Consider the following 72,089-nt stretch of genomic DNA (forward strand, 5'->3'; position numbering starts at 1 on the left):
GTGTGAGACCCTCCAGATCTCTCTTTTCTGTTTGGCATGGTGGCAAGCAAAGTTCAAGACTGACCTTTTCCACCTGAATTCCGACCATGGTTAGCAGAACACCCTTTAAAATGGTCATAAAAATTCTCTATATGCAAATCTCACAGATACATTGCTAAGTGACAAAAGCAGGATGCCAAATATGATCTGGGAAACGGAAGAGCTTGGTTCCAATTGTTTGGAAAAATTTGTGCCACCAAAAATTTTCATGTTTCCTCTTTCCTCAGAAATACTCCTCTTTTCAAAGCTCCACCTGGCCAGGTGTGGGAGCACTTTGAGTCTGTGCTCTTTGCCCATGGTTCTTCTCATCCCCAGGCTGCCATCCTTCCCAAGCCCTGAACCAATAATTGTGGTTGTTGGCCTGGGTTGGGGGGGCGGGGGGGGGGAGGTTGCAATGCTCTAGTTGGCCAGCAGGTGTTACATGCCTTCCCCTAGACCCAAGAGCCGCTGTGGCCAGCTCACTCAAGACATAAGGGCAGAGCGTGGGGTAGCGTTTCTCCCCCAGTGGAGTATGTGACTAAAAGGACACCTCTTTAGGTGATAATGGAGTCAAGGAAATATCAGATTCTACTGCAGCTAAAATTCCATGAGGGAGATGCATCCTAGAACAGGGAAAGGGGCAGAAGACAGAGATTACAGTGATTTTTTAATATTGAAAAATAATCTTATTATAAAAGCAATACATGCTTGCCACACACACAAAAATTTTTTGACAAAATACAATGAAGTGAAAATGAAAGCAAAGCCTTCCCAAGGTCTGCCACACACTGGCAATCGCCATTAGCATTTCATAGTGTTGATTTTCAAATTCTTTCCAATATACATACATACACTCATTGCATTACAAAATCAAAACGTAATTATACTGTCCATGCTGTTTCCTAACCTGAATTTTCCACATCACGATATATAATCGACATCTTTCATGGAAGTAAATATACTTACAAAATTTGTTTTTCATGGCATTGTAGGATTCCATGTGTAGCTGTGCCTCAGTTTAACGACCCCTCTATTGTTGAATAGAGGTTTCTCCCAACAGCTCTCCATTAGAGGCACAAAATGCTGGGACTTCCCTGGCGGTCCAGTGGTTAAGACTCTGCGCTTCCACTGCAGGGGGCACGGGTTCCATCAGGGAACTAAGATCCCACATGCCGTGTGGCATGGCCAAAAATTTAAAAAAAAAACAAGAGAGAAAAGAAAAAGAAGCACAAAATGCTATGAATATTCTCGCAATTACATTGTTGCAAGCATCCTAAGTTATTTTCTTGGCAAAAAATCCTTAAAATGATACATTGTCAAAGGCCATGAACATTCAGATCTTAATGCATATTGACAAATTGCCCTCCAGAAACATTATACCAATTTCAGATAATAACTTTCATGATTGCTGAAATTTGGGAAAAAATTCAATTCCTTGAATTTTGGGGTGTGCATCCTCATATGCAAACATCTGTAGCTAGGTCTAGAATTTTTGTCTTTACATTTTTTAATTAGAATTTTATTTAGAATTTTACTCTAAATTTTTACATTTTTATTTATAACTATATCAGGCCTCCATGTCAATATACAGAGATACAACTAATTTTTAAAAATTGCTTCATAAGGTTTCACAATATGGGGGCAACATAACCTATTCAGTCATTATGTTATTGGTGAATATTCACATTCTTTCCAGTTTGGGCCACTTAAAACAATGCTACAATAAACATCCTTGTACATGTATTTTTACAGATCAGTGCTTTAATATTCCTGTGAGATATCTGCAAACGTGGCGATTCTGGGTCCAAGTGTAGCCAGAACAATTCAGATTTTATTTATTTATTTAATTTATTTATTTTTGGCTGCGTTGGGTCTTTGTTGCTGCGTGCAGGCTTTCTCTAGTTGCTGCAAGCGGGGGCTACTCTTCATTGCGGTGCGTGGGCTTCTCATCGTGGTGGCTTCTCTTGTTTCGGAGCACGGGCTCTAGGCGCGCGGGCGTCAGTAGCTGCAAGCATGCAGGCTCAGCAGTTGCAGCATACAGGCCCTAGAGCGCACAGGCTTCAGTGGTTGTGGCACACAGGCTCAGTAGTTGTGGAGCTTAGTTGCTCTGCAGCATGTGGGATATTCCCGGACCAGGGATCGAACCCGTGTCCCCTGCATTGGCAGGCGGATTCTTACCCATTGCGCCACCAGGGAAATCCCCACAATTCAAATTTTTAATAGGTGATACCAGGTTGTTCTCCAAGAAGGTTTTAACAATTTATGCCACCACCAGCAATGTATGAGAGAGAGAGTGCCCACTTTTTTAAAACCACTTCAGTTCTAGGTGTTAACAATCATTTGAATTTTTCCTGATCTGGTACAGTGATGGTACAACATTGTAACTAGCATCTTTCCTGAATATCAAGGAGACTTATTAGATTCATTGCTCATTTGCATCATCTCATCTATAAATTGCCATTTCTAATTGCCCTCCTTACCCTGACATACATATATTTTTAAAGTAGGGTATTGAACACTTTGAAAACAGTTTGACAGTTCTTTTTTTTTTTAACATCTTTATTGGAGTATAATTGCTTTACAATGGTGTGTTAGTTTCTGCTTTATAACAAAGTGAATCAGTTATACATATACATATCTTCCCATATCTCTTCCCTCTTGCGTCTCTCTCCCTACCACCCTCCCTATCCCACACCTCTAGGTGGTCACAAAGCACCGAGCTGTTCTCCCTGTGCTATGGGGCTGCCTCCCACTAGCTATCTATTTTACGTTTGGTAGTGTATATATGTCCATGCCACTCCCTCACTTTGTCACAGCTTACCCTTCCCCCTCCCCATATCCTCAAGTCCATTCTCTAGTAGGTCTGTGTCTTTATTCCCGTCTTACCCCTAGGTTCTTCATGACATTTTTTTTCTTATATTCCATATATATATATATGTGTTAGCATACGGTATTTGTCTTTCTCTTTCTGACTTACTTCACTCTGTATGACATTTGCAAATATTTTCTCCCATTCTGAGGGTTGTCTTTTGGTCTTGTTTATGGTTTCCTTTGCTGTGCAAAAGCTTTTAAGTTTCATTAGGTCCCATTTGTTTATTTTTGTTTTTATTTCCATTTCTCTAGGAGGTGGGTCAAAAAGGATCTTGCTGTGATTTATGTCATAGAGTGTTGTGCCTATGTTTTCCTCTAAGAGTTTTATAGTGTCTGGCCTTACATTTAGGTCTTTAATCCATTTTGAGCTTATTTTTGTGTATGGTGTTAGGGAGTGTTCTAATCTCATACTTTTACATGTACCTGTCCAGTTTTCCCAGCACCACTTATTGAAGAGGCTGTCCTTTCTCCACTGTACATTCCTGCCTCCTTTATCAAAGATAAGGTGACCATATGTGCGTGGGTTTATCGCTGGGCTTTCTATCGAAATTGAGTTATTTGTAGTGAGGTGGATGGACCTCACTACAGAGTGAAATAAGTCAGAAAGAGAAAAACAAATACTGTATGCTAACACATATATATGGAATCTAAGAAAAAAAATGTCATGAAGAACCTAGGGGTAAGACAGGAATAAAGACACAGACCTACCAGAGAATTGACTTGAGGATATGGGAATGGGGAAGGGTAAGCTGTGACAAAGTGAGAGAGTGGCATGGACATATATACACTACCAAACGTAAAATAGAGAGCTAGTGGGAAGCAGCCGCATGGCAGGGGGAGAACAGCTCGATGCTTTGTACCACCTAGAAGTGTGGGATAGGGAGAGTGGTAGGGAGAGAGACTCAAGAGGGAAGAGATATGGGAAGATATGTATATGTATAATTGATTCACTTTGTTATAAAGCAGAAACTAACACACCATTGTAAAGCAATTATACTCCAATAAAGATGTTAAAAAGTGATTTCTCCTGGAGTATTCTACCTGATACAAGTGGAAGACTTATAATTAGTCTAAGTTTCAAATAAAAGCACATCTATACTAAAAAAAAAAAAAAAAAAAGGGTACACACAACTCTATATAAAATAGATAAGCAACAAGGATTTACTGGATAGCACAGGAAACTGCATTCAATATCTTGCAATAACCTATAATGGAAAATAATCTGAAAACATATGTGTATAACTGAATCACTTTGCTGTACCCCAAAATTAACACAATAATGTAAATCAACTATACTTCAATTTTTAAAACTTTTAAAAATTATCATGCTGTATACCTTAAATATATACAATTTTCACTTAAAAATTAAATGACATTAAAAAGAAGAATTAAAGAGGACCTACATTAATGGGCGCATGTTATAAACTTGAGTAGTCAGTAATTTTCACTTTTCATTTTTACCTATATTAGTCTGCACATTTTGTGTCATCCCAGTCAAAATCCCACAAGGGTATGTGTGTGCATGTGTAAGTGTGAAACTAAGCAAACTGAATCCTAAAATTTATATGCGAAGGTAAAGGACTAACTCTAGTAGAAAACAATGCTTCTCTCAAAGCTACAGAAAGTAACAATAAGGAAATCTGACCAGTGAGCTAGCAAAGAGAGCCAAGAACTGAGCCAACACACAAATGTTTATTTAATCGATAAGAAAAAATGGCATTGCAGAGAAGTGAAGAAAGTAAAGGCATTTCAATAAACGGCCTTAGCCCAATTCACCACTACTAAGAGAACATGAGGGGACTTCCCTGGTGACGCAGTGGTTAAGAATCCGCCTGCCAATGCAAGGGACACGGGTTCAAGCCCTGGTCCGGGAAGATCCCACATGCCTCGGAGCAACTAAGCCCGTGTGCCACAACTACTGAAGCCCACATGCCACAACTACTGAAGCCCTCGTGCCTAGAGCCCGTGCTCTGCAACGAGAAGCCACGGCAATGAGAAGCCCGCGCACCGCAACGAAATGTAGCCCCAGCTCTCCGCAACCAGAGAAAAGCCTGCGCGCAGCCACAAAGACCCTAGGTAGCCAAAAATAAATAAATAAATAAATAAACAAATTTAAATTAAAAAAAAAGAGAGAGAGAATGTGAAATTTTCTCAAGCTCAAACTCTTCTTAAAATTATGTGCCCTCTATCATATACATATATCGAAACTAACACAACGTTGTAAATCAACTATACTCCAGTAAAATTTTTTTAAAAAGGTAAAAGACCAAAAAAAAATATGTTCTAAAGGAAGAAGGAAAAGTAAATTCAAAATCAATAAAACTCTTAGAAGATGGTAGGAGGCACATTGCTTTGGGGTCTGTTTAGACTTGGAAACAAGCGCAACTGGTTTAATTATATAAAAACTAAGCACTCTATCACACATACACAGTGAAAGGACTGAAAAGTCAAGCTATAGTGTGGGAAATTGTTTGCAACACATATCTTTGAAAAAGAGCTCATATCTTGAACACAGAAATAACGTCTCTAAAGCAAAAAGAGGGAATTGCCTGTTTGTCCAATGGTTAGGAGTCTGTGCTTCCACTGCTGGGAGCCCAGGTTCGATCCCTGTTTGGGGAACTAAGATCCCACAAGCCGCGGGGTGAAGCAAAAAAAAAAAGAAAGAAAAAGAGAGGAAAATACTTCAGAAGAAAACAGTGGGGAAGAAACTTAAATTAGCCCATCAGAAAGAAGAATATTGAACTGCCATTCAATAGATGAAAAAATACACAAACTCGTTAGCAATCAGGAAAATGCAAAAGAAAAACATAATGAGGTACAACTACAGCCAACACCAAACCATGCTTACTGCCAAGTTTTGGAATGGGAAATAGATGGAAATACTCATTCACTACTGCTGGGGGTCTAAATCGGTCGACTGTGGCAATAAAATTGGCAGTATCTACTAAAGGTTAATGCACACAAATTTATGACAAAGCAGTGCCACTCCTACATGTGTATTTAGGGGTAATGCATGGACTTGAGCACCCAGACACGTACAAGAATATTTATAGCAGCGTCAAACCAGAAGCCACACAAATGTCCATTAACACCAAAATATGAGAAAAATTTAACCAAAAACAAAGGCAATGAGAAAAAAAAAAGAAAAGAAAAAATAAAATAAATTAAAAATGTCACCTTCTTGAGATAAAATTTCATTGTAAAAAGATGGACCTAAATGATGGGGGGAAAAAAGCAATGAAAATGACCAAATAACACCTACATTCAACAACATAGTTAAATCTCACAAATGTGTTGAACGAGATATACAGAAACATATAATGTACGAAGCCACGTATATGAAGTCCAACAGCAGCTAAAACAAAATTATACTGTTAGACACCAGTATTGTACTCATGTCTGGGGGGAAGCAAGAGGGTAGTGAGGAAAGGAATCAAGAAAAAGTCTTTGAACATAAGAAAGTGTATGATTTTACTAGACAAGGGTACGGTTATATGTAAAATATTATTCGTTGCATTGTAAAATCTTGTCCTGTGTACTTTTTCTAGATGCGTTATTTTTCACACACACAAACATTTTTTTAATTAAAAAAAAAAAAAAAAAAAAAAGCCTGTTTACTTTCCTACGATTCAAGGGCGCCATCTAGCGACCTCACAGGCACTTCATGAACTCAAAAGCATTCTCTAAAATTGAAACAAAATAACCGAGATACTTTTGTTACTTCGTATTTTTAAGGGTTTTTTAATATGACTTTTTCCCCAAATTATGATAATCATGCACACGGCCTTGGAAGTCTGTAGGGCTTTGGATATACAGCACAATGTTCTGTGGGATTCCTGCAGCCCTGGCGTGGACGTGGCTTGGGGATGGAGTGTAAGCTGGGTTTCACATCCCCACATCACCTCGGACGGTGCCTACCGGCAGCGTGAAATATGCACACCGTGCCCAGCAGCCCTGACTGTCAGCGAGGTCCTCGGAACATCTGCCCCCGATAGATGAGAACGCTGGGCTCAGAGACGGGAGGGTTCCTGGATGTCTGGTCCTGAGCCCCTGTTTCCCACATCAGCCCCCTATCCTGCCCCCGAACATCCAAGGAAAGGTAAAATGGGCCACCTCCAGTAATACCTGCTACACACCTGCTTTTTCTGTCCTCAGACATCGACCCTCTCATCTTCATTGTCACTGGATTCCTGTTTCCCTGATAAAAGTAGCAACAAGAAGAGAATATTTTAATAATTTCATAGGAAATCAGGAAGAGTTGTTATCTTTTCTCTTTGGATCTTTTCAATTCCCAGTGAGAAATATACACCAGCAGAAATCCAGAAACTTAGCTCCATTCTTTGTGCCATCGTCCTAAGAGTTTACATTCTGATGGGGGAACACGCAGTAATGAAATAAGCAGACAAGAGAAGCATCAAGTTTGTGATGGAAACAAGGCAGAGGTATGCACGGAGGGCCTCTGGAGATGACAGTCAGGGTGGACTTCCCTGAGGAGGTGACCTCTGGCCAGAACCCTGAATGGAGACAGGAAAGAACCACATAAGGGCTCAGGGGAGGAGGGGCGGGAGTAAGAGCAGGTGCAGAGGTCCTGGGGTTGGTTCTTTGAAGAGGCAGAGAAGCCTTTGTGCCTGGAGCCCAGTGACCAAGGGGGAGATAAAGTCAGCAGGGCCTGGCCGGCCACAGAAGAATTTGATATTTATTCTGAGCAAAGAAGCCCCTGTGGGGTTTAATCTGACTCGTACCTTAACTTCATTTCCTCCGAACATTTCTTCTGTCTGCTGAGTGGAGACTTGAATGGGACTGAAGGGGAGTGGAGCGGACAGGAGACAAGGGAAGGGGGTATTGGGGATTCAGGTGAGACACCTGAATGAAACACCTGGATGGGGTAATGGGGAAGGTGGAAAACATCAAGAACATTGGCCGCTTCTAATCCTGCCTCAGACGTCTGTGCAGGGAGATTACAGATAGTGTAAAGAGAACTTGGTCTATGGGACCTCGGGCAGCAGCAGCCACTCCGGGAATCATGGAGTTGGGGTCCCTGGGGAGATGTCTGCTGGGAAGTTCACCTCAAACCTCTCACCCCAGTTGCGGGGGAAGGGTTAGGAATTCCTAACACGAGCTGCAGGGGAGGGGATGGACCTAACTCCCCCCCCACGCCCCGCAACAAATCACTGTGTGTGTTCTTTCTCTCAATTCCTGAATTCCTTTCTCTAAGTCGAGCTTCCTCCTGCAGGTTACCATGGCAACAAGGACATTCCATCCTCTTAAAGATGTCTTTGATACACGTGTATGATATTCTGGAATATGTGAAATTATAGAGATGACAACCATATTGGTTGTTGACAGGGGTTAGGGGAAGAGACAGGAAGTGACTATAAAAGGGGGAAATGAGGGGCGATTTGGGGGTGGTGGAGTCATTCTGCATCCTGATTTGGGTGGTGCTGGTGGTATTGAATCTATGTGTGTGTTAATACTCATAGAACAATACAGCAAATAAAGTCAACATTTTTAGAAAGTGTTGGTTCAATACTGGCAGCCATTAAAAAAATATGTTGCAGAAAAAGTCTTAATGACAAAAAAAATAGTTCTTGGTATGTGTAGTTAAGTGAAAAAAAAAGCAAGATTACCAAATGCTATACACTGTATAATCTCTTTTTTTTAACATCTTTATTGGAGTATAATTGCTTTACAATGGTGTGTTAGTTTCTGCTATATAACAAAGTGAATCAGCTATACATATACATTCCCCCATATATCCTCCCTCTTGCGTCTCCCTCCCACCCTCCCTATCCCATCCCTCTAGGTGGTCACAAAGCACCAAGCTGATCTCCCTGTGCTATGCATCTTCTTCCCACTAGCTATCTATTTTACATTTGGTAGTGTATATATAGGTCCATGCCACTCTCTCACTTCGTCCCAGCTTACCCTTCCCCCTCCCTGTGTCCTCAAGTCCATTCTCTACTCCTGCATCTTTATTCCTGTCTTGCCCCTAGGTTCTTCATAACCATTTTTTTTCTTTTTAGATTCCATATATATGTGTTAGCATACGGTATCTCTTTTTCTCTTTCTGACTTACTTCACTCTGTATGACAGACTCTAGGTCCATCCACCTCACTACAAAAAAACTCAATTTCATTTCTTTTTATGGCTTAGTAATATTCCATTGTATATATGTGCCACATCTTCTTTATCCAGTCATCTGTCGATGGACACTTGGGTTGCTTCCATGTTCTGGCTATTGTAAATAGAGCTGCAATGAACATTGTGGTACATGACTCTTTTTGAGTTATGCTTTTCTCAGGGTATATGCCCAGTAGTGGGATTGCTGGGTCATATGGTAGTTCTATTTGTAGTTTTTTAAGGAACCTCCATACTGTTCTTCATAGTGGCTGTATCAATTTACATTCCCACCAACAGTGCAAGAGTGTTCCCTTTTCTCCACACCCTCTCCAGCATTTATTGTTCATAGATTTTTGATGATGGCCATTCTGACCAGTGTGAGGTGACATCTCATTTTAGTTTTTATTTGCATTTCTCTAATGATTAGTGATGTTGAGCATCCTTTCCTGTATTTGTTGGCAATCTGTATATCTTCTTTGGAGAAATGTCTATTTAGGTCTTCTGCCCATTTTTGTATTGGGTTGTTTGTTTTTTTGATATTGAGCTCCATGAGCTGCTTGTATATTTTGGAGGTTAATCCTTTGTCAGTTGCTTCGTTTACAAATATTTTCTCCCATCCTAGGGTTGTCTTTTGGTCTTGTTTATGGTTTCCTTTGCTGTGCAAAAGCTTTTAAGTTTCATTAGGTCCCATTTGTTTATTTTTGTTTTTATTTCCATTTCTCTAGGAGGTGGGTCAAAAAGGATCTTGCTGTGATTTATGTCATAGAGTGTTCTGTCTATGTTTTCCTCTAAGAGTTTTATAGTGTCTGGCCTTACATTTAGGTCTTTAAATCATTTTGAGTTTACTTTTGTGTATGGTGTTAGGGATTGTTCTAATTTCATTCTTTTACATGTCACTGTCCAGTTTTCCCAGCACCACTTATTGAAGAGGCTGTCTTCTCTCCATTGTATATTCTTGCCTCCTTTATCAAAAATAAGGTGACCATATGTGTGTGGGTTTATCTCTGGGCTTTCTATCCTGTTCCATTGATCTATGTTTCTGTTTTTGTGCCAGTACCATACTTTCTTGATTACTGTTGCTTTGTAGTATAATCTGAAGTCTGGGATCCTTATTCCTCCAGCTCCATTTTTCTTTCTCAAGATTGCTTTGGCTATTCAGGGTCTTTTGTGTTTCCATACAAATTGTGAATTTTTTTGTTCTAGTTCTGTGAAAACTGCCATTGGTAGTTTGATAGGGATTGCATTGAATCTGTAGATTGCTTTGGGTAGTAGAGTCATTTTCACAGTGTTGATTCTTCCAGTCCAGGAACATGGTATGTCTCTCCATCTGTTTGTATCATCTTTAATTTCTTTCATCAGTGTCTTATAGTTTTCTGCATACAGGTCTTTTGTCTCCTTAGGTAGGTTTATTCCTAGGTATTTTATTCTTTTTGTTGCAATGGTAAATGCGAGTGTTTCCTTTATCTCTCTTTCAGATTTTTCATCATTAGAGTATAGGAATGCAAGATATTTCTATGCATTAATTTTGTATCATGCTACTTTACCAAATTCGTTGATTAGCCCTAGTAGTTTTCTGGTAGCATCTTTAGGATTCTCTATGTATAGTATCATGTCATCTGCAAACAGTGACATCTTTACTTCTTCTTTTCCAATTTGTATTCCTTTTATTTCTTTTTCTTCTCTGATTGCTGTGGCTAAAACTTCCAAAACTATGTTGGATAATCGTCGTGAGAGTGGACAACCTTGTCTTTTTCCTGATCTTAGTGGAAATGGTTTCAGTTTTTCACCATTGAGGATGATGTTGGCTGTGGGTTTGTCATATATGGCCTTTATTATGCTGAGGTAACTTCCCTCTATGCCTACTTTCTGGAGGGTTTTTATCATAAATGGGTGTTGAATTTTGTTGAAAGCTTTTTCTGCATCTATTGAGATGATCATATGGTTTTTATTCTTTAATTTGTTAATATGGGGTATCACATTGATTGATTTGTGTATATTGAAGAATTCTTGCATTCCTGGGATAAACCCCACTTGATCATGGTGTATTATCCTTTTAATGTGCTGTTGGATTCTGTTTGCTAGTATTTTGTTGAGGATTTTTGCATCTATGTTCATCAGTGATATTAGCTTGTAGTTTTCTTTCTTTATGATATCTTTGGTTTTGGTATCAGGGTGATAGTGGCCTTGTAGAATGAGTTTGGGAGTGTTCCTCCCTCTGCTATATTTTGGAAGAGTTTGAGAAGGATAGGTGTTAGCTCTTCTCTAAATGTTTGATAGAATTCACCTGTGAAGCCATCTGGTCCTGGGCTTTCATTTGCTGGAAGATTTCTAATGACAGTCTCAACTTCAGTGCTTGTGATTGATCTGTTTATATTTTTTATTTCTTCCTGGTTGAGTCTCGGAAGGTTGTGCTTTTCTAAGAATTTATCCATTTCTTCCAATTTGTCCATTTTATTGGCATATAGTTGCTTGTAGTAATCTCTCATGATCCTTTGTATTTCTGCAGTGTCAGTTGTTACTTCTCCTTTTTCATTTCTAATTCTGTTGATTTGAGTCTTCTCCCTTTTTTTCTTGATGAAGCTGGCTAATGGTTTATCAATTTTGTTTATCTTCTCAAAGAACCAGCTTTTAGTTTTATTGATCTTTACTATTGCTTTCTTCATTTCTTATTCATTTATTTCTGATCTGATCTTTATGATTTCCTTCCTTCTGCTAACTTTGGGGGTTTTTTGTTCTTCTTTCTCTAATTGCTTTAGGTGTAAGGTTAGGTTGTTTATTTGAGTTGTTTCTTGTTTCTTGAGGTAGGATTACATTCCTATAAACTTCCCTTTTAGAAATGCTTTTGCTGCCTCCCATAGTATCACCTATTTTTAAAACTGAGTAAAACCAGATGTTGACAGCAACATCCTTCATCCCAGAGAGAATGTGGAAAGCACATAAATGGTCTTCAGTTGAGGATTCACTAAATAAATGTAAGGTGTAATTTAGGTACTTGCCACCTTTGGACTTCTTTTACCAATAAGGGATAGAGAGATTCAAGCCATACTTGGGAATACATTTTAGCATGATAATAATTATGCGTGAAAGGGGTTGACCCTGAAAGATGTCTGGAAACAACATCCCTTAAGGAGTAGTTGAAAGATCTTTGCATCTATTTTTTATAGAGGAGGAGTGTGTGCAATTCCACTAGTGTGTGTGACCCCAGACTATATCCGATCACTTATATTTATGTGTGTGTGTGTGTGTGTGTTATAGATTACCCAAAAAGTGAAGCTAATTTCCCACCCTTTCTTGCATCCACCTGTCTTGCAACATTTCCATTTTCCCACTCCTTGAATCTGGACTGTACCTGTAGTTTGCTTTGGCCAATAGAATGCTGTGAACATGGAAATGCATCCACGTGGAGCCTGGGACTCAAGTGGTGTTGCAGACTCTGCTCACACTCTTGGAACCCCACCCAGCTGCCATGTGGACAGGCTCGGGCTAGCCTGTTGGAGCAGAAATGAGCCATCGCAGGTGAGGCCACCTTAAATGAGCCAGTCCCCAGTCAGCCCGTAGCTGACCAGTGATGCATGTGTGGGCCCAGAAAGACCAGAAGAACTGCTCAGCTGAACCCAGCCCATGGCTAACGAACTAAACCACAGCTGTTTATAGCCTCTGTATTAGTTGCTAGGGCTGCTGTAACAAAGTACCATGAACTGGGGGGGCTTAGGAAAGAGAAATGTATTGCCTCACGGTTCTGGAGGATGGAATTCTGAAACCAAGATATCAGCAAAGTTGGTCTTGTGGGAAGATCAGTTCCAGGCTTCTCTCCTTCCCTTGTGGATGGCCTGTGTCGCTTTACATCATCTTCCTTCTATGCCTACCTGGCTCTGTATCCAAATTTCCCCTTTTTATAAGGACACCAGTCCTATGGGATTAGGACCCACCCTAATGACCTAATTTTAACTTGATTTCCTCTGTAAAGTCCCTACCCCCAAATAACATTCTGAGATACTGAGGGTTAGGACTTCAAAATATCATTGGCGGGAGGGGATGGGAGGGAGACACAATTCAGCTCATAACAGGTAAATATAACTTTATAAAGAAAACTATTTTAAAAATCACATTTATCACTTATATGTGGAATCTTTAAAAAAAAAAAAAGACACAAATGGGAATTTCCCAGCGGTCCAGTGGTTAGGACACAGCACTTTCACTGCTGGGGCTCACGTTCAATCCCTGGTCGGGGGACTAAGATCCCACAAGCCACATGGTGGCCAAAAAAAAAAAAAAAACACAAATGAACTTATTTACAAAACAGGAACAGACTCACAGACATAGAAAACAAACTTATGGTTACCAAAGGGGAAAGGGGAGGAAGGGATAAATTAGGAATTTGGGATTAGCAGATACAAACTACTATGTATAAAATAGACAAACAACAAGGTCCTACTGTATGGCACAGGGAACTATATTCAATACATTGTAATAAACTATAATGGAAAAGAATCTGAAAAAGAATATATATATATTCAGTTTTATATATACATATGCAAATATATTTATATATAAATATATGTATATATAACTGAATCGCACCAGAAACTAACACAAACTTGTAAATCAACTATACTTCAATAAAAAATAAAAACAAAAATATTTAAAGGAAAAGAAACTTGAGCTGTTTCCATTGCCCATTATTTGAGGAAAATGTCCCCTCTCATGATTTCAGCAAGGATGGACAAGTATCCATAAACCCTTAAGAGTGAAGATACTATTGAGTTGGCCAAAAAGTGGGTTCGGTTTTAAGCAAAAATAAAAGACACATTTTTCATTTTTCCCACGAACTTTACTGAAAAATATATTCATTAACTGAACAAACTTTTTGGCCAACCCAATTTCTATCACTGGAGTAAAATCACCACTATTTTTCATTCAAGAAAAAGTATTTTTTCTTGGTATAAATTGAACTATTTCTGCTTTTCTCTGGTAAAATCATACTTGGTGTTGTTGTCTATCCAAAACGAGGCTAATGTTAGTTAAAAACCACCATGGACTTCTGCTTCTGGCCAAGTTGGAGTAACAGGGACCAGATTTTCCCTCCCTTATGAAACAACCATAAAAGGGGCAAAACATAAAACATAGTGCTTTTTAAGACAGTGCACATCAGGCCACAAAGGACAGTGGGACATGGGAAATGCATGAAGGGAGCCCTACCATTTCCCTGGCTTACTATCTTAAGAGCGTTTCTAGGTCACGGTGCAGGGGGAGGAATCCAGGCAGAGCCCTGTAGACCCCCTGAGTTGAAGAGATGGAGCTGAGAATCCAGAAAAACCAACGTGGCCTGAGTTCCTAGGAAAGGGTACTGAAGCGAATAGGGCCACCCGGAGATCTGCAGAGGGTCCCCCTTGAGCACTTAGCAGAACCAAGGTTCAAGGCCAGGGAAAGAACTTCCCAAAAGGGTTAAGGAAACAGTGTTCAGTACTCACACCAGGCAGGCACACGTAGTATCATAAATGCAGACTATTGCAGCTTTCTTTTTCTTTTTGGCCGCGCGGCATGGCATGCGGGATCTTAGTCCCACCACCAAGGATCAAACCCCGGGGCCCCAGCAGTGAAAGCGCTGAGTCCTAACCACTGGACAGCCAGGAAATTCCCTCTTCCAGCTTTAAAAGATATAAAGCACAGCAGCGATTGCCTCGCACATTCAGGAAGTGTTCTTAGCATGGCCCACAAGAACCTGAATTACCCGGCCTACACTTCAGCCTCATCTCTGGGCCCTGCCTCTGTCTCAGTCAGTTTATTGCCAATAAACTGCTATGTAACAAATCGACCCTCCACTCAGTGGCTTGCTCCTGGCTTACTCCTGTTGAAGCCCAGAACCACTGTATGAGAAGTTCTACTACTCTCGGTCCACTGTGCTGTGAGGAGGCCCAAGCGAGCCACATGGAGGTGTCTGGCCAGTCCCAACACCCACTGCATGGAGAAGAGCCAGGCCCCAGATGTATGGACAAACTGAGCCAACCCAGCCATCCCTGGCTCCCTGGCCACCCCGATAAAGTCCCACTGTGGGGCAGAGATGGAGCCCTCCCTCTGTGCCCTGCTTGAATTGCTACTAATAGAACGTTTTTTCCTAATAACCACAGAATAATGAAATGAGCATAATAAAATGTTTTTCTTCATAATACTTCCACATCATATACTTGAATAGAAAGGTCCTTTCCTGTATTTGAGTAATCCCTGCCTTTTTTTAAAAAGGGGGGGGAAGCTTTTTAGTAAAAAAAAAACCCAAAAACCTTCAGCCTTCTGAGCTCCCTACATGGTTTATGAGGAAAGTGTAAGAGGCGTTTTTTATTTTTATTTAAAAAAATTAATTAATTAATTTTTGGCTGCACTGGGTCTTCGTTGCTGTGCACGGGCTTTCTCTAGTTGTGGTGAGTGGGGACTACTCTTCATTGCGGTGCGTGGGCTTCATCACGGTGGCTTCTCTTGCTGCGGAGCCCGGGCTCTAGGCACGTGGGCTTCAGTAGTTATGGCACGTGGGCTCAGTAGTTGTGGCTCACGGGCTCTAGAGCACAGGCTCAGTAGTTGTGACACATGGGCTTAGTTGCTCCACGGCACATGGGATCTTCCCAGACCAGGGCTCGAACCTGTGTCCCCTGCAGTGGCAGGCAGATTCTTAACCACTGCGCCCCCAGGGAAGTTCCCTGATGTTTTTTAACTATTTAAATGTAAAACTAAACCAGAAAAAAATTTTAAAACCTTGGTGGCTTAAAACAAAAATCCTTTCTTCTCATGCTTACAGGTCTGTGGATTGGCTGGGAGGCTCTGCTCCATGAGTCCCAGGCTTGGAGGGGCAGTGGGCGTGTTCTTACCATGCAAGGCCAGAAGCTTCCAGAAGGATGAGAGGAAACCCACAATGCCTCTGGACATCTACACATAAAACAAAAACTTGAAAGGTAAAGAAAGCATGTTTCCAGTGGAGTGAGGGAATGGGGGGAGGTGTAAAATAGGGGTATAGGATTGAGATACAAATTACTATGTATAAAATAAATAAGCTACAAAGACAATTGTACAACATAGGGAATATAACCAGTATTTTATAATAACTATAAATGGTGTATAACCTTTACAAATTTGAATCATTATGCTGTACACCTGAAACTCATATAATATTGTACATCAACTATACCTCAATTAAAAACAATAAAAAGCAGGTGTCATGGTTTAACGGGCAGCCTTGGGAGTATGTAAAATAATATAGTATCTCACAATCTGTAGCATGTGGATTCTGGTGACATACATACGTCTTCCCATTGTATATCCACACGTTTCTCTGCTTTCCCAACTATCTAAAAATGAGCTTGTGCCCATTTCTCTAATGGCCGAAGGAAGGATTTATGAAGGCTAATCCTATGAAGGGAATAATTTAGGAAGCCTAACTCTATGGAGAAGCACTTTACAAAAACAGCAGGCCAGGGCTTCCCTGGTGGCGCAGTGGTTAAGAGTCCGCCTGCCGATGCAGGGGACACGGGTTCGTGTCCTGGTCTGGGAGGATCCCGCATGCCGCGGAGCGGCTGGGCCCGTGTGCCATGGCCGCTGGGCCTGCACGTCCGGAGCCTGTGCTCCGCAGCGGGAGAGGCCACAGCAGTGAGAGGCCCGCGTACCGAAAAAAAACACAAAAAAACAAAAAAACAGCAGGCCAATAGTGACTCTTATGTCGAGTTCTGTACTATAATCGTTTGCCCATGTCAATGGATTTGTCACCTTTTTCCCTCTGGTCTAGAATTACATCATATCTCTGAGACAAATGATTTCCATGGCTTAAGGGTGAACTGTGGGTTGCAAACTCCAGCTCAAGCCCTTTCTGTGCTGTGTGGCCTGGGGTGACTCACTTAGACTCTCTGATCCTAAGGGTCTTTTTACCCTCACCTGTGGACTCCGCCCCTCCTTGAAGCAGAAGAGTCCCGCCCCCATATTACTGGCCCCGCCCACCAGGGCGCCCAGGTCGTGGTGAGCGGAGCTCGGGTAGACACGCCCAAGCCCCGCCCCCAGCCGCCCTGCCCTCCTCGGGCTCCCGGAGCCGCTGAGATTCATCATCCCACTGTGTACGGTCGCACGTCCTTCTGGGACTTGTAGTTTCCGTACACCGGCGCTGCGGGCCCGAGTCACTGTGCAGGCGCAGCGCGGCACCTTCTGGGAGTTGTAGTTCTTGACGGACCCGAGCGAGCCGCAACTCTCCCAGTGCGCACGCGCAGTCCGGGCCGGCCTAGCGCTTGGGCTAGTTTGTGGTGGCTGATACCTTGACCTGTGTGGCCCGCACTTCCGCGCCACCGCCGGACGAGGGGTCACCGGGGCTCCGCGTGGGCCGGATAGGCCAGAGACCGTGGAGAAACTGACCCAAACCCGCCAGGCTCGGCGGGAGCCGCCCAAGGCCTTCAGAGATGGTCCTGGAGGCGCGGGCGCCGCGGTGCGCATGCGCGATTGTGTGTACGCTTGTCTCCTGTGTGTGTGTGCTTGTCTCCTGTGTGTGTGTGACGGTATGATCCCGACTCCAGCGGCGTGTTCCTGTGCGTGTGAGTCCTGCCCTGCGTGCCACTCCAGAACTTTGTGCCGGTGCGGGCGTATAGCTATGTGTGTCACTGTGCGTGTAGGCCCGCTTGTCCCATCTGTGCATGAGACTTCATGTGAGTCCGTCCCCAAGTGTCACCACATGTTTGCACGTGCCTGACCCTAGCGGCCTGTGCCTGTGAATTTGAGCATTTGGGGACCTCTGCCTATCTGTGACTTTGGGCATGTGTGGAACTTGTTCTCCTAGGTGGGTGTGAGGTGTATAATTCCACACCCCTGGCTGTGCAACTGCGTAGGGTGGCTGGGTGGGTGTGCCTGCCAGCATGGAGCTGGATGGTCAGGGTGTGCCTGAGTGGAGGGCTGTGCACAGGATATTGATGAGAGACACTGCGAGGGTGGGGGTGCTGCGTGTGTGTGTGTGTGTGTGTGTGTGTCTGCGCGTGGGGGAGACCCTGCAAACCTGCGGCTCTGGATATGTGCGGAGCTCTGCCCACCGCATGACTCTGTGTGACTAGGGGTGCCACTGTGGGTGGTGACCCAGGCCAGGCCTGCCCGTTGAGCAGGGCGGCATGTGTGACTTCGTTGTGTGTGTACCCATGTGTGCATGGGCAGGCGTGACCGCAGACGCGCTTAGAGTTGAGTGGGTGTGCGAGACTGCCTGCCTCCTTGTGTATGGGAAGGACTGTGCCACAGCATATGGGTGACTGTGTAAGGGCATCTGAGGGCCAAGGCAGGGGGTGGTATAACAGCCCCCCCCCCCGTGTGGGTGCATGCAACTCCATGTGTGTGTCTGTGTGTGATGTGACATGTGTCTGCCTCTGAGCATGTCTCTGTCTCCCTTTTGGTTGCTTGCTTGTGCACCTGACTGACTGGCCCAGGTGTACCCCACCCTGAATCCACTTACCTTCCCCACGTGCACATAGAGGAAACACCCTGCGTTCTTGCTTTACCCACCCACGTGTGCCTGCCCCAGCATCTTCCTTCAGGGGTCCCTGTTTCTTTTCCTCACAGATGCTGACTGGACCCACTGAGGCATGTGTGGCCACGGCAGGAGCCACAGCCTGAGTGACATGGACAGGACCCGATGCTCCCAAACCCACGAGGTGGGTACCACTGCCTGCTCTGGGGACCCAGTCAGGCCCCACTCAAGCCTGAGGGCTGCCTGTGGGAGTGGCACCAGAACTGGGACTGGCCCCATTTGGGTCCCACCAGCAAAGTTCTCACCTCTGCACAAAGACCCTGCATGGTCTGGCCCTCACCCTGCCATATCTAATCTCCCCTGTTCTCCGCCTAGGTCACTCTTCTCCAGCGCCCCCCAACCCTGCCCAGCCCCTTAACTGTTCCTCCATCACCTCCATCATGGTCCTGCCTTAGGACCTTTGCACTTGCTGGGCTCACGGCCCAGAATCCTTGCTCCATAACTTCCTCCAAGTCTTGGCTCACTGAGCCCTGCACTGGGGGACAAGCATTCCAGGTAGGTGGAACGGCCAGTGCAAAGGCCCTGTGGCAGGAGTATGCCTGGAGTGTTTGTGGAACAGGGAGGAGGCCTCTGGCTGGAGCAGGGTAAGCCCAGAGCAGGTGAGGGTGTTGTAGAGGCTGAGGTCAGGGAGATGCTGTGCAGGCCATGGAGAGGAGTGTGGCATTTATGGAGCCAGTAGTGATTTTTTAAAAAGTATTTATTTATGTGGCTGCTCAGGGTCTTAGTTGCGACGTGCGGGATCTTTAGTTGCGGCACGTGGGATCTTAGTTCCCCAACCAGGGATCGAATCCGGGCCCCCTGCATTGGGATCTTGGTATCTTAACCACTGGACCACCAGGGAAGTCCTGCCATTAGTGATTTTAATTGGGAGAGAGAGGAAGAGGAAAAGCTCTGGAGCTGGGCAGCCCAGGTATGGGTCCTGGTATTGCCACTTCTGGGAGCCTCACTGAGGAATAAAAGAGCTTAAAGGGTGATGGGCACATAGGTCTGTGTTCAACAGGTGCTGGTTATTTTGGCCACTATAATAATACACCCGAGTTGGCTTCAGAGTGGCCGGGACCAGTGCCTCTTAGATGTTCCTGTGCCCACAAACCACCCGGGGCTCTTATCAGAAGGCAGATTCCAAGTTACCAGGCCTGGGGAGAGGCCTGAGCTCTGCGCTTGTCCCGGGCAATGCTGATGCTGCTGGGCCTTGGGCTAGGGCGGAGCAGTGTTGATTTCAGAGTGGAAATCAGGATCTCTGTGTTGACGGCTGTCGTGCTCTGTGTGCTAGTTAAGATGAAATGTCTCCTCCTGGTCTGGACATGTGGCCCACCCACCCGTGAAAACTTTCACTGGCTTCCTGTACCTGCTGTGCGTGTACACCTTCCTGTACACCTGCTCGTCGCCACCTGTAGCTCGTCTTTGCTGGGGTTGGGGTGGGGAGCACCAGGGGGATGAGGGGAGCTCAGAGCCTTCTGAGGGAGGCTCAGGCTCAGCCTGTGAGTGTGACTTTACACACAGCAGGGAGCAAGCTGGAAGCTGGTTGCGGCTGGGGGGAGACGGACACAGGGCCTCTGGACCCACGGGAGCAGGGTCTTTCAGGGAGGGGTGTGCTGCTGGTGATACCAGGAGAAACTCATCACCCCTAGGATGGCCCCCACTTGGCCCACCCACCCCAGGGGGCTGAACCCAAAGCAGGTCACTGACTGCTCTCCACACGTGCACATAGTCACAGGCACCAGGGATTAGGACTTCAGTACATCTTTTGCATGGACGCAATTGAACCCATAACAGCAGGGTTTAGAAACAGTTTTGGTTGTCACACCTGGGGGCATCCAGTGAGTAGAGGTCAGGGACGCTGCTCAACATACTACAAGGCACAGGATGGTCCCGCAACAAAGCATGATGTGACCCACACTGTCAGTAGACAGACCTTGCACTGATCTTTTTCCAGCCCGGGACAGGTGACAAACCTGTTTGGTTTTTTGTTGTCATTCTTTTTTTCTTTCTTTCCTTCTTTCCTCCTCTTCCTTCCCTCCCTTCCCTCCCTCCCTCTCTTTCTTTCTCATCCAGTAATGAAGATGTGAAATCGAGGCAGCAGCTCACAAAGCCGGGATGGAAGGACTCTTGACGGTTGCCGTCCAGCAAGACTCTGAGTTGGAAGAAACCCTGAAACACGAAGGTCATTTCAGGGATGGCCAGGAGAACCAGGAGGTCCACGAGGAAGACCCCACGGAGGACTGCATCCCAGAGCATGATGAATGCACCAGAACCACCAGGACCAGATCGAGCCCCACAGCTACCCAGGCTGACTGCAGGCCCCAGAGGCACGGTGCACCAAGAAAGAACCCAAACCAGAAGAACACAGACGCCAGCGCAGAGGAGGAGGAGGAACGAGGTGGTGGCACCAGAAAGCCGTGGAAGTGTCAGGACTGTGGAAAGGCCTTCAGCTACTGCTCGGCCTTCACCCTGCACCAAAGAACCCACACAGGGGAGAAGCCGTTCTCCTGCCCCGACTGCAGCAAGGCCTTTAGCCAGAGCGTGCACCTGATGCTGCACCGGCAGACACACACGGGTGAGCGGCCCTACACATGCGGTGAGTGCGGCAAGGCCTTTAGCCAGGGCTCCTACCTGGCAGCGCACCGGCGCACACACACGGGCCAGCGGCCACACAGCTGTGCAGACTGTGGTAAGGCTTTCATGCGCCCCACGCACCTGGCGCAGCACCGGCGTGTGCACACAGGCGAGCGGCCCTTCGTGTGTGGCCAGTGTGCCAAGACCTTTCGCAACCGCTCCTCCCTGCTGGAGCACCAGCGCATCCACACGGGCGAGAAGCCATTCGTGTGTGCACAGTGCGACAAGGCCTTCCGCTTCTCCTCGGCGCTCATCCGCCACCAGCGCACGCACACTGCCGAGCGGCCCTACGCCTGTAGCCAGTGTGCCAAGGCCTTCACGCAGATCACGCACCTGGCGCAGCACCGTCGCGTGCACACAGGCGAGAAGCCCTACACGTGCCCCGAGTGCGGTGCGCCCTTCAGCCAGAGCGCCTCGCTGGCCGAGCACCGGCGCATCCACACGGGCGAGAAGCCGTACACGTGCGCGCAGTGCGGCAAGGCCTTCACGCAGGTGTCGCACCTGAGCCAGCACCGGCGCATGCACACTGGAGAGCGGCCCTACGCCTGCCGGGACTGCGGCCGCGCCTTCAGCAACCGCTCGCACCTGGTGCAGCACCACCTCGTGCACACGGGGGTGCAGCCCTACAAGTGCCTGGAGTGCGGCACCACCTTCAGCCACGTGTCCTCCCTAATTGAGCACCAGAAGGTCCACACCGGAGAGAAGCCCTACCGGTGCAGGGACTGCGGCCATGCCTTCAGCCAGGGCTCATCGCTGACGCTGCACCGGCGCACACACACCGGTGAGCGGCCCTACGCGTGCCCTGAGTGCGGCAAGGCCTTCAGCAACCGCTCCTACCTGATCCAGCACCACATCGTGCACACCGGGGAGAAGCCGTACGAGTGCAGTGGCTGCGGCAAGGCCTTCGGCTTCTCCTCCGCCCTAATTCGACACCAGAGGACACACGCTGACGAGAAGGTGGGGGACACCTTTGCCCAGTTGCCACACCTGACTCAACACCTGAGCTCTGACCAGGAGGAGGAGCCTGTTGACGGGGGTGGTCCTGCAGAAACCGTGGTGGACCAGCCCAAGAATGAGGGCTGAGGGCTGCCAGGGCCTCCTATAGGCAGGCACCCTGCTGAGCCTTTTATACCTTGTGCTCGGGCTCTCAGCACTAGCGGGTAGATACCCTACCATCCCCATGTTGCCGATGAGGAAACCAAGGCTCTGGGAGGCTCCGTGGGGTGCCCGAGATCACACAGGAAGGATGTCACAGGGTCAGGACTGGACCTCGCATCTACCAGACTCACCTCCACCACCTCCCTGGTTCAAAATTCTAATTGTGACCCATGAAAGTAGACCCGAAGATATATCTGTGGGTCTCTGGTCGGCCTTTTGATCATTTTATGACTGAGTAGACATTTGGTCCACACATTTAAATAAAAGGTTCAGTTCCTTTGGTGCAGTTGGCATGGTAACAGGGAGCAGGGTCTTAAGAATAAATGTGGGGACTTCCTGGTGGTGCAGTGGTTAAGAATCTGCCTGCCAATGTAGGGGACGTGGGTTCGAGCCCTGGTCCAGGAAGACCCCACATGCCGCAGAGCAACTAAGCCCATGCACCACAGCTACTGAGCCTGCGCTCTAGAGCCCGTGAGCCACAACTACTGAAGCCTGTGCACCTAGAGCCCGTGCTCTGCAACAAGAGAAGCCACCCCAATGAGAATCCCACGCACCACAACGAAGAGTAGCCCCTGCTCGCCGCAAGTAGAGAAAGCCCGCACGCAGCAATGAAGACCCCATGCAGCCATAAGTAAATAAATAAATAAATTTATAAAAAAATAAATGTGGATCCCTAGGACTGAAACAGTGCTTCCAAAATTAGAGAAAAATGAGCAGAGAACTCCAGGGCAGGGAAAGTTGTTTTAGAAGGAAGCACCTCTCCCCTGACAGACCTGTGGAGGGTGATTTTTAGAGTGGACCCCAGTCTTTTTTTCAGTATGAGGAAACACCTCCCCTTTCCAGATGTTTTCCCCCAACTCAAAGTCCTGACTTTCATGGTTGTCTCTGTTAGCTCTTGCCAAGTAACAAGTCGCCCAGAATGTCCATTTAGTGTTTCCCATGCAGGGTGGTGCTGGAGGTCTGGACCAGTTTCATTCGATGTTGGGAAGGGGAGGGCCCACCATACCAGCCTCTTTCTCGGACCTCTGGGAGTGTGGGAACGTGTAAGCACCAGCGATTGGCCACAGAGTGGAGGTGGGACTGAAATCAGAGCTGATCCTCAGCGGCTGTCCACACCTTGGATTTACATTACTGCCACCACCTTTGTAAACTCAGTGCCTGCAGGACAGCCAAGTGGACTGCAGGTGTTCCCACAGTTGGGATAGTCTGGCATTAGCAGCTGTGTGGCTGGCCTGGAGTCTGGGCTGCTTCCGCTGCAGTCCCAATACCTGACTTCAGTGGATCAGTGTCTACAAATCTGTGCTTGTAGTTTTGTGAACACAGCACCTGAGGGACATCTGGGCTGATTTCTTGCCTTCCCGCAGTGGAGGCAGGGCCGAGGGCAGTGCCAACAACAGTGTACTTTGTGAGCCCACACGACAGGTGACAAGTGACACCACAGCGTGCTGCCTGATGGGCAGCTCCAACTGAGGAATACTCACTGACTCCTCTCCCATCCCACCCCCGTCACACCACAGCTTAGTAATGGGTCTGGGGGCCTCTACTCCAACAACTAGGGAGCATGCCCTTACCCCAACAGGGCAGTGAAAACCACAGATCAAAGAGGAGGCCCCACTCACCATCCAGGGCAGGCTCTGGTCACCGCAACACCAGTCACACCCCCTGTCAAGCAGATAATGGCCAGCACACACGGAGGAAAGACGCAGCAGGCATCCATATAAAAGCAGCCCTCGCACCAAAAGTACTAAAACCACGCAGGCTACACAAGGACATTCCATATAAAAATAGCCCTTGGGAGTTCCCTGGTGGTCTAGTGGTTAGGATTTGGTGTTTTCATTGCCATGGCCCACGTTCAGTCCCTGGTCAGAGAACTGAGATCCCGCAAGACATGCAGCATGTTTAGCCAACATAAAAACAAACAAACAAAAAAGCCCTCTAAGACCACAGTAGATAACTGTTCCTCCTAAACCCATAGGGTAAGAGAAATATAAGTAAAATGAAGAAGCAGAGGCATCACTCCAGATTAAAAGATCAAGAGAATTCCCCTGAAAGAACAAACAATGAAACAGACCGCCTCAGTCTAGTAGACACTGAATTTAAAAAAGGAGATAATGAAAATACTGAAGGAATTAAGAAGAGATATTGATAGAAATGCAGATTACTGTAAAAAGAAACTAGAAGCTATAAAAGGAACCAAGAAAAATTTAAAAATTCATTTGGTGAGATGAAAGATGAGCTACAGACAATAAATAGCAGATTGAATATGGAAAAGAATGAATAAGTGATCTGGAAGATAGAATAATGGAAATCTCCCAATCAGAGCAGCAGACAGAAAGCCAAATGAAGAAAAAAAAAGAAGAAAGCAATATAAGAGACCTATGGGATAATATAAAGCATGCCAATATATGCAAAATAGGGATACCAGAAGGAGAAGAAAGAGAAAAGGGGATTGAAAATGTATTTGAAGAAATTATGGCTGAAAATTTCCCAAACCTAAAGAAGGAAACAGATATCCAGGTACAGGAAGCACAGAGGGTCCCAAACAAGATGAACCCAAACAGACCTACACCAAAACATATCATAATTAAAATGGCAAAAGTTAAAGAGGGGATTCTAAAGGCAGCAAAAGAAATACAAAGTTAATTACAAGGGAACCCCCATAAGGCTATCAGGTAATTTCTCTACAGAAACATTGCAGGTTAGAAGGGAGTGGCAAGATACATTCAAAGTCCTGAAAGGGAAAAACCTGCAACCTAGGATACTCTACCCAGCAAGATTATTTAGAAGAAGAATAGAATAGAAGAAGAGATAAAGAAATTCTCAGATAAGCAAAAAGTGAAAGAATACAGCAATAGTAAAACCTAGCCCAAAGGAAATATTGAAAGGCCTTCTCTAAATAGAAAAGCAGCAAGACTCTATAGGAAAGAGAAAATCACAACTGGAAAGTAAATCACTTAAATAAGCCAGTGCACAGATTTTTTAAAAATCAAAAAAAATTTCTGCAAAATTTTCTGTGAAAGTGCTGATAACCACAATGAATGGCAGAAGGATAAACATGCAGATGTAAAAGAGGACATCAAAATCATACAATGTGGGGGAGGAGAGTAAGAAAATGTAGTGGGTTTATTTTTTTTCAGAAGGTGTTTCAGCTTATATGACTACCAGTCCAAGCAAGTAGATATAGGAAGATGTTAACATACTTGAAAAACAGGGTAACCACAAATCAAAAAACATACAATAGATTCACGAAAACCAAAAAGAAGAGAACACAAGCATAATACAAAAGAAAATCATCAAACCACAAAAGGAAAAACAAAAAGAAAGGAACAAAAAGAAATACAAAATCAATGGGAAAACAAGGTTTAAAATGGCAATAAGTACATATCTATCAACAATTACCTTAAATGACAATGGACTAAATGCTCCAATAAAAAGACATAGAGTGGCAGGTTGGATTAAAAAAAAACAAAAAAGCCTACAATATACTGCCTACAAGAGACCCACTTTGGGGCAAAGGACACACATAGATTGAAAGTGAGCGGATGGAAAAGGATATTTCATGCAAATGGAAATGACAAGAAAGCAGGGGTCACAATACTCATATCAAACAAAACAGAGGCTATAAACAGGAAAGATAAAGAAGGACACTATATAACAATAAAAGAAGAGGATATTACACTTGTCAACATATATGCACCAATATAGGAGCACCCAAATGCATGAAATTAATACTAACAGACATAAAGGCAGAAATCAATGGGACTACAACACCCCACTCACATCAATGGACAGATCTTCCAGACAGAAAATCAATAAGGCAACAGAGATCCTAAATGATACAATAGAATAGTTAGACTTAATTGATATTTTCAGGACATTACATCCAAAAGAACCCAGAATACACATTCTTTTCAAGTGCACATGGAAAATTCTCTAAGATTGATTACATACTAGGGCATAAAACAAGCCTCAACAAATTTAAAAGAGTATAGAAATTATTTCAAGCATCTTTTCTGACCACAAGAGCATGAAACTAGAAATCAACCACAGGAAAAAAAAATGAGAAAAACAACAATTACATGGAGAATAAACAACATGCTACTAAAAAACCAATGGGTCAAGGAGGAAATCAAAGAGGAAATTAAAAAATACCTTGAGACAAATGACAATGAAAACAATCATACAAAATCTATGGGAAGCAGCAAAAGCAGTTCTTAGAGGGAAGTTCATAGTGATACAGGCCTTCTTCAAGAAATAGGAAAAATCTCAAATAAACTAACCTACCACCTAAAAGAATTAGAAAAAGAAGAATAAACAAAATCTAAAGTCAGCAGAAGGAATGAAATAATAAAGATCAGAGAGGAAATAAAATAGAGATTTTTAAAAGCAATAGAAAAAAATCAATAAGACAAAGAGCTGGTTCTTTGAAAGGGTAAAAAAAATTGACAAACCTTTGGCCAGGCTCACCAAGAAGAAAAGAGAGAGGACCCAAATAAACAAAATAAGAAATGAAAGAGGAGAAATAGCAACTGATACCACAGAAATGCAATAAAAAAAGAGAATACTATGAACAATTATATGCCAACAAATTGGACAACCTAGAAGAAATGGACAAGTTTTTAGAAACATACAGTGCACCAAAACTGAATCAAAAAGAAATAGATAATTTGAACAGAGCAATCACTAGAAATAAAATAGAATCTGTAATTTAAAAAAAAAAAAAGACTTCCTACAAACAAAAGTTCAGGACCAGATGGCTTCACAGGTGAATTCTACCAAACATACAAAGAAGAACTTATATACTAATCCTTTTAAAACTCTTCCAAAAGATTGAAGAGGAGGGAACACTCCCAAAGACATTCTATGAATCCAGCATCACCCGGATACCAAAACCAGACAAAGACACCACCAAAAAAAGAAAATTACAGTCCAATATCTTTGATGAATGTAGATGGGAAAATTCTCAACAAAATATTAGCAAACTGAATCCAACAACACATAAAAACGTTTGTACACCACAACCAAGTTGGATTCATCCCAGGGTCACAAGGATGGTTCAACATACACAAATCAATCAATGTGATATACCACATCAACAAAAGAAAAGAAAAAAACCACATGATCATCTCAATAGATGCAGAAAAGGTATTTTATAAAATTCAACATCCAGTCATGATAAAAAGTTATGAAAGTGGGTATAGAGGGAACATATCTCAACATAATAAAAGCTGTTTATGACAAACCCACAGGCAAGATAATACTCAATGATGAAAAGCTGAAAGCCTTCCTACTAAAATCTGGAATCTAACACAACATTGTAAATCAAGTATTTACAAGTATACTTCAATAAAACAAATAAATAAAATTTATTTTATTAAAATAAATAAATAAATCAATAATAAATCAATAAAATAAATTTAAAAGCACTGAACGACTCTGATAAGACCAGCCCTAAACATGTAAATGAATAAAAGCATCAGCTAACTCAGATAATGATGAACGTTATGAAGGGGATTTTAAAAGGTATGGGGAAGTCATTCTGCATTTTACATGAGTTAATTTGAATTTAATGCTAACTAAAATAGCCTGTTTGTGGCCTGTCAAACATGCATTGTACATCTGCTTTAATTATTGAAGAAAAGGGCACACTGACCAGAAGTAAAGAATGTGTTAAAAAGAAAGGTTAAATGCCTCCCTTCCTGGGATGCCAATGCTGGTCCTCCCTCAATAAGACTCCCTTCCCAGGTGCCAAGGCCATACTGACTCTCTGTATACTCGCTGTATACGCGCTGGTCTGTTTTTGTTTAGTTTGGTTTTGGTTTTGAAACCTTGAAGAAATGTACCTCTGACTTATCTAATGTTCTTTGCTCTGACAGTATAGAACACTGTGCTGAAAACCATGCTTCTCCCGAGAAATTTCTCAGAATAATCTGGGAGGCTGTCTTCTGGGCTATAGTCCTCAGTTTGGCGCAAATAAAACTCTTTTCTATTTTTATTATATATTTATTGATTATTTTCATTGACAAGGCGTTGGTGGCATTTGCGGGGCTGCGCAGCTCTCTCCCAGGAGATGAGAGGCTAATGACAAAAAGGAGCCAGCCCAGGGGAAAGTTTGGGGGAAGACTGCTCACTCCTGCTGGTCCCTGAAGCCTGGCATTTGGAGGATGGGTGTGGGAGGTGGGGGAGGCCCCTGTATCAGCAGAGGGGACCCACCTCAGGTGAAAGGTGGGATGCAGACCGGACACACGAAGACACGCTGTGCTCACACACACCCCATCACAATCACATTCTGGACCCTGCCCTTCCCCCACCGCACATCCCCCAGTTCTGTTGGCTGACAACCGGGAGAAACGAACTCCAAGGACCACACCACCTGCCCCGCCCAGAGACAGCATCAAAGTCCCCCGCGGCCCCGCCCCTCGCCATAAGCCCCGCCCCGGCTTGCAACTGCTCCTGCGCGCTCCAAGCCGGGAGCGACTCCCAGAAGCCCTTGGGGCGCTGTCCTGTCTAGCGGCGCGGCCTGTACTTCCGGCCAGACTCGGTTACTATGTGGACAACCACCTGGGCAGCCGCGGTCCGGAAGGGCCAGGAGCCGCTGACTTGGGGCCGAGTCGACGGACGCTGTGTAGGCCCAGACGGGCCCTCTCCTTCCCGCCCTCTCTCCTCTTGGCGCCGCCGGGACGCCGGCCGGGACTCCGTTTCCCAGAGGGCGCCGCGGCTGACGGACGCGCTCACTTCCGGCGGCGGCCCGCCACCTGGGTTCCAGCTGGCCAGGCAGGGTGGTGGGCTCGGCGGCCGGCCGGGCGGGGCCGGCTGGGTGCCCGGCGTGCCCGGGCGGGCTGGGTGTGTTTTCGCGACCCCGGGGGCGTGTGCGCGCACGGTGGTGACATGCGGGGGACGGCGAGCGCGCGGGCCCGCGGCCTGGGATCCCCACCGCAGCGAGGCGTCCCCCGCACAAAGCCAGGAGCGGGCCGCGGCCGGAGCGCGGGGACCCCGGTTGCTTTCCCTTGCCCTGCCCGGGGAAGGCCGCGCGCAAGGAGTGGCTTCACATCCAGGGGCCAGCGGGGAGCGGCGACTACGGGGCCTGAGAATAGAGGTGAGTGTGACAGGTGGCCCGGCGGGTGGACGGGGACGAATTCATCCCCTCAGGGTGAGGGGAGGGTGGGGTCTGGGACAGGAGGCTTCTCGGGGCCCAAGTGCTAGTGAATGGCGTCCCTGGACTCCGGGGCTGTTGGATGGGGCCATCCAAAGGCCTGGAAATTCAACCCGAGAGCATCAGTCCGCGGTACAGGATCACTCTAACCGGCCACCTCCCTGTTTCAGGGCTCCTAGAGAGAAGACACCACCCCCCCTACCCGTGACAGCCCCTAGTAGAGTAGCGACCACATCCCAGGTGACCCTTCAAAACTGGTCCCATCCTACTCATGCTCGAGCATTTGACGCTCCACTTGTTGAATCCGTTTCAGATTTACAGCTGTCGTTTAAGACTCAGCAGGAAGGGAGCGTGGTGTAGATCTGGCCTGTAGCTACTTCTCTCTCTTCCCCCAGCTCTGCCTTCCAGGGACACGGCCTTTGTCCAGGTGAGGAGACACAAGCAGGAGGCGGCAGGGACAGAAATTGAACGGCAAGCCACCTCCCAGGTGAGTTGGCATTTCCTCTGTCCTCTCTGAAATGCAAGCTTGCTTTTCAGGACTTAATAATGTTTATTTTCTTTCAAAAGTTTTCAATCTAAGAGACCTGTCAGGGGAGCTGGTTCCCATTTCCTCACATTCTGGTGAGTGACGGGCTACAGGGACAGCCCAGGGCCTCCCTCCCTGCTTCCTCTTCATCCCACTCAGAGTTCGTTCTTCATTGAAGAAACGATTCAGCCCCTCCCTGTGCAGCTTTTCTCAGAGGGACTCTGACGGAGCAGAAAGGTACTCCTTAGCGCAAACAGGACAGCCCCTTGTGTTGTACCTGGTGTGCTTGGTACTCTCTTTGTGCCAGCCCCTGGAGAGACAGATGGCTAAGCCCCAGCCCCTGCTCCCAAGGAGCTCACAGCCTGTGGGTGGAAAGTCATGGAAGCATACAAGGTTCTGAGTGTGAGTTTTAGGACCAGGTACTGTGAGAGTAAGCGGGAGGAACTCTTGGCTCCTAGCTGCCTGTCGGGGAAGAGTAAGGATGTGATTTCTGAGCCCCATGTTTTGAAGGGAGGGGAGAGGTTTGGCAGACAGAAGAGGAAAGGGCAGCCCTGGTGCAATATGGAAGGCTGTCTTTTCCTCACTTGATTGCGTTCCTTCTTAGAATGCTAATAAATTCTTTGTTTCTGTCAGCTGTGTCTCCTAAATATGTGATCGCCAGCTCATAAACGTATGAGCTGGGTTCCAGTTGCCCAGACTGCATAGATTACCAGTGATCTCCATCCACATTACCAAAGGCAGTGCTCAGTTCTTCGTCTTTCTTGATTTTCTTTGGCACTTGACGACCGTTGGCGTTTGAAATAGTTCAGGGGTTGGCAGGCTTTCACTGTAAAGGGCCAGGTAGTAAATATTTTAGGCTTTGCAGGCTGTGAGGTCTCTGCTGCAGCTACTTCCCTCTGCCTTGTAGAGCTAAAGCAGCCACAAAAAATATGTAAGTGATTGGGTGGGGTTGCGTTCCAATAAAATTTTACTTACAAAAACAGGTAACTGCCACCCCCTGAAAGAGCTCGCCCTGGCCCTCCCACCTTCCTGACTTCTCAGCTTTCACTGCTGGTTCCTCCTCACCCTCCTGACCTACAGCTGTCCCTGTGCCTCTGGGCTCTGTACTTGGCTCTCTCTTCTTGTCTGTCTGCAGCACTTTCCTTGGGGAGGTCAGCCCATTCTTGTCTGCACAGACCAGCCAAGCACTGACTTCTCCCAATCCGCCTTTCCAGCCCAAATCTCTCCTCTGAGCTCCAGGCCTCTGTGTCCAACTGGACTCCTCCACATGAATGTCGAATAGGTAACACAAACCTAATACATCCAGACCCAGGTTCCTGGGGTTCCCCCCGACAATTGCCTCTGTCTCTGTGGCAGTTTCATGCTCTGAGTTACTCAGGTCAGAAGCTCTGCTGTCATTCTTGTCTCCTCTCTTGCCCTCACCTCCCACGTTTGGTCCATTTGCAAATCCCGTCAACACTGTTTTCATGTTGTACCCAGAATCTGACAGTTATCACCACTGCCACCACCGCGTCGGTCCTCATTATCTTGCCGTTGGCCCCGTCTACTCATGCTCCCCATGGTCGCTTCCCAATGCAGCAGCCAGAGGAGTCTGTTCTGCCACTCTCTGCTCAAACGCCCCAATGGCTTTCCCAAATGAAGGCCAGCTCCTTAATGTGACTGACAGGGCCCCGAGTGACCCGGCCCCCTGAACTCTGACGTGTGCTACCACACTCCCCCGTCACTCACTTTACTTTCTCAAAAGTTGCCTTCTCGTTTTCCTGATCACTGTGTCTAAAATTTCAGAGCCTCCCACCCAAATTCCTCACATCCCTCTTCCTTGCTTTACATTTTAAGACTCTTAGCACTTTTCAATATACTATATACTTAGTTTATCTGGTTTTCTCTTGTCTGATTCTCTTGTACCACAAAGTACATTTGACACAGGCAGGGATTTTGGATTCTTTTGCCCCAGCGCCTGATATGGAAAATAGGTGGTGGATGAATGTGTGAATGTAGTCTTAAAGTTCTCCTGGAGCCAATGTTTCACTATTTAATATAGCATTACAATGATACTTTTTATACCTGAAAATGTGCATTATTTCTGATCACTTTCTATGAGTATATTCCCAGAAGTTTTTCATTCCTGTGGATTAAAGTTTACCAAAGTTACATGAAAGCAAAATACTTTAAAAATTATATGTGGATGGAACAGCAGTAGGGTCTCAAAAGCTAGAATTCTAGATTTTACTTTTTTACTTTAAAAAAAAGTAAACTTTACCCCCATCAAAAAAATTATTACAGAATTTTCATTTGTGTATTTTAAAAATTAACTGAATTGAATTGAACCAAAAAAAACCCCTTTGATGCATTTTTTTTCTGTAAAATACTTTTTTTTTTTAAACTAGTTTGTTTGTTTTAATTTTTATTCATTTGTTTGGCTGCACCAGGTCTTAGTTGCGGTGTGTGTGATCTTTAGTTGCAGCACGTGGGATCTAATTCCCTGACCAGGGATCGAACCCGGGCCCCCTGCATTGGGAGCATGGAGTCCTAACCTCTGGACCACCAGAGAAGTCCCTCCTGTAAAATACTTTTTACTCTTTTTTTTCCTGTAAAATGTTAACACAAAGTATTTTTCTGTAAGGATAAGGTTGCTTTTTGGTTTTTATTTGTTTTTAAAGTTCATCTCATCTTTATTATGTTTGAGAGTTAAAGCACCAGATCAATTTCATATTATCAGTACAGATTCTGTACCTGTATGTTTCCTCCGTGGTGTAGTATGACCCTGTGAAACCCACCTGAAAGTCTGCACGTCTGTATGATGGCAACAGGAATAAGACCAGGACCTGCACATTCTCGCTGTGTCCTCACATGGTGGAAGGGGCTGGGGAGGTCTCTGGGGCCTCATCTGTAAGGACACTAATCCCATTCATGAGGGTGGGCCTCCCAGAGGCCCCCACCTCCAAATACCATCACACAGGGCATTAGGATGTCAACATAGGAAGTTTAGGGGGACACAAACATTCAGACAAAGAGCTGACAAAAGTCATTGATTCCGTATATAAGGAGCAATCTGTATAAACTGGGAAAATGTCTTAAAAGGATATGCACATACTGTTACTTTGGGGTCCCTCTGGAATATGAGATTGGAGAGATGGGGAAGGGGATGTTTCTTATTAAGAAGAAAAATCAAAACCAAAAAAACCCAGTTGCCAAGTATAAGAAAATATTTGAACTTGTATTCTTCTCTTTAAGGGCCCCCAAATTCCAGTTTTACCAATAACAAAGTAGTAACAAATGCTAGAAAAATAGGCAGCATTTTCTCTGGCTCCAACAGACTTATAAAGTTACTGTAAAGATCCTGTGAAGATATTTTAAAAGATACTGTAATTTATATACAATTTATATACTACATATAATGTATATATTTTGTTTCATTTAGTAAGGAATATCAGAAAGCTATTTGAATATCTGAAAAATTTAAGTACAAGACTTCCCAGCCAAGGAGTAGGCAGTTAGAATTGTAAGATTGGAACCTGAAAAAACCCATCATTCATTCATTCATTCACGCTGTGCCAGGTCTCAGTTGCTGCACGTGGGATCTGTGTTGTGGCATGCGAACTCTTAGTTGTGGCATGCATGTGGAATTGAACCTGGGCCCCTGCCTTGCGAGCACGGAGTCTTACCCACTGGACCACCAGGGAAGTCCCAAAATCCCATCTTTTAGAATTGGGTCAGAAAAGAAGCAGAAAAGTAGCCTCTGTCTCAGCACCTGTGTCTTTGAACGCAATTGAAAATGTTTGCCAAAAAAAAAATCTGCATTGAAATGTTTTGTTTGTTTTTAAACCGCTTTGTTGAGGCAAGATTGACACATAGAAAGCTGCACATTTTTAATATGTACAACTCGCTGAGTTTGAGGGTAAATACATACTCATGAAACCAGCACCCCCATCAAGGCCATAGACTTATCTATCAGTTCCCAGAGTTTCCTCCCTTCCCTCTTTAGTATTTTTACTTTTTTGGCAGTGAAAGCACTTAGCATAAGACCTACCTTCTTGGCCGACTTCAAGAATGCAGTGCAGGGAATTCCCTGCCGGTCCAGTGGTTAGGACTCCGTGCTTTCACTGCTGACGGCCCGGGTTCAGTCCCTGGTTGGGGAACTAAGATCCCACAAGCCATGGGGTGTGGCCAAAAAAGAAAAGAATACAGTGCAGTATTTTTAGCTATAGGCACTGTGCTGTACATTAGAACTCCAGAACTTACTCATCCTGCATTACTGAAACTTTGTACTCTTTGATCATCCCCATTTCCCCCTCCACTAGCCCCTGGAAGCCACCATTCTACTCTCTATTTCTAAGAGTTGGGACTATTTTAGATTCCACATATAGGTGAGATCGATCATGCAGTTTTTGTCCTTCTCTCTGGCTTATGTCACTTAGCATACGTTTCGAAATGTTTGGGTTTTCATATACCTAAATATTTCCACTGCTGAGTCTCGCGCAGTTTTCAAAACTTGAAGGCATTTAAAGAACCGCAGGTGCAAAATGCAGGTCAGTAACAGATCAGGGTGAACAACTCGGGGAACGAGAGCCAAGCCTGCCTAGTGAGGTAAGCGCTCCTGCCAGCCACTCAGCCAGCAAATCCGTTCCTCTGCCTTTGAGGCTGGGTGCACTCACTTGAGGACTTGCTGCTGTGAGCTGGCCTGCATTTGAGCACGTCTTTGCTCAAGGCTGACTAAGCAGTTCCCGGCTGTTTCCCGCAAGTGTTACCAGGTGTTTTCTGTGTTTTATGGGGCCTTGGCGTCTCCCGCTTAGGAGAGCCCTGCATCGGGACTTCACCATCTCCACACAAAGCAAGATACCACTCACAGAACCGTTTACACAGTTCAGTTAAAAATCTTCAAAGTTGGTGCAAGTTAAAGAACGTGTGATAGTATTATATATTATTCAACAGATAACAAATCTCCAAGGCGCTTTCGTTGCTGGTAGAATTTAAATGGAAAGGTTGAGCCGTGGGTCAGAGTCGGCAGAGCGAACGTTCATTTGGTGTTTACAAGGCACCTCACGTTCTGAGCGCCGTGCTTGTGCTATCCTTTTTAACCCATGGCACGGTCTGTGAGGTTGGTTTTATTGATGTTTCCCTTTTAAACATGGGCAACTGAGACGTAGAGGGGTTAAGTAACTAGCCGAGGTTTCAGAGCTGGTGAGTGGACAGAGTCCTTAATTCAGCCTTCGGGGTAGTTGGACTTTTTTGCTTCCTGATTTGAGTCTATGCTTTTGAAAATCCCAAGGCTGCCAGATATTTAAATATACCTTCTGTTAGCCTCAGATTCTGGGGGTCAGAGTTTGAATTGAATAAATGTTCAAAATACATTAGGATGTATCAGCATTGTACACTGAAATCATAAAATTATGCCACATAAAATTCCACCAGCAGTGCATGAGTAGCAGACCCAGTCGTAAACGGGCTTGCAATGCCTCCTCGATACTTGCCCGCTTCTCTGAGATGGTACCTTGATTCTTTTTTTGTAATTGTGGTGTAGTTGACAACATAGTGATTCACAATTTTTAAAGGTTATACTCCACTTATAACTATTATAAAATGTTGGTTGTATTCCCTGTGGTGTACAATACACCTTGATTCTCAAAGGCATCTTATTAATGAAAAGCTTTATCGTATTTTTCATTCTAATTATACACTCATCTTTATTTCAGAAAAAAAGAATTCGGTTAGTTTGTTTTAAATGAACATTCAACCTGTGATGAACACTAAAAGCAAATAGAAATCCTTAGAACACAGTTTGGGGTTTAGTCATGTGATGTTCACCTCCAGGTTTATTTCCCCATTCGTTTTTTTTTTTTTTTTTCCCCGGGAGAAAGAAGAATTTATCATTACTTGCAGGAAGTGATGAGAACACCGGGGATCTTTCCCAAAGCAGTGTCTCCTGTTTCCCCATTCTTGTGCTGATCCAGGGCTGGATGTCCTCATGGACTGTCCTCTTGGTAAAAAACGCTCTGGTACCTGTTGTGCGTGGAACAATTTAGCCTCCGTTGTTTATTGTTTCTAATTGATGTCACATATTTCTCTTGTATGTACCTCCTGTCACCAGCACAAAATTGCGAGTTCTCCGAGGGTAGAGGCTCTCTATTTTTCTCTTTCCTCTGAAGTTTACAGTGTAATGAGGCCCGCTGTCCAGTAATTAACTAGATATCCACATCACTGGGTATTTTCCCTTACATGTATAATCTCCTACCTAAAATGAAGGGGGTAACCCTTAGGCCCCTATATTAACTTGCAAGGACTGCCATAAGGAGAACACCACAGGCTGAGCAGCTAAAACAACAAACAGTATACCGTTCTGGAGGACAGAAGTTTAAGACCAAGGGGTGAGCGGAGTTGGTTTCCCCTGAGGCCTCTCGTTGACTTGTAGACAGTCGCCATTTCGCTCTGTTGTCACATGGTCCTCCCTCTGCGCTCACCCATCCCTGATTTCTTCCTCCTCTTAACAAGAATACCAGTCAGATTGGATCAGGGCCCAACCGTGTGACTTCATTTAACTTTTAGTCACCTCTTTGAAGGCCCCGTCTCCAAATACAGTCACCTTCTGGGTATGGGGGGTTGGGGCTTCGACTTGTGCATTTGGGGGGCAGGGCCTGAGCACTGGTCCAGCAGGAATGTGCTTTTGTCGTTTCAGAGCTTGGTGACATTTGGGGATGTGGCTGTAGAGTTCTCCCCAGAGGAGTGGGAGTGGCTGGACTCTGCTCAGAGGAGTCTGTACAGGAGTGTGATGCTGGAAAACTACAGGAGCCTGGTCTCGCTGGGTAAAGGCCCCCCCTCCCTCCTCATCACCACACCCTGCACCATCCTCTTCCTTCAAGCCAAGGACAGACCCACAGCATGACCACGTCCCGTTTCTTCTTACATATTTAGGACTTTGTGTTTCTAAGCCCAAAATGATCTCCTCACTGGAACAGAGGAAGGAGCCCTGGGCGGCGAAGAGAACGTTGACAAGAGGCGGGTGTCCAGGTGAGCATGGGAGACCCAGGTGGGATGAGGCCATGGCAGTCGCAGCTCCGCGCCTTCAGACACCTGGGATCATCAGCAGCCTTGAGCCTCTGGCCTGGAGGGAAAATCTAGGCCTGGGCTTTGCAAATTCTCCTTCTCCCCATCTCTTCTCTCCACCTCTGCTTCCCCCCCAACCAAGTGTAACTTTTTTGTTTGTTTGTTTTTGTGGCCATGCCACGCAGCCTCTGGGATCTTAGTTCCCCAACCAGGGATCAAACGCGCTCCCCCCTGCAGTGGAAGGCAGGGTCCTAACCCCTGGACCACCAGGGAAGTCGTGTTACAATTCTTGTAACTCTTGTCCTGTCCTCTGGATCTCATGTTTTCCCAGCACCCGTCTTACCCTTTTGCTTTTCACACTTACACAGTCGTCACTTTCTTTAAAAATCTTCAGCTGATTCTGATGTAGGTTTTACTATCTTATTTCTCTTTGATGAAATGACTTTCATTTACAGACTTCTTTTAACTGATTGTTACTGCACGTCAGCTTTGAGTGAGCCCACCAGGTGCTGGCTGGGAAGATGAGCATAAGCTGTTAGAAAACTAACCATCCCGTAGGGGCGATAAGACATTTCTGTACACTTAAGTGCAGTAGAAAGTACTGTCCTACATATGATTAGTGTAAATAGGTACCTAAGAGGAAGAAAAAAGTTATTCCCGGTTTCAAGCCAGGGAAACAAGGTACAAGAGTAGAGCCTTGAGCAGAAAGGTGAGAACGAGAAGAAAGACATTGGTAGTTCAGGAGAGGATTTGTGTTGAGCCGTGATCCATCTGGGGTCCAGGCGGACTTCCCCCGTGCAAACAGGCTGCACACAGGTGGGCGACTGGCTCTCAGAAGGAAAGGACACTGATTCTGATTTGATGGTATGTTCCTGCAGATATTGTGATGCAGATATCATCATATTTATACCACTTGGGAGTACAGAGATTTCAACCACAACACTATTTCTGGAATAGCAAGTTAACCAAGTAAGACAAGGAATCAGAATTACAGATTTCTTTTGGAGGTTCCTGTAATAGGAACTGACTACCATTTCTAAAGAATTGAGAATCTTGTAAGACCTCTTTGTTCAAAGCGTACTTCGGCAGAAAAGTTTGTATCAACAGGACAGTTTACAAACTCTGACGACTCACATGGGTCATCGTATGGCCCAGGAGAACTGGAATGGCGTTTTGGGGAAAAGTTTTCCATTTATCATGGTACTAAATCACATTCTCTGAGCAGTTTTCTGAGACAGAACTGTTTTTTTCCCTTCTGTTGACCCTTCTTCTGTTGCTGAGACTGTAGTTGATTTTGAAGACTTGTACTTTTAAGGCCAGAATCTGAACATTGGTTAGTTAGCATTGTAATCAAAAAAAAAAAAAGGAGACGTTAGTTTTTAAAAACAAAGAGAGAGAAGAAATTTTTGCTAAATAAAATGGAGAAAGAGTCAAAGTGAGACTTCCATAATAGCGCTGAGATAAGGATCATATAGCATTTCCTTCAATAGGCTCTGCCCCTCTTTGTCTATTTTGGCCACATTTTATCTTAGATTTAAATCTCTGTGAGCTCTCTCACCTCCTGCACTTCGATCTCTTTCTCCAGTCTCCTGCTAAAACCATAACATGCACTACTTGGTCAACCTTTAGGTGTGAAAACTCACATTGTGTCCTTTAGGGTTAAAGCTACACAAATTTGGGAATGGAAGGCCAGTTGGTCATATAAAACAGCTTTCGAAACAGTATACTTTTTTTGAGGATTTTTTCCCATCTGATTACATTTTGGAAGATTTCTTCATACTGGTATATAATCGAAGAGATATTTACCTTCTTAAAAATATCTTTTAGACTCACGGGCTCTGCCAAAGACCAAGGAGTTATCTTCAAAGAAGAGCTTCTGTGAAGAAAAGTCATCCCAGGCGGTGCTAATGGAGAGGCCCACAACCTACAGTCTGGAGTGCTCCGTTCTAGGGGAAGACTGGGGTTACAGTGCTGTGTTGGAGAGGCATCTGGTGAGTCAGGGTGTAAATGGAAGGGGAGACACGCTTACAGATAAGTTGCATGAGGTAGACTTGGCGAGATTCCTAGTAAGGCACTTACAGAGGCAGTGCTGATGACTCCCAGGAGCTTCCTTGTGTCCTTCACAAAGAAACCCTTCCTTAGGAAAGCGATCTTGTCTGCAGTAAGTGTGGGAGAAGTTTCCGTTGGAATCCAGGGCTGCATACCGACAGAGTGTCCCCCCAGAAGAGAGAGTACCTGCAGTCTTGATACACACAAGGGGGAACACTGGGTCACAGCAAGTCGTAAACAAGTCTGTTTAAATCAGAAATGTTCGACTTGTAATGGATGTGAGAAGACTTTGAATAGGATCTCAACCCTTCCTTTTCATCAGAGATTTCATATGAGAGAAAAACCCTCTGCAGACTTAATTGAACGTGTGTTGAACGTCAGGAAGCCTCCAGTGAACTTCAGAAAATCCATACTCTCTGTATCTTCATTCTCCTCCAAGAAATTATAGATTCTCCATGGCACAGTTTCCCCTATTTTTCTTTTCTTTCCCCCTAAACATATACGACATAGCTAGCTCAGTCGTCAAGTGACCGGCATCACTCAGAACCTAGTGAAAATTCTTGGTACATCACAGCATGTGGATGCAGCCCACCCCACAGAGCCATCGTGGGTTCACGAGCACGGTTTGATGAGAAATGTGTTTGTACCATTTCAGGGCTTGGTGACCATCACGAACATGGCCGTAGATGTCTCCCAGCAGCCAGACCCAACTCGGAAGAGTTTCTGTAAGAATGTTGTGTGGGAGGACCACAATCTGGGGGCAGTAGGTAAGGATGTTCCTCTCCGAAATCTGAAACTTCAGGAGCCCCCACTTTCGTTCCTCAGTTTTGAATTGTGTGTGGGGGTGGGGGGTGGGGGGGGGTGGCAGGGTTGTCTTCCAAAGCACTGGGTTGAATTTTTACTCGCAATTCTTAAGAGTGTGACGTTTGTAGAGTTGAGAGTTAGTATCTCTGTCATACTTGAAGCATCAACTTCAATATCCTTAAAATACTCTTCACTTTTCTTCCTGGTCCTTCCTGTAATAAAGCACTCTTCCTTCAAAGCCAAGGAATTGGTTGTCCATTTAAGAATGCCAAGGGTATGACTGAAACCACTGTCTTTTCCCATGTGCAGGACATTGTGTGTCTGAGCCAGACTTGGTCTCTTTGCTGGACCTTGGGAAGGAACCCTGGGTGGTGAAAGGAGAGCTGGCAAGAGGCCCATCCCCAGGTGAGCGCGAGAGGCCTGGGGTGGAAATGCCACTGCAGGCCAGAGTGTAGTTCTCACCAAAGAGGCCAGGTGCTCCCTAACGTACAGAGAAAGCCCACCACGTCCTCGGGTCTGGAAAGAAGATTGAGATCCGAGCTTTGAAAATTACATTATCCTCCCCTCCCCTCCTCCCCTCCCTCCTCCCCTCCCCTCCTCCCCTCCCTCCTCCCCTCCGCTCCTCCCCTCCCTCCTCCCCTCCCCTCCTCCCCTCCCTCCTCCCCTCCCCTCCTCCCCTCCCTCCTCCCCTCCCCTCCTCCCCTCCCTCCTCCCCACCCCTCCTCCCCTCCCTCCTCCCCACCCCTCCTCCCCTCCCCTCCCCCTCCTCCCCTCCCCTCCCCTCCCCCTCCTCCCCTCCCCCTCCTCCCCTCCCCTCCTCCCCTCCCCTCCTCCTCCTCCCCTCCCCCTCCCCTCCCCCTCCTCCCCTCCCCCTCCCCTCCCCCTCCCCCTTCCCTCCCCTCCTCTCCCCTCCCCCTCCTCTCCCCTCCCCCTCCTCTCCCCTCCCCCCTCCCCCTCCCCCTCCTCCCCCTCCTCCCCTCCTCCCCTCCTCCCCCTCCTCCTTCCTCCCCTCCTCCTTGCCCCCCCACCCCACCTTCTCTTGGTTGATAACTCCTCCCTGTAGCTCTGCTCCTGTCCTTGGCCACTCAGACATGGATCAGCCACTTGGTTCTTTAAATGATCTCTTCCAGACCCCGAGGGTTTCTGGAGCTGTCTTCCAAAGGTCTGATGTTCGTAGTCACATGGCCACTCACTTCGTGATGCATCCATTCCTGTAAGAACCACAAATTGAAGGAGGGAGCCACTTGGCTTGACATTGGCAGGCGATTGGAGAATGAGGGAATTTACACTTCTGTCCTCAGCCATCAAATATTTACATCAAATATGACATGTGCATGGATGACTTGCATAAACCAGAGCTTGTGAAATTCCCAACATGGCCTTAAAGAGGCAAAGGACAGGGTTCCCCCCAGAGAATCCTTGTCTGGGTTGGAGAGGGTGGCCAGGTGGATTGCAAGAAGACGTGGGCGGAGGGCCGTTTCTTCGATACACAAGGAAGGAAAAGAAACTTCTTTTGAAAATAATGGTTTTCAGAAAGTGTAATCCTGTCACCTGTCTGGGAAAGGAATAGAAAATCATAACCTGTAATCACAATATGTTAACAAGACAACTTCAGGCCCTTCAAGCCCTGATGAACACATATGTTGTTTTATGTGGTAGAAATAGAGTTCGCGTTCTGTCCTGCGTACCAGTGTTTTCACGTGAGTTCCATGTTCCGTGTGCCACTGCTCAATTAGGTTGCGTCACATTTCTTGGTGTTAAAAATATAACAGGCACCTTTATGTTAGTGAAGGCTGTACATTTTGGGGATGCCTGTATCCCTGGAAGTGAAAATCTGCTGAGCTCTGAGAGTTTTCTGTTCTAGTGACTCTAGCAATGGCCAGATGACTAGATGTATGGGTTTAATTGCATCATCGTAGCATTGGGTAGTTTGGTGAAAATGTTTAGCTTATTATTTGGTGAAAGATTATAGCCTAAGGTTATTTTTTTATTATGAAAATGAGTTGAATACTTTCCTCAAATTTTGTTATTGTCTTTATCCTTTTGTAAAATGTCCCTCATTTATATCCATTTCTCTATTTGTGTCTTAAATTTTTTTTGTTTTTGATCTTTTTTTAATATTTGGCTGTGTCCAGTCTTAGTTGTGGCATGCAGGATCTTTCATTGCGGTGCGCGGGCTTATCTCTAGTTGTGGCGTGTGGGTTTTCTCTCTCTGACTGTGGTGCATGGGCTCCAGAGCATGTGGGCTCTGCAGTTTGCAGCACACGGGCTCTCTAGTTGAGGTGCACAGGCCCAGTAGTTATGACCACGCAGCATGTGGGATTTAGTTCCCTGACCAGGGTTCAAACCCACATGCCCTGCATTGGAAGGCGGATTCTTTACTACTGGACCACCAGGGAAGTCCCTATTTTTTTGTTTTTTGGGGTTTTTTTTCCTTTTTTGGCTGTGCTGCACAGCATGTGGCATCTTAGTTCCCCAACCAGGGATCAAACCCATGCCCCCTGCAGTGGAAGTGCAGAGTCTTAACCACTGCACTGCCAGTCCAGTCCCAGTGGGGTTTTTTTAATGTGAACATTAATTTTTTAATGTATTGTTTCAAACTATCTTTTACATATGGTAATAAGTATTTTTCTTTTCACTAGAATTTTTTAAGTTGTACATAAAATCTTTAAAAATGTTATATAGTCTAATATATTACTACTTTTATGATTTCTCCTTCTATTTGTATCCTTAGAAAGTAGACAGAAACTTATATCTAAGTGGCTCTCTAGTATTACAATATATGGAAATACCATAATTTACTTAACTAATTTACTGTTGAGGATATTTGAACCTTTAGGTTTTTTCTGGTTTTCACCTGTAATAAACTGTGGTCCAGTTTGTTCATATCTCTTTGCATGATCAAAGTATACATGTCTTTTAAGTTTCATGAACATAATAACAGGCTGTAACACCATTGGTAAACAATATATGAGAATACCTGTTTCCATACATCTTCACTAATAGTATTTTGGGTTTTTTTAAATATTTTCCAAGCTGTGGGGTGAAAATTGAGTTTTGTTTAATTTTTATTTTGCAGACTACTTGTGAGGTTGTGAATACATGTGTTTAAATCCATTCAGGGTTTATACTCTGTTAGTGATGTCTTCATGCCCATTGCCCACATTTCTGCTGGGTCATATTTCCTTGCTTGTATATAGCATGAATGTAAATCCTGTTTTATAAATGTGATATTTTTCCCCCAATTTCCTGTGGCTTGAAAGGTTGCATGTGGTGTTTCTTGCTATCCAGTATTTTAGATTGGTAGCTTCATTTATAGAAGCTTTAGCTTTGATTTTTGTTTCATTCATGGTTTTTTGTTTCTGTTAATAGATATATTACTCCCATTTGTACTGTACAACAAATTTGTTTGGTCTTGTTTCTGTTGCTTATTTAATTCTTCCTTGTTTCTCTCCATGAATACATTATTAAGTCTTTCTATCCATGAACACAGGATGTCTTTCCATTTATTTGGCTCTTAATTTTATTAAGCAGTGTTTGTAGTTTTCAGTGTACAGTCTTGCACCCTTTAAGGTAACTTTTTTCCTCAATAATTTATTCCTTCACTGCTATTTTTCATGGAATTATTTTCATAATTTCCTTTTCAGATTGTTCATTCCTAGTGTATTGAAATACAGCTGATTTTTGTGTGTTGATCTTGTATACTGCAGTTTTGATGACTTGATGTATTAGCTCTAATACCTTTCTTGTGGATTGTTTAGGGTTTTCTATATATGGGATGATATCATCAGCAAGTACAGTTTTTTTTTTTCCTTTCTAATTTGGATGCCTTTTATTTCTATTTAATTGCTCTGGCTGGAACTTCCCAGGTATCTTTGTCTTGTTATTGACCTAAGAAGGAAAGCTTTCAGTGTTTAGATGCCATTAAAAAAAATACTTTATTTTCCTTTTTTAAAGATCATCTTTTCCCAAACATCTGGCTCTCTGCATCATCTCTCTCCCCAACACCACTTTGATCTCTGTACATTTATTGTGATATAGCTCTACTTGCACAAGTTTTTGGTACATGCTAAGTGATTTAGCAAAGGGATTTCAGACATAATCATTCCTCCCTGCAAGCTTGTAGTCTGAGGTAAGCCATATACCCGATCAGTGGTGTGTATGATGTAATCAAATATAATATCAGCACTCACTATTTTTATAGAAACAGTCTTTCCAGAATGAGAAATTCCATTACTTAAATGGCCAGAGAAGAAGTGACGATTTTGTCAGGCTTGCAGAAGCAAGCAGGTCAGTGTAAAAATGATTTCTGTGTGACCGCTGAACTTTAGCCATCAGTTGGCACTGTAGGTTCTGTTGAAATCAGTCAAATAAGATACAGTTGACAGAAACACCATTTCTGGTTGTAGGGGAGTGATTGGGCTTTCAGGACTCTTAATGAACGTCATAGAATACACTGTCCTTTTGTGTTTGGTGTGCTTCTTGGAACAACTTTGGTGACATGATGACTGCCCTGGCATCAAAGCTGCATAGCCAGGGGTGAGAAAGGGTGAAGAGAATGACTGTCATAGACTGTATTTTTAGGTGATGTGATTACAGAACATTTTTCCGACTCCTGATGCTTCTGATGTGTGACTGATTCCACATACATTTATCTTTTTTTCTATTCACCTCTCTGGGTTCCTGTATGAATCCAGTCTGGGGTCGTCTTACATACATTGTAGACTGCATGTTCACATGTTTTAGAGGTGCACAATTTATGTGGTTTAATTAGGGTTTAATTCACCAATTAGTGAGTTTCTTCACAGTTTTCCTTTTAGTAGATTCCTTTTCTCCCAGCCTATGATAAAAGAAATGTTTGTTTCTTTTCTTGATATCTTTCAGGCCAGCAGTCTATACATGAGACCCAGGAGTTATTTCCGAAGCAGGATTCATTTGCTGAAGTGGTAACGGACAGAACTTCAAACACTAACCTAGAGAGTTCCACTTTCAGAGGAAGCTGGGATTCTGAGGGTCTGTTTGAAAGGAAGCTGGCAGGTCAGAAGACACAATTCAGGCAGGAGGCAGTCACTCACAACAAAACTCTCTCTAAGGAAAGAGAGTGTCCGTATAACAAATCTGGAAGATGGTTCCACTTGGACATTTCAGAAGAGAGAGTTCACCGCTGTGATTCAGTTAAGAAAACTTTCCCCCCAAGTTCAGTGGTAATAAAACATGCAGGGATCTATGCAGGAAAAAAACTTTTCAAATGTAATGAATGTAAGAAAACCTTTACCCAGAGCTCATCCCTCACCGTGCATCAGAGAATTCATACTGGAGAGAAGCCCTATAAATGTAAGGAATGTGGAAAGGCCTTCAGTGACGGCTCATCCTTTGCCCGACATCAGAGATGTCACACCGGCAAGAAGCCCTACGAATGTATGGAATGTGGGAAAGCCTTCATACAGAACACATCCCTTATCCGTCACTGGAGGTATTATCACACTGGGGAGAAACCCTTTGACTGCATCGACTGTGGGAAAGCCTTCAGTGATCACATCGGACTCAATCAGCACAGGAGAATTCATACTGGAGAGAAGCCCTACAAGTGTGATGTGTGTGACAAAGCCTTTAGGTATGGCTCATCCCTGACTGTCCATCAGAGAATTCACACAGGAGAGAAACCGTACGAATGTGAGGTGTGTAGAAAAGCCTTTAGCCATCATGCCTCACTCACTCAGCACCAAAGGGTGCATTCTGGAGAGAAGCCTTTTAAATGTAAAGAATGTGGGAAAGCCTTTAGGCAGAATATACACCTTGCTAGCCATCTGAGGATTCATACTGGTGAGAAGCCCTTCGAATGTGGGGAATGTGGTAAGTCCTTTAGCATCAGTTCCCAGCTGGCCACCCATCAGAGAATTCATACCGGAGAGAAGCCCTATGCTTGTAAGGTCTGCAGCAAAGCTTTCACCCAGAAGGCTCACTTGGCACAGCATCAGAAAACTCACACAGGAGAGAAACCCTATGAGTGTAAGGAGTGCGGGAAGGCCTTCAGCCAGACCACACACCTTATTCAACACCAGCGAGTTCACACGGGAGAGAAACCCTATAAGTGCATGGAATGTGGGAAGGCCTTTGGCGACAACTCCTCCTGCACTCAGCACCAGAGGCTTCACACTGGCCAAAGGCCCTACGAATGTATTGAATGTGGGAAGGCCTTCAAGACAAAGTCGTCCCTCATCTGTCATCGCAGAAGTCACACTGGGGAGAAACCTTACGAATGTAGTGCGTGCGGCAAAGCCTTCAGCCATCGGCAGTCCCTTAGCGTCCATCAGAGGATTCACTCTGGAAAGAAACCGTATGAATGCAAGGAATGCAGGAAAACCTTCATCCAAATCGGACACCTCAATCAGCACAAAAGAGTGCACACGGGAGAGAGACCCCACAACCATAAGAGAAGCAGAAAGGTCTTCAGGCAGAGCACACACTTTGCACATCAGAGAATCCACACTGGAGAGTCACCTGCACGCCCCTCTTTACCTGCTACATCAAATCCTGTGGATCTGTTACCCAAGTTTCTCTGGAATCCACCCTCACTCCCATCACTATAGTCCTGAGACATTGTGGCTCAGATAGACCACTCCAGCAGTTTAAAACCTGTTCTCTCTCTTTCTGTCTATTCTGTTCTTGTCCTGTACAAGTTTGTTCTTCACATTGTTGCAGTTAGAACGTGAAGATTTTTGTTTTAAGTGAAAACAATTCATTTACTCCTCATGTAAACACTTATGTTGAGATCCTTCATATTGATTAATGCATAAGATGTGTGTAGCACAATGGCTGGTCCATACTAAGCGTTCAGTAATGTTAGCTCTTTTAAAAACATTGTTTTCAGACATTGAAAAGTTACCATAGGCAACTCTGACTGAAAATGATGCATAGAATGAAGCTAAGAGAAGCCGGATATTAGGTCAGGAACAGGCGTTTCAAGACAGTGAGGCTTTGCCCGTTCTGGTTTAAAACTTGATTCCATAATGTTGAGTTAGTATTATAGCTTTTCATTTATCTGCATAAAGTGTAAGGTGCTGTGACCTTGTTGGTGAGAAAATTACATCTGACAACAGTCTTAGAAAGTGTGTAGAGAACATGGGTGAGGAGGCCACCTGGAAGAAAAGAACTGAAACAATCAGAGGAGAAGACAAGGTTCACCTGCGTACATTTAAACCTTCTGACATGTATTAGAAAATTTGGCAAGATTTGATCATTTAAAGTCACCTGGGCTTATGCGTGAATTCCATTAAAGTTTCAAAGAACCACTAACCTTGAGGCAGACTAATCTTGACTATGACTCATGGCCAGAGCCTCACTGTTTCGTATGGCCCATGATCTGAATTTTAAAAATTATTTTAATGGAGGAACAAGTGAATAGAATAATAGCTTAAGACAACATGAAAATTATATGAAATTTAAATTTCAGTGTCCGTAAATAAAGTCTTATTGGCTCACAGCCATGCTCATTTGTTTACATATTGCCTAGGGCTGCTTTCACTCTACAATAGCAGACCTGAGTAGCTGCAACAGAGACAGTATTGCCTGCAAAACTTCAAATATTTACTCTCTGTCCTTGTGCAGAGAAAGCGTGCCGACTCCTGCTCCAGTGCAGAGAAAAATACACAAAAGGTTCTAATTATTTTTATGAGGATAATACAACTCTCCCATCAAAAACAAGGAAAACTATAAAGCAACTTATGAATAGAGGTGAAAGAATGTTATTAAACTGTTGAACAATAGGAAATGTCAATAAAAAGAAATACTATATTTTTCTAGATGAAGTAATACTGTTAAAATGTTTGTAAATTGTCACTCCCAATAGAGTCTCAGTAGGATATGTTTGCTCTGACAGTTTTAGCTGAAAACCACACAAGGAAGGATGATTTGTCAAACATAGCAGGACGTTTAAAAAATGTTTTGGTGGGACTTCCGTGGCGGTCCAGTGGTTAGGACTCTGTGCTTCCATTTCAGGGGGTGCGGGTTTGATCCCTGGTGGGGGAGCTAACCTCGCCTGCCGCGTGGTGTGGCCAGAAAAAAAAAAAAATCGTTGAAAAAATGTTTTGGTATATAATAAGATTAGCGTTTCATTATTGGGGAAATGATGTTGTAACAATTGATTATCCACTCTCCACAAAGAGAAGCATACCTAGACCTTACAGAGAAATATAATACAGTTGTATTTATCGGCTCTAATTATGAAATAATATGTTAGAGGCGAACACAGAAAGGAGGAAGGCTCTACTGAGTAGGACATGGAGCCCTGGAAGACATGAAGAGAGTAAGCTGGCCTGTACAAAGATTTAAATAAACTTCGATATGGTGAAACGTGTCAAAAAAGATGTAAGAGGCAACTGGCAGAAAATACACACAACACATGAAAAAATATGTCATTTAAGAACAGAGTGCTATGACACAAAGCAGTCGGGGAACTAGGCAGTGCTTACCAACAGGCGTGTCACAGTGGAAGAATTCGAATAAAGAAAATTTGTTAGGTTCTTAACCTTGTTGCTCAGAAAATTACAGATTTAAAACGAATCTTCTTGACTCGCAGATGGATTAAAATCTAAACTGCAGTTAATTTCCCATACTAGTTATTGTGGCAAAACAGGAGGTTGTTCATCATTACCAGTGTAGATTTGTCTCCTCCTGTTTGGGGTGGCAATATGGCATGACCTATCCACACTATAAATATGCATTCCTTTTGAAACAGTAATTCTAGATCTAGGAGTTTCATCCCAATGGAATAAATATATAGATATAAATAATGTTTATTGCAAAATCTTTTTAATTACAATAAATAGGATTTCAGTATCCTGCCAAGCAGATTGATTAAATTGTGATTATTCAATACAGTATTGTCCAGTTAGCAGAAAGAGATTAAGCTCTACATATGCTCCTATGGAGTATTGTCTGTCTACAATATATTAAATGCAATATGTGATTTGCAGAACTTTATGTGTAAAATAATCTTGTAGTCATAGAGTCAAAATTAATATTGAATATATATGTGTGCGTGTATATGTGTGTGTGTCTATATATATATTTTTTTCAGTATATATGTTGAAATCTGTTTTTGTCTTTAACACATGCTTTTCCTAGCTCTTTGTTGTCACTTTGCCTTCATTCTGTATTGTACTGTTGGACTGCCAGTCACACATGGCTCTAATTAAGCCAGTCAGGTTTTTCATTCTTTGTATTTTGACCGGAGACATGAGGCAAATATTAGGCTTTATGTATGGGCCATAAGGGATGTTTTCTTTTAGTATTCATTTTGATTGGTTGGACCACTTGTTGTAACAGCTATTATAAAGATATGGAAGATCACTCCTGGACTGCAAATATGTGGAATTGAGTCATCCTTTGGCAGCAGCCTAAAGATTTCTGCATCTCTACCTGTCTGATCCATTAAAATGATTCCTGCATCCTCACATCCTAGTTTTGTTTAGTTCTTTAAATCTTCAAGGTATCTGGTATCCTTTCAATATTTAACTTCTAAGCTGGAGTCATCTTTTATTCTCATACAGAAATTGGTACTAGAGGATGATTCTCAGACTACAGAGAAGCAGAATATTAAGGGCTGATTGAAAGAGATAGGTTAAAAGACAGAGAAACTTGTAATCCTGTGTTGTGTTAGGAAAGGATAGTCATGATGTAGCAGGATCATAAGCTCACTGCACACAAGGGGCTGGATAGCTCTTACCAAAAACTAAAGGCAGTGAGCAATGCTAGCTCCAAAAGTAAGTGTGATGCTTGTTTACAATGAAATTAGATAATTAAAAGTGAAAGGCCACTTGAAATTCTGACCTTAAGAAAGGCATTGAAGTCAGACCTTTCTATGATTGTGTTGGGAGTCTTCTTAAGTGCTTCTAACCACGGGGCTGGCAAATCCTGAAACCCAAGTGCAACAGTAGATCCAGGTGTTTGCTGAGCTATGATACTTACTGAATTCCCAACCTCGCCACTTCTCTTAGATGAAAGTGAAGTGTGGGGAAAGATTTGAATCCATGTAACTGGAATGGGGCTATCACGAAAGAGTCAAGCATCTTAGAAAACTTTTGACTTTCTCAAACCTTAAGAAACCTCCCTACTTATTTTCTTTGCCATACATCTGTGACAAAACTCTTGAGTCTGCTTTTCTAGTCTGGAAATGCAGACAGGGAGGAGATTCATGTCATCCAGAAATATTTAATATCCTTTATTATATCAAAAATCTAGGACACATTTTTGGAAATGTCATCTCGAGGGTTAGAATTTACATTGCATAATATATAAGGACTTAAAAGAATTCAAGAGTTTATAGTGCTGGATTGGATCATTTATGTCCCTACCCCTGACTTATCTTTTGCAAGTTCCCCTGTCAGGTCTAGTAGTTTTTCTATGTTCTTTTGACATGAAGTACCAGCATATTAAAAATCTCCTGTCTCCTTTAGGTACTGGGATTTCTCATGACAGTGATTACATTTGGAAAGTGTACTGAACTAGGGCATGTGCAATAGCTGGAGTATAGGGCAACAGGTAATCTTGAGAATAAAATGAAATGTCACAATAAACACAGAAATCCTAAGAATGTTCTGATATCTGATATTTTTACCTTATTTCATTGATCCCCAAGGTTGAAACTGCACTAGGGTTTTGTTTTAGTTAGAAGCACTCCATGGCATGGCATCCAAGTCCCACATCGACTTGAGTCAACAGAAAGGAGACTGAGTACTCTTGAAAGATTGTAATCAGTAGCTGAACATTTCTACTGGAATTCCTGAATGACGTATTTGTGCAGAGTGAGGGCTCATGGGGGAATTCTTATGTAGTGTAGCTTGTAGCAGGTACAATGACCACAAACCCATATGGTTATTTTCCAAGGTCCTGGGTATGTAGCATTTGTTAATGATACCTATGATATGATTAGACAACTGCCCAAAGTTTGTGCTTCCCTTTCTGTTGCCTGAAAGTCGATTCCGGAATGTGACTGCCAAGGCACATCCTGCATTACTCAGCCACTATTGCTTCCAGTTCTGGCTGTGGTTTGAACAGGAAACGTGTGTCACTCTGGGCTCGGTTATTAAGAAAAGGATGTACCACCCAGATGGAAGAAGAAGAATCTCAATTGTATGGGACGGCAAAACTGCAAGATGGAAGAACTCTGGGCCGCTAAACCGCTATTTGGAGGAAAGCCATCAGTCACTCAGGAGCAACAGCAGTGGATTATTATGTGAGTGAAAAATAAACATATGTGCAGGTAATGACACGAGTTTTAATTGTGATAGCAGCTGCTGTAGTTCTATCAATGTGGTATCTTTGACTACTGATAGAATCCCTTTTTTTTTTTTTTTTTTTTTTTGCGGTATGCGGGCCTCTAACTGTTGTGGCCTCTCCCGTTGCGGAGCACAGGCTCCGGACGCGCAGGCTCAGCGGCCATGGCTCACGGGCCCAGCCACTCCACGGCATGTGGGAACTTCCCGGACCAGGGCACGAACCTGCGTGCCCTGCATCGGCAGGCGGACTCTCAACCACTGCGCCACGAGGGAAGCCCAGAATCCCTATTTTAACTCACTGAATCACAGAGTAAGGGCTGTGATAGTATGTTCATTAGCTGTTGTGTAACAAACTACGCTAAAGCTTAGTGGCTTAAGACAAACATACATTTGTCATCTTACAGCTTCTTTGGGTAAGGAATCCAGGCATGGCTCAGCTGGGTGCCTATGGCTCCTGGGGTCTCTCAACAAGACAGCAGTCATCTGAAGGCTTTATGGGAGGAGAATCATCTTCCAAACTCATTAAAACTGTTGGCTGGCCTCGGGTCCTTGCTGGCCTTTGGCTGGACACATCAATTCCTTTCCACATGGGCAGCTCACAACATGGCAGCTGGCTTCCTTGTAAGTGAGCAGGCAAGAGAAGGGTACCCAAGGTGGAAGCCGAAGCCTTTATGTAACCTAATATTACAAGTGGCATCCCCTCATCTTTGTACTTGGTTAATTAAAAGTGGGTCACTAGGTCCAGCTCACTTCCAAGGGGAGAGGATTACATGAGGTTATGAATAGCAGGAGGCGGGGATCATTTGGGAGCCACTTTAATGGATGCCTACCATAGTCTGCCCTCCGGCCCCTGGTGACTCATTTCCCTTCGGCATACAAAACAATCACCGGCTTCCAAGGCCCCTCCCCAAATCGCATCTCATTATAGCATCAGCTCAAAGTCAAGAATCTTGTCATGTAAATTAAGTACAGATGCTGATGAGGCTCATAAGACGTCGTTTCTTAAGTACAGTTCCTCTTGCTCTGTAGACCTTTGGAAATAAATTATCTGCCTCCCCTAGACCCCAGAGCGCGCGCGCGCACACACACACACGCACACGCGCACACACACCCGCAAGTGCACAAAGCACCAGGCAAAATCCAAATCTCCGCTCTTCTATCCCGAAGGCTCCGCCCCTAGACCCGCCTCTCCTAAGCTCCGCCCACTTCCCTGGCTTTCCCCTTGCTCAAGGCGCCTGCGCGCTCCACGTTCTTGCGACCCCGCCCACCTTCTGCCGAGGCGCGGGTGAGCGGCTACTCGGGTCTCGGCTCTCAGTGCCTGACAGCTGCTCCTGCGCACTCCGAGCCCGGCGACGGCTCCCAGAAGTCTCCGGGGCTCGGCTTCTTTCGTGGAGGCCGTGGGACCCAGAAGCTAAAAGGCTTCTAGGTAGCTCTGTTCCTGACCAGGAGGCACCAATAGGGGACAGAGGGCAGTGATCACCAGGCCGCGGGGAGGAACCCTGCCTAGCAGTGTAGTCCTCAGATTTCAGAAAGCCGCCGCCACCCCTGTCTGCACTACGTTTCCCAAGGGCCCTTGCGCTGAGAGGACGCGCCCACTTCCGACGAGACTTGAAACCCGGACGTGAGCGAGTCTGGCCGGTTCTGAGGAGAAAGTCTGAGTGGGGCGGCGGCAGCGGCTGAGCCGGGCACAGAGAAGCGCCGAGAGGTCAGCGTCCCGGTCTGCATGTTGGGGCGGCGAGGTCGTGAGCGTGCGCGCGTGATTTGGCGACTGTGACCGTCAGCGCGTGGTGTGTGTGTGTGTGACCGGGAGGAGGAGGCAGGTACGTGTGTGAATGGGGGGGGAGAGTGTGTGCGGGTGTGAGATGTGACCGGTAGGGCGCAGAGGAGGCAAGTGTGTGACTGGGGCCCGTGTTTCTGCGCGTGTCTTTTGTGCACCTTGCACGTCCCAGCAGCGTGTGAGCGACGGCGTGTATTGGGACGAATGAAGGATTTTACGTGGCTGAGAACTGGAAACGCCTCCGGAGAAGGCCACCCCCCGACACACACCCCACACCCCAGCCCCCCACACACCCTGACTCCACCACCAAGAACCCAGTGTGGCCCAAAGCCCCAAAGCCCTGGAGTCCTGGGAAGGCACCTGGTTGGGCCGGTGGAGCTAGTTAAGGTCGGATTTTAACAAACAGCACCGCGAAACAGAGGAAAGCTTCAAGTGAGCTTTATTAGGGAGCGCTCCCGGGCGAGGTTCATTGGTCCGAGAGAAAGGGGCCAGAGAAGTCGCACCCGGGCGAGGATTGGGCAAGATTTTATAGGGGAAGAAGGGAAAGGGGTGTGGTGAATCTGGGAGGGTGCAGGGTATTCCTTATTTGGTGGTCTTTTCGGGTATCCTGGGGGACAGTTAGTCCCGCCCCTCGAAAGGCGGGAAGGCTGGACTGGGTTCAAAGTCCCCAGGGCAGTTCCTGGAACTGGGTGGTCCGGAATGTCTCCAGGGCAGTTTCTGGAACTGGGTGGTCCGGAGAATTTCGGTCTGATGCAACCTGTGAATCTGATTGTGTTCCCCTGCCTTGGGCCAGTTGGCCTTACATCCCGACATCTTTGGTGTAATGGGGCGGCGTTCTGATCTCTGACTACTTCATGCTGAATGGGGGCATCGAAAGGGGAGTCGGGCGACCAGAGGTCCGAGGCTTAGGGGGGTTCTGTAGGAAGCAAAGTGTAAGGACCGAGGAGCATTTGGGTTGTGGCCACCCGAGAGACTTCCTCCATGCGCCTGCGAAGGAACCTAAGAAAACGGAGCAAACGTGAGCAAGATACAGATGAGAATTAAGGGGCCTAAGATTGGTGTTAGCCAGGTATAGAGGGTGGATCGCCACCAATCGGGAATTGGGGAGGTGGACTGTTGTGTTTGCGTTGGAGTTCTTCTCTTAAGCGATGGAGGGCTTTTACGTTGTCTTCGACGAGTCCTGTTTCATTGATGTAATAGCAGCATTCCTCCTGTAGGAAGAGGCAGGTACCTCCTTTGTCGGCCGTCAGGAGATCCAGGGCTCGTCGATTTTGGAGGGCACCTCGGGCTACTGAGGTGATCTGGCGCTGGAGGGAGGTGATGGAGGCGGCAGAAGCCTCGATGGCTAGCTGGAGTTTTTGTTCTAGGTCACGGGATGTTGAGACACTGTGTGTTAGGGCTCCTCCCCCGATGCCCGCAGCAACGAGAGAGGAGGCGAGGGAAATACCTGCGACCATAGGGAGAAAGATGGCCCTTTGGCCCTTAGAGAGGTCGAGGGCCCGCATGAGTGCTATCAGTTCAGCCCTTTGAGAGGTTGTCCCTTCTGGGAGGCGGTTGGCCTCGATAATGGTTGAGATGGTTACTACCGCGTAGGCCGCCCGTCGGCATCCGTCAGGACTGAGTATCGAACTACTGTCCACAAAGAGAGTGCGGTCCGGATTTGAAAGAGGGGTGTCAAAGAGTCCCTCTCTTGGTGGTTTGAAGGGTTCTATGACATGAGGGCAGGAATGGGATGGAAACCCCCCGGTGCCAGAGATAGGCACGAGGGAAGCCGGGTTCAGGTGAGGGGAGAGATCAAGAGAAATAGCTGGGTTTTCAATGAATAGAAGGTGGAACTCCTGGATGCGGGAGGGGCCCAGGAGGGAGAGAGACTTGTGGCCTAGGAGGTCGACCAGCCGGTGGGAGGAAAACACGGTTAGTGGGTGGGCCAGAGTCAGTTTGAGTGTTTGGTCAGTTCGGCTGCCGCTGCTAGGGCCCGAAGGCATGGTTGCCATCCCCGAATGGTTGGGTCCAGCTGTTTGGAGAGGTAAGCCACGGGACGGTAGGAAGGCCCTACAGGCTGGGCAAGGAGTCCAGTGGCTATTCCAGCCCGTTCATCCACAAAAAGGTGAAAAGGTCGGTTTGGGTTGGGCAGAGAAATGGGAGGAGAAGATATCAGAGCGTTACGGAGGGTGAGAAAGTCCTGTCAAAAGGCAGAAGGAGAGGTGAGGGGTCCTTGAGGGGTTTCTTTAGCGGCTAGTATAAGGGTTTAGCGAGGAGAGCAAAGTTAGGGATCCAGACTACTGGGTGGAGAGGAATTATGGCCTCATTGATTAGTCGGAGGTCCTGGACCAGGCGATAATCCCCAGAGGCCTTGCGGACAGGCAGGATGGAGGTGTTGCAGGGAGAGTCCGTGGGGATGAGGAGTCCCTGGTTTAGGAGTCTGGTGATAATAGGTTGTAGGCCCCTAAGGTGAGTCTCAGAGATGGGAAATTGGGGCATTAATGGAAATTTGGAGGGGTCCTTTAGGCGGATGAGGGCGGGGGAATGGTGTGTTGCTATTATGGGCTTAGACGTATCCCAGACTTGGGGACTGATTGGGTTCGGTGTGACTGGAAGAGGGGGATAGGAGGGGGAGGGTTCTAGAGACAGGCCGAGAAGAAGAAGCAGGAGTTGGGAGGAGGGGACCTTAGGGTCAAGTCTAACCAGCTGGAGGGAGGCCCCTAAGTGGAAAAGGACATCTCGGCCTAGCAAGGGAACTGGGCAGGATGGTATGACTAAGAAGGAATGAGTAAAAGGGAGTCCTTCGATATGACATGGGAGTGGACCGGTCTGGAGTGGGAAGGATGGTTTGCCATCAATACCCATGACCGAGATCTGGGAAGGAGAAACTGGCCCGGAATAAGTAGGCAGGACCGAATAGGTAGCCTCCGTGTCCACCACATATGAGATGGACGTACCCGCTACCTGTAGCTTTACCCTGGGCTCGGCGAGGGTGATGGGGGTCTTCGAGTCAGGGCGCCGTCAGTCGTCAGCCAATCCCAGCAGTTCGAGTGGTAATGCCGTTGGGTCGGCCTGCCCCCCGCGTGGAGACGCTGAGGGAGGGCCAGTCGTAGGGCAGTCACTCTTCCAGTGGCCCGTTAGCCCGCAGCTGGGACAGGGCTTAGAAGGAGGTCGGGGATTGGGACATTGGCGAGCCCAGTGACCTTCTTTTCCGCATTTGAAGCAGGCCCCCGGCGGGGTTGCCTTTTGCGGACCCCGTGGATGCCGGCCTTAGGGCGGCTACAAGAGCTTGGGTTTGGAGGGCCACCTTCTGGTGCATCCGAGCCTGTCGGCTGGATTCTGCCAAATCCTCACGGCCAGTATAGACTTTAAAGGCCATCCTTACCAGATCTCGAATAGGGGTCTGAGGGCCGTCTTCTGCCCGTCTTAATTTCTTTCGGATGTCCGGGGCTGATTGGGTGATAAAATGGGTGGCTAGGACCGCTGCCCCTGCCGGGGTGTCGGGGTCCAGCCGGGTGTAGAGAGTTAAGGCCTCTGTAAGGCGATTGAGAAAGATAGCTGGATTTTCGTTAGGTTCTTGGGTTATCTCTTTTAGTTTTTCAAAATTGACTACCTTATGAGCGGCAGCCTGCATGCCAGCCAGGAGGCATTGGATCATGAGGTCGCGTTTACGACGGCCATCTTGGCCATCCTGAGAAGTCCAGCCTGGATCGGTGCCAGGTACGGCAGTCGCTCCGACAGGCATGGAGTTGTCGGTAAGGTGAACCTGATCTGCATGGTTTCGGGCAGTTTGAATTCCTTCCCTCTCGTCAAGGGTCAGAGTAGAAGATAGGACCACAAAGATATCGTGCCAGGTTAGATCGTAAGCTTGAGAGAGAGAGCGAAATTCTTTAATGTAGCGGGAAGAGTCGGCAGAAAAGGAGCCTAATCGCTTTTCTATTTGAGAGAGATCTTGGAGAGAAAAGGGAACATGAACTCTAACTAATCCTTCCGCTCCTGCTACCTCCCTCGGAGGGCAGAGGAGATTTGAATCTTGGGAGTCGTGAGAGCGTGCATGTGTACTAATTGGCAAGGGGCGTGGGAGGAGAAACCATCGAGGGAGGTGGGGGAACGGTTGGAGGGGACGGAGCAGGTTCGGGAGGAGGAGGGACCGCCTCAGGGTAGGGTGGAGGTTGGAGAGGAGCTCTGGAGGGGGGAGAGGCGAGAGATTCGGGTGGGTCAGCTAGTGGAGAGGGGTCATCGTCAAAGGAAATTAAGGGCTTGGATGTAGGAGATGTCTGTTTGGCAAGAAGGATCTGGGAAGTGGAACAATCGAGGCAGAGGGAAGGGCGGGAGCGCAAATACAAGAAGGCCTGAACATAGGGAACCTCGGACCATTTGTCCGTCCTGCGGCAGTAATTATCTAGATCACGGAGGATGTTAAAATCGAAAGTCCCTTCAGGATGGATTGTCTAGAGGATATTGTGGCCAGGCCACAGTGGAATAGAAAATAAGCCGTCGGCGACGGAGATCTTGGGAGAAACCGAGGGCTGTAAAATTGGCTAGGAGACACCCCAGGGGCGTCTTAGAATCTGGTTTCGATTGTGAGGTTCCCATGACCCCCAGTCTGTCCCTGAGTGAATGGAGAGGGAGAGAGGCGTCCCTGGTCTCAGTCTCCAATTCACGGCAGGTCGGAGGGCGGTCAGGCGATTGGGACGTCTCCACAGTTGCCCGAGGCCCGGAGAGAGAACGGAGGAGTCCCTGACGCGGCCGCGATTAAGGACGGGGAGTCCGGTGGGCAGGGACTCTGAGGGTCGGAGGGAACAAGGGAGGGGGACTTACCCCGTTTTCTGCCGGATCGGGTGGATGAGTAGAGGTTCCCTGGTTGTCTCCTGGGGGAGGGGAGGGGCGGTCCGCGCGGTAACCCGCGGGGCTTGGTACCCCTCCCGGGTTTCGGCACCAAATGTAAGGTCGGATCTTAACAAACGGCACCGCGAAACAGAGGAAAGCTTCAAGTGAGCTTTATTAGGGAGCGCTCCCGGGCGAGGTTCACTGGTCCGAGAGAAAGGGGCCAGAGAAGTCGCACCCGGGCGAGGGTCGGGCAAGAGTTTATAGGGGAAGAAGGGAAAGGGGTGTGGTGAATCTGGGAGGATGCAGGGTATTCCTTATTTGGTGGTCTTTTCGGGTATCCTGGGGGACAGTTAGTCCCGCCCCTCGAAAGGCGGGAAGGCTGGACTGGGTTCAAAGTCCCCAGGGCAGTTTCTGGAACTTGGTAGTCCGGACTGATGCAACCTGTGAATCTGATTGTGTTCTCCTGTCTTGGGCCAGTTGGCCTTACAGGGCTGAAGCATTTCTTGCCTGCCCCACCTGGATGGTGTGGAAGTCGGGACACTACACACGTCCACGGGACTAAGTATGGAGGTAAGAGTGGCAGACGGCCTTGGTATGGCTGCAAGAGTGAAAATTAAGGTTTGGGGGTGCTGTTCCTGGGCCCAAGTGCTGGAGGAAGATGTCCCTGGCCTCAGAGTCTGTTGGACCCAGAAGTCCAAAGATTTGGACGGTCATCTCGGGCCAGAGTGTGGAGCTGAATTCAAGGAGGGTTCTTGACTTGCCCAGAGTCTCCTGACCAGACACTCCCCTTCCAGGTCTGTCTGCGTATCTCCAAGGACCCAGGGGAGAGAGCATTCCCCATTAGAACATTACCTCTGAGTGCTGTGCTGCTGTTCAAGGAGGACCTCAGTATTTAATATTTTTATTTTTTAACCTGTTAGAGTCCTGTCCTACATTATCACTGTGGGATGAGACTTGGGAGGAAGGCGAGATTCACAGCTTCGTCTGGAAGTGCTGAGGGATCCCAGCCTTTCCATGGCTTAGTCACCTTTTAGTAGATGAACAAAAATACTCCCCCATTTCTATCTCACACTTCTCTGTCTCCCGCTACCCCCGCCCCCAGCCAGAGTGAGTAAAGAGAGAGAGAGAAGGGAAAGAAGCACTGCTCATAGCCCTATTGTTCTTTGCTTGTTTTACTGCATGCAGTAACAATAGGTAATATTTACTGAGTGCTTACTGTGGCCCAGACACAGTTCTAAGACCTTTTGGGTGTGTTAACACCAAACCTCACAACATTATGAGGTGGAAACTATCTTATCTCTTTTTTATAGATGAGGACACTGACGCATAGAGAGGACAAATAATCACTAGTAAGTGGAGGAGCCAGGATTCACATCGAGGACAGGCTGACTCCAGAGTCCCCCTCTGTACTGGCCCTCATGTAATCCCCTTGAATTGGGTATTCTTAACCACTTTTGACAGTTTAAGAAGCTGACCCTAAGAGTTCAGATCCCAAGACCTCCACTGCGCAAGTTTTTTTTTCTTAAACTTTCTGACCCAGTTTCTGTTATGTAAAATGAAGATGATATTCTATACCTCATAGGACTGTTATAAGGATTAAGTGAGCTCATACCTGTAAAGCACTTTGTGTAGTCCCTGTCACATAGTAACTAGTGCTCCGTAAGTGTTCATTCTTATATTCATCATTATAATAATGCTTTGGAAAAGCAGTGGAGTTTAGTGGAAAGAAACCAGAATTAAGTCAGGTATTTTTATTCTCTTCCTGATTGAAGAAACTTGGCTGGAGGGCTGGGGGTGGGGTGAAGTGGCAAGGGACTTCAGAGCTATAGTTTGCTAGAAAAGGAGAGCCTGAGTCTCCTGACAGTTTTTTGGTCCAGCTATCCGTAAGCCACATGGACTCTGTTGTAACAAAGGTAATACCTCTTTCTGGGGAAGATGGCTTTTTTCAAATCTGATAGACTCTTTATAAGTCCTGAGTAGTTAGTTGCACATGAGGTGTTTTTCTGTTATATTCTGATGTCTGCTTGAGCATATAACTTGGCTGGTAGAGTCACGCAGACAGGTTGATGACTGGGCTCCATTGTTTACAAGCTGTGTGACTTGTGCAAAAGACTTCACTTCCCAGAGCTTTCACGTGTGAAACAGTGACAGTATTCCCTATTTTCACTGAAGGTCGTGAAGGTCACATCAGAGTATGAATATATGCAGCACTCCTAATACATCTCTGTTGTTAATGAATGGGTGGCTTTGAGCAAGAGAGAGATTGTCCTCGGCCTGAAAATCCAGAGCAGAGCAGAACCCCAGCTGTAAATTATTGGTTTCCCAGGGAGTGCCTGGATTGTGAGAGGAGGGTGGAGTAGGAATAGGGGAGTGAGAACAGAGGGATCTGAAGGGAAAAGTTTCTAGGTTGTGATTATTCGAGCTACTCACCGTTCCTAGAGTCTCTCACTAGTCTCTCACCGTTCCTTTCTCTTCCTCCCAGCTGTGCCCTCTCAGGATGAAGCCCTTCTCCACATGAGGAGCCAGGAAAAGGAGAAGGTGATGGGAATTGAACTTCTTAAAGCCATGTCCCTGGTTAGTATTCCCTTGCTTTTCAGGACTTGGTAATGTTTGTTTCCTTCTGAAAATTGTCCCACTTTGGGGCCTGGCTCCTATTTCCTCTCTTTCTGACGAGTATTGGTGCTATAGGTAGCTTCAAACAGCCCAATACACTCTTACAGAGCTTCCTCTTTTTCCTATTCAATGTTTATTCTTCACTCAAGAAATGACCCACTGTGAGCCCTTCCCTTGTACTCTTTTTTTTCATAAGTATCTGACAATACAGAAATACAGTCCTTAGAGGAGATTTGAGAGCCACGATCTGCCTAGTTCCTAAATCCCCATCCTTGCTCTCAGAGAGCTTACTATCTGTTGGAGAAATGAAAAGGTAGCAAACATTTATTTTTACAGTGTGATCAGTGCTGCAGGTAGAGAGTGGACTTCCTGTGGAGTGGAGGGGAAGGGCCATTAATAGCCCGATGAGTGCCTTTGGGTGAATTACAAAAAGGTGCCCCTTCATCTGTACTGATGAAGCTCTGTGATAGGCCACAATCTGGCAGAAGGAAATCTGCTTAGTTTAGCTCCTTTTTGCCATCTTCGTGAGAAATCCTGCACAATGTTACTCGCTGTTGGAAGGAGGAGGCGTTGGGAGGGCTTGAGTCACAGAGGAAGGGATTTCTGAGTTGCATATTGAAGGAAGTGGAGGAGATACGCAGGTGAGATGGGTGACATTTTCGCCAGAGTAAACAAAGATTTCCCCTCCCTACTTGACTGGAGCCATAGTGTCTTAAAATGCCAGGGAATATACTACATCCTTTTTTCTTTCTAGGATGAATACCATAATCTATTTAATCAGCCCTTTGTTGTTCCATAGGTAAATTGTTGCCAATATTTTACTATTTAATAGAGAGCGTTGCAGTTATCATCCTTGTATTTGAATTTTTGCCCTCATCTCTGATTTCTTTGGACTAAATTCCTAATTTTTCATTTCTTGCAGATTAGAGTTTCTCACACTTACTCTACTCCAGAATGTTTTTTTTTGTTTTTTTTTTTTTTTTTTTTGCGGTACGCGGGCCTCTCACTGTTGTGGCCTCTCCCGCTGCGGAGCATAGGCTCCGGACGCGCAGGCTCAGCGGCCATGGCTCACGGGCCCAGCCGCTCCGCGGCATGTGGGATCTTCCCGGACCGGGGCACAAACCCATGTCCCCTGCATCGGCAGGCGGACTCTCAACCACTGCGCCACCAGGGAAGCCACAGAATGTTTTTAATATTAATATCTTATTGACCAATAATAGAACCTTAAGAACTATAATTCATGTTCTGATTAAACTGCTGAACAAGTGTTACCAGCAAATTAATTATTATAAAACTATAAAAATTGGTACATAAATTTTAAAATCTAATCAAATGAAAACAACTTATAATATTAAAATTGTTTTATTTTACATCAAAGACACAATAAGCAACTTAAAGCAAAATACCTTCTTTAAAAAAAAAAACAGATTTAATGCCACAACATGTACTACCAATGAAACTTGTTTCTTAGAGCATATATACATTTTAAACAAAAGCATTATGGTTATTGGTCAGAAGAATATATTTTAAGAGTGCCAGAGTATGGTATAAAGGTTAGTAACAAGGACTCTGCAACCAAACTGCCTGGGTACAAATTCTAGCTCCACCATATACTAGACATATCACCTTAATTTCAGTTCCCTCAACTGTGAAATGGGAAAAATAATAGTACCAAATTTATAGGACTGTTGTGAGTATTAATGAGTCAATATATTTTAAGTGTTTAGAAAAGTACTTGGCACATAATAAGCACTAGCTATATGTGCTACTGAAGAACTACAATATGATGTTTAATGCACAAGAAGCACTGAATATCTGGAATGTTTATATTTCCAATGGAATATTAGTTTTTTTGTGGGTTTTTTTTGGGTTTTTTTTTGCAGTACGCAGGCCTCTCACTGTTGCGGAGCACAGGCTCCGGATGTGCAGGCTCAGCGGCCATGGCTCACGGGCCTAACTGCTCCGTGGCATGTGGGATCTTCCTGGACTGGGACACGAACCCGTATCCCATGCATAAGCAGGCGGACTCTCAACCACTGCACCACCAGGGAAGCCTTGGAATATTAGTTTTAAAAATAACAACATTTTTCACTGAATTTGGGAGAGTCCTGGTTCTGGGTAATGGACTAAGCACGCTCCACCTGTCTTTCCCACTGAAAGCTAGGATGCATGCATGCATGAAGCATGCATGCTCCAGAATGCATGAAGAAGCAATTTGAAGTCTCTAAAAAGTACATAGGCAGATTGGGAAAGAAGCCCAAAATGTGAAGTCCCACCAGACCTGCAGTGTGATTACCTTTTTTTTTCCTTCCAGTATCTCTTTAACATGGATTCAACAAGCACAGAACTCAGAAGTAGGCATTGGCGTGGATAGAAAGAACTGCAGGGGAAACTTTCTAGTTTAGACTCAAGAAGTGGGAAAGGGATCTAATGCTCAGAATGAGGGGGAGGGGAGCAGAAATCTCCCTTTTAAAGTGGTAAGTGCACAATGGAATGGAATAAATAAGGCCCAGTTATCTGGCCAGAGAACGAAAAAGAGGAGCCCCCTGGGAAACAAAGTACTGGAGAGATCCCAGAGAGGGAGGAAGTCACCCACATCAAGTTGTTTATGATCTCCTAAGCAGCTCACTCTGAGCTGCTCGTGTATGTATCTGACCCTGAAGAGCATACCATAGTCTATGAGAATGAACTAAGGTCTCAGACTGGCCTTAGACCAGGCTGGCCACTTACTGGTAAGTAGGACAAAGGTGAATATCACTGCACAGAGTTGAAAATGGAACTGCTGTTGAAACCACCACCCACAGAAGGCTGGTTAGAACTTGCAGCCTGAAGAAAATATCAGCCAACATTCTCCATAGAGAATTTAAACAAGACGTAGAGTCTGATAATATCCAGAATGTCAGAAATATAATCCAAAATTATTCAGCTAATGAAAAACTAGGAAAATTTCAATTCATAGGGGAAAAGGCCACCACCGGATACTAACGTTGATGTGACACCAATGTTGGAATTATCTGATAAAGACTTTAAAGCAGCTGTTATAAAAGTGCTCCAACAAGTAAGGTTGAACATTCTTGAAACTAGTGGAAAGATAGTCTCAGCAAAGAAATAGAAAATATGAACAAGAAATGAAAAATGTAGTAACCAAAATAAGGTCACTGGATGGACTAGTGGCACAATGGAGATGACAGAGGAGAGAGTTAGTGAACTTGAGGATAAACAGACACTATCTAATCTGAATAACAGCGAGAAAAAAGATTGAACAAAGCCTCAGGGTCCTATAAGACAATACCAAAATGTTTAACATTTCTATCATTGAATCCCCCCAAAAAGAGGAGAAAAGGAAGTGTAGAAAAAATATTTGAAGACATAATGGCTGAAAAATTACCAACTTCAGTGAAAGACATAAACATGTGGGTCTATAAAGCTCATCAAACTCCAATGTGATGAACCCAGAGAAATCCCTACCCAGAAATGTCATAATCAGACTGCTGAAACTGAAGACAAGGGAAAAAAAACTTCAAAAGCAGCCAGAGAAAAACAGTGCTTAACATGCAGGACAACAGTGATTTGGATAACTGTGGATTTCTCATCAGAAACCATGGAAGTCAGAAGTCAGAAAAGTAGAACAACTTTTAAAGTGCTCGAAGAAAAGAACTGTCAACCCAGAATTCTGTGTCCAGTAAAAAAGCCTTCAAGAAGGTGAAATAGTTTCTCTTGTGAATGAACACTAAGAAAATTCATAGACAGATTTTTAAAAGAATTACAAAAGGAAGTTTTTCCAGTAGAAATTATATCAGAAGGGAATTTGGAACATTAGGAATGAAGGAAGTGCAACAAAAATGGTGAATATTTATATGTAAATGCAATAGACTGTTCTTTAGAAGTATTTAAAGTGTCTTCAACAGTTGAAACCAAAACTAATAGCTTAGGTTTGCTGAGCTGGACAGGATTTGAACATAGGTTATCTGGCTTCAGACACCATGTTCTTAACTACTATAGCTTACTGAAATTAGTAAAATAAAATATAGGTAAAACGTTTATTGAAATACTAAACCAAATGTATCACCTCTTCCTGGCCTCCTGCTCTTCTTTCTTTCCCATCTCTCCTTCATAATTATCATAGGTAAAAATTCTTGAGTACTTAGCCAGGTAGTGTGCCTGTTACTTCATTTAATTCTCACAGTGCTACCATGAGGTAGGTACTAAAATTATTACCACTTTTTTAGGAGGGAAATCTTGAAGCACACAGAAGTTAATTGACTTGGCAAAGATCACCCAGCTAGTAAGTGACAGAGTCTGAATTCTTTGGAATAATAATAATCTAACCTTTTTCTCTGGTTTTATTTAAAACTCATTCTTAGATGTTGGTATAAGTGAAATCACAAAAAAAAAAGAAAAAGAGGAAGAAATGAAAAATCTGCCATCAACCATAGAACTGGCCTCACTTCATGGTTGGTTAGAAATTCAGCCCATGTAACAAAACACAGGTTACCTGTCATGTGCCTACCTCATATCATCTCTTGATACTTCTCAGCAGATTATCAAAAAATAACTTGCCAAATGAGTTTTCTCCTAATATGTTTGTTTTTCAAAACAAAATAATAGTGCTGGGCATTTTTTTCTTTCATTCTTTTTAGGCATACCTCTTAATATCTCGAGAACACTAAGATTTCTTAGAGTATGTTGTGGAGATTGAAGTCATACTCATCAGGTCAGCATCATTCCTTGAAACTTTCTATTGCAGTCCCAGAGCTCTGTAGTTTTTCCATGTAGAAAGTGAGCTAACTCCTAACATAGATAAAATAATTTAGTGCTTGATGATATTGTGTTTTGAATGCAATCAACACTTTTTTATTTGAGAATGTCTTCTCACACCATAAAATGCTTCAAGAACAGAGAGTTATCACTCATATTTTTTCTTTTAATATATATAAATATAGGCAGAAAAGTGTTTCAGTAAATAACTACATGACCTTGATCATTTAGATTCTCCCAGGGCAGTTACTCACAATTTCTTTTTCCCAAATGTGAACAGCGTAACTCTTTACCCTAAGGCCAGCTAAGTCAGGGCATGAACACTGATTGAACAAGATTATATTTGTGTCGTTTCAGGATTCAGTGTCTTTCACGGATATAGCCATAGACTTCTCCAAAGATGAGTGGGAATGGCTGAATCTTGGTCAAAGGACTTTGTATAAGAAGGTGATGTTAGAGAACTATAGGAACCTGGCTTCATTGGGTAAGAGTATATTCCTCCCTCCACCTCCCTCTAGGAGTCTTTCCACTTCAGTAGCCTTTCATGACTTTATCAGCATTTTCCTACAATGTTTCTCTTCTCTCAGTACCATTTAGACTGTGTCATAGCTCTGGAATATTCACAGCATAGCTAATTTTCTTATTTCCTCTTATATGCAGGTCTTTGCATTTCTAAACCAGATGTGATCTCCTTATTGGAGCAGGATAAAGAGCCCTGGATGTTGAAAGGAGAGATAACAAGAGGGCTGCCCCCAGGTAAATGCAGGATAACTAGATCTGGGAAAACTATCCTAAAGGTGTTTCTTCCCTCTAATATTTGCTGGAAAATACCTCTCAAAGTCCTTCCCAAATTGAAACTTCTTGTTCTAACACTATGTTTTTTAAAGATTTTATTTATTTATTTTGTTTATTTTTTGGCTGCATCAGGTCTTAGTTGCAGCATGCAGGATCTTTGTTGCGGCATGCAGGATATTTCCTTGTGGCTCGCGGGCTTCTCTCTAGTTGTGACATGCAGGCTTTCTCTCTCTAGTTGTGGCGCGCAGGCTCCAGGGCATGTGGGCTCTGCAGTTTACAGCATGCAGGCTCTTCTAGCACGTGGGATCTTCGTTGAGGCATGCAGGATCTTTTGTTGTGGCATGCGGGCTTCTCTCTAGTTGTGGTGTGTGGGTTTTCTCTCTCTAGTTGTGGTGCGCAGGCTCCAGGGTGCGTGGCCTCCGTAGTTGTGGCGCGCAGCCTCCAGAGCACGTGGGCTCTGTAGTTTGTGGCACACAGGCTCTCTAGTTGAGGTGTGTGAGCTCAGTAGTTGTGGCATGTGGACTTCGTTGCCCTGTGGCGTGTGGGATCTTAGTTCCCTGACCAGGGATCGAACCCGCATCCCCTGCGTTATAAGGCGGATTCTTTAACACTGGAGCATGAGGGAAGTCCCTCTAACACTATTTTTTAAGTGGATCTTTTCTTCCCCACTGGTATGACATACCACCTTTACCTTTAGTGATTTCCTATAAATACAACAGTCTGTTTCTGAACTCTGTTATGTTCCATTGCTGTTTACCTAGTTCTGCTCAAGCACTGTATTGTTGTAATCATCTCTGACTTTCAACATTTCTGAGTTCTTTAAACAGATTGGTGTTTAGTTTTTCAAACTTGTTTAAGTATTTTCCTTTCTTTAAGATGTGACTTACCAAATTAACAAGTATTATAGCTATGTTCTCTCTGCTTTTAATTATTTTTCTCTTTGGTGTTTGTTTTTTATTGTTTCTTTTTGTTTTGTTGTTTATGTCTTTTTTCCCCCTTCAATTGGAAAGGTTTTAGTTCTACAACTGTTAACTTTATGACTTCATCTATTTTTAAATTTGTATTTTAAAATTCATCCACTTGAGATTCAAAACATTGTCTTTTGATACCGATATGAAAGATGAAGAAATTAGCCCACTAATGTTACCTCCTCTCTCTTTGTCCATCATCTTCCCACTTTTACTCTACCTATTGGGATTTTTGACTCAGGTTATTTTCTTCAGTTTATTAATTTTTTTCCCTGTCGTGCTTGAAAGCTGTTTTTCTGGTTTAGAAAGCCAGATAATAGCCTATAGACATATATTGCAGGGAAATGAGCTTCAAGTGAGGAGGTTAGTTTATTCTGTGGGCTGTAGTGTGGCCTTTTCCTGCTTTCAGTTCTCAAAGTTTTAAGAAGTGGACGTTGGTAGGTCACTTATAGCCCTAATGGTGTACATTAATAAATAATTTTAAAAAATAAATTAAGCATCCAATTCAAGATATTAGAAAAAGAACAAAATGAATCTCAAGGAGACTGAAATAAGTTATATATAGTGATTTATACTGCTAGAGATAAAAGTAGGAATAAATGAATCAGAAAACAGTAGATCTAATGAAAATAAATCCAACATAGGCTTCTTTAGAAAACCAATAAAATATATAAACTATCCAGACAAATGAAAGAAAATACAAGAAAAGAAATAATTGTAAATGACCACTGACACCTAAGTACATAAGAGAATCATACGGATCTATTTTTGGAATGCAAGTCTCTGTAAATAATTTGAAAACCTGGATGAAATGGATGATACTTTGCGAAAATATAATAACCACAACTGACACCAGAGATAGAAAATTTAAACAGACTGGTTACCATTGAAGAAATGTTGAAAATCGTCTAAGAACTGCCTCCCCCAAGAAAATAAGCCACAACCCCAAATAGTTTTACAAATAAATTCTATAAAGCCTGTAAGGAACAATTTCAACATTGTTTAAAGTGTTCCATGACAGAATAAAAAGGAGAACTATAAAAAATGAAGACAGCATAACATTTGATACCAAAATATTGCCAAAACAGCACCCAAAAAAAGGAAATTACAGACAAAATCAATTATGAATATTGGTGCAATATCTTAAATAAAAAGTCATGTTGAAATAATATATCAGAGCCAAGGAGGGTTTATTCAAGAAACGCAAGGGTGGTCACGCTGCTTAACTTTAAGAACTGTCAAAAACATGTACCTTTGTGGGCTTCAGCAACTGTTTTGATTCATATGGTTTCATTTGGAAGTTTCCATTCTTTTGGCATTAAATAAGGGAGACGTTTGCTTTCTTAATATCTTTCAGACTTGGAGTATGTATGGATGAGAAAGGAATTATCTCCAAACCAGGACATCTATGAGGAAAAATTGTCCCAGGCAATGATAATGGAAAGACTTACAGGCTGTGACCTTAAATGTTCCACATTAGGGGAAAACTGGAAACGTGAAGACCTGTTTGAGAGGGAGCTGGTAAGTCAGAAGACACATTTTAGGCAAGAGACAGTCAGTCATATAGGTACCCTTATTGAGAAAGGAGACCACTGTAACAAATCTGGGACAGTTTTTCATCTGAATACATTATCTTATATAAAACAGGTATTTCCTATTGAAGAGAGAATATATAATTTTGACACAGATAAGAAAAGCTTAAAAGCACATTCCTTTGTGAAAAAACACAAGCAAGTCTATGGAGAAAAGAAACTTTTGAAATGTAATGACTGTGAGAAGACTTTCAGCAAAATCTCAACTCTTACTCTTCATCAAAGAATTCATACTGGAGAGAAACCCTATGAATGTATCGAATGTGGGAAGGCCTTTAGCCAGAGTGCCCACCTTGCTCAACATCAGAGAATCCACACAGGAGAAAAACCCTTCAAATGTACTGAATGTGGGAAAGCCTTCAGCCAGAATGCTCATCTCATTCAACATCAGAGAGTTCATACTGGAGAGAAACCTTATCAATGTAAGCAGTGTCATAAAGCCTTCAGCCAGCTTGCACATCTTGCTCAACACCAGAGGGTTCATACTGGAGAGAAACCCTATGAATGTATCGAATGTGGAAAAGCTTTTAGTGATTGTTCATCTCTAGCTCATCATCGAAGGATTCACTCTGGGAAAAGACCCTATGAATGCATTGACTGTGGGAAAGCTTTCAGGCAGAATGCTTCTCTTATACGTCATCGGAGGTATTGTCACACTGGAGAGAAACCCTTTGATTGTATTGATTGTGGGAAGGCTTTCACTGATCATATAGGACTTATTCAGCATAAGAGAATTCATACTGGAGAGAGACCTTACAAATGTAACGTGTGTGGGAAGGCTTTTAGCCATGGCTCATCCCTGACTGTCCATCAGAGAATTCACACAGGAGAGAAACCCTATGAATGTAATATCTGCGAGAAAGCCTTTAGCCATCGTGGCTCACTCACTCTTCATCAAAGAGTTCATACTGGAGAGAAACCCTACGAATGTAAGGAATGTGGGAAAGCTTTTCGGCAGAACACTCACCTTGCCCATCATCAGAGAATTCATACTGGGGAGAAACCTTACAAATGTAAGGAGTGCAGCAAAGCCTTCAGCCAGAATGCACACCTGGCACAACATCAGAAAGTACACACTGGAGAGAAACCATACGAATGTAAGGTATGCGGGAAGGCCTTCAGTCAAATTGCACACCTTATTCAACACCAGCGAGTTCATACTGGCGAGAAGCCTTATGAATGTATTGAATGTGGGAAGGCCTTTAGTGATGGCTCCTATCTTGTTCAACATCAGAGGCTCCACTCTGGCAAAAGACCGTATGCATGTCTTGAATGTGGGAAGGCATTCAGACAGAGGGCAACCCTGATCTGTCACCAAAGGTGTCATACAGGCGAGAAACCTTACGACTGTAACGTCTGTGGGAAAGCCTTTAGCCATCGTAAATCCCTTACTCTGCATCAGAGAATTCACACAGGAGAGAAACCGTATGAGTGTAAGGAATGCAGCAAAGCCTTCAACCAGATTGCCCATCTGACGCTGCATAGGAGAATTCATACTGGAGAAAGGCCCTATGAATGTAAAGAATGTGGAAAAGCCTTTAGGCAGAGTGTACACCTTGCTCACCATCAGCGAATTCATACCGGAGAGTCATCCTCAATTATTCCCTCCTCTTCACCTGCATACCACCAGGTCCTCTAGCTTCAATATTCTAAATCTATCTATCCACTTCTTTCCAACTCGTGCCATTATCATGGTCAAAGATGCAACCATCTTGTTTGGATTTCTGCATAGCGTTACAACCATTTTCCCTCTTGCTTCCCTTAAGTGCATTTTTAGCACTGTAGCCAGCTTAATCTTTTAAAAATAAAGAACGATATTCATGTTACTTTTCCATTTGAAACACTTGTTTTGAAGAATATGTTAGATAACCCACTTAAAGGGTTTAGCATACCTTCCTGGGCTTATAATTAATGCCATTAAGGTAGAGTTTTCCTTACAGTTATGTTCAGCTGCAAGTGTAATGAACCAGCAGGTCAAGACTAAGAAGCCTACAAATTTTAGAGTAGATGGAGAACTCTTTACTCTCCTGATAGGTAGGAAAAATGAACACATTCAGAATTGAAAGATTGTATGATATACAAGGTAACATGGTGGCTTGCACCTCCCTCTATGAATAAATATAATGACGTCTAGCATTGTTGGTGAGAGAGTCTCACCTCACCTGGCGCTTACAAGTGATAATAGGCCAATTAGAACAAAAGGTAGAATGTAGGACTAACTAGGGGGTAGTATTAAAAATGAACTAAAATGAACAAGCTAGAAAACTTGAATAGGTTAATAGCCATGAAATAAACTACAAAAGGTAGTTCAACACTTTCACCTGTGGAAAAGCATCACAAACAAGTTCTGTGATATTTAATTGTTCTAGAGCATAAAATAAATACAGTAAAGCTTCCCACCTTGTTCTATGAGACTGACAAGACTAATACCAAAACAGGAGAACATACATATTGCAGTTGGCTTATGAATGTGGATGTTAAAAGTTAAATTTTTTCTTTTTTTTTTTTTGCGGCACGCGGGCCTCTCACTGTTGTGGCCTCTCCCGCTGCGGAGCACAGGCTCCGGACGCACAGGCTCAGCGGCCATGGCTCACGAGCCTAGCCACTCCACGGCATGTGGGATCTTCCTGGACTGTGGCACGAACCTGTGTTCCCTGCATCGGCAGGCAGACTCTCAACCACTGTGCCACCAGGGAAGCCCAAAAGTTAAATATTTTTTAAATATTAAAAAACAGAGTAAATGAAAAGCTAGACATGTCTCTGTATAGACAGACTCAGTCTAGCAAAGATATTTCTCCCCAAGTTAAATTTGTAAATTCATTGGTAGAAGAGTCCTTATGTGTTTTTAAGTTGACAAGCTCATTTTGACCATCTAGATAGTACTGTGATATAGCAAAGAGTGTAGTACTCATTAAATTAACATTAATGGAGCGTTTACTAATGTTACAGGCATTGTTTTAGGTGCTGGGGATACAGCGAGGTGCAAAATGTACAAAAACGTTTTTCTTCACAAATCTAGTGAGAGAAGACAAACTAAAAATTGAAATACTATATAGTAAGTATGTGATATGTACATACTTGTACATGATGAGAAATGACCTAAAGAGGGAATCAGGGAGTGCTGGGAGGGAGTGCTTTACTCCCCCAGAACATATGGGCATTAGAACCAAGGGACTAGGGAAGAACTAGAAAAAACTCAGCCCCAAAGGGCACGATGAGAATAATCATGACAGTCTCAAAGCAGATAATTATGATGCTCTGAGTATTGCAGGAAGGGAGAATTGATGGCTTAACAAGGTTCATGAGAGTTCTGTTCACTCTTTGTCAATCGTGCTTTAGAGGTTGGTGGAAAGTTTTGTTTTGGGTTTTGTTTTGTTTTGGTAGCGGTCTTATTGAGATAATTCACGTACCATACAATTTGCCCACTTAAAGTATATGATTCATGGAATTCCCTGGTGGTCCCATGGTTAGGACTCGGCACTTTCATTGCCATGGCCTGGGTTCAGTCCCTGGTCAGGGAACTAAGATCCCGCAAGCCGTGTGGCGCAGCCAAAAAAAAAAAGTATATGATTCAATGACTTTAGTATGTTCAGAGTTGTGCAACCAT

At 44.6% G+C, this 72,089-nt stretch overlaps 1 protein-coding gene and 1 long non-coding RNA gene across 2 annotated transcripts; both read left to right on the top strand.

Annotated features, from left to right (window-relative positions):
- The first annotated feature begins 17,265 nt into the window (after positions 1–17,265).
- LOC309836562 lies at positions 17,266–21,084 on the top strand. Its single transcript, XR_014298170.1, has 3 exons — positions 17,266–17,461; positions 18,574–18,665; positions 20,597–21,084. It is a non-coding gene; the product is annotated as an uncharacterized lncRNA (long non-coding RNA).
- A 7,395-nt stretch (positions 21,085–28,479) lies between these two features.
- Positions 28,480–49,305, top strand: LOC309836635 (uncharacterized protein; the record flags this gene model as incomplete). The annotated part of the gene is made up of 9 exons (XM_082676742.1): positions 28,480–28,492; positions 28,641–29,411; positions 29,864–29,955; positions 36,668–36,794; positions 36,904–36,999; positions 38,863–39,026; positions 39,740–39,851; positions 40,198–40,293; positions 44,773–49,305. The coding sequence occupies 9 exons, from the start codon at positions 28,480–28,482 to the stop codon at positions 46,476–46,478; spliced, it is 3,177 nt and encodes a 1,058-aa protein (XP_082532868.1). The 3' UTR covers positions 46,479–49,305.
- Between the last annotated feature and the right edge of the window lie 22,784 nt (positions 49,306–72,089).

Source organism: Grampus griseus (genome assembly GCF_964374135.1).
Source record: "Grampus griseus genome assembly, chromosome: 19".
NCBI lineage: Eukaryota > Metazoa > Chordata > Mammalia > Artiodactyla > Delphinidae > Grampus > Grampus griseus.